General features: G+C 39.0%; 1 protein-coding gene across 1 annotated transcript; it reads right to left on the bottom strand.

The window, feature by feature from the left end:
- Positions 1 to 33,513: 33,513 nt before the first annotated feature.
- Positions 33,514 to 59,431, bottom strand: LOC118839369 (ras-related protein Rab-3C-like). Its single transcript, XM_036746831.1, has 3 exons — positions 59,286 to 59,431; positions 38,442 to 38,669; positions 33,514 to 33,543 (listed from the first exon to the last, which is right to left on the bottom strand). Exons 1-3 carry the CDS (start codon positions 59,307 to 59,309, stop codon positions 33,514 to 33,516), a joined length of 282 nt encoding a protein of 93 aa, XP_036602726.1. The 5' UTR covers positions 59,310 to 59,431.
- Positions 59,432 to 72,089: the final 12,658 nt, after the last annotated feature.

The following is a 72,089-nucleotide window of genomic DNA, read 5'->3' as shown; positions in this document are numbered from 1 at the left end:
TAGAATAAACATATAAGTATTATGTGTGTGTGTGTGTGTGTGTGTGTGTGTGTGTGTGTGTGCGCGTGCTTTTAAAAGCTACCCCTTGGATTCTAAACTCTTCTCCCCACTCATTCTCAATAAATCTAGCATTATCTCTCCCATCCCCCATCCCACTCCAACTACATCCTCTGCAGTTGAGCTCAGACAGATGGTTTTAGTGAATAATTAAACTTTACTACAGGGTGTGGTTAGTTCAGGTGTTCTAAGGAGGGTGAGGTATGGAAGTGAGGTGGAAGATCAGAGTTGGGTGGCTCTCACCTAAAATTATACTGTCCAAAGAGGGAAGGATTTTATATATTACCTCATCTCCTCATTAAAGGCTCCTGTTTGTTCAAGGATCTGCTTAGAGTAGGGGCTAGGCCTAAGTAGCAGGATTTCTATGGCCCCCGGGGGAACCAAAAAAAAAGGGGAGGAGGTTCCTAGGGTATCACCTTTCTTAGACAGCAGAAAGTATAGTGCCAGCTGCTAAAGTCAGACAGTGGCAGAAGCAAGGGTAAACAATTAATCAATAAGCATTTTTGTTGTTTAATTGCATCTGACTCTTCTTGACCCCATTTGAAGTTTTCTTCTTAGAGATACTGGAGTGGTTTTGCCATTTTCTCCTCCAGCTCATTTTACAGACGAGGAAACTGAGGCAAATAGGGTTAAGTGACTTGCCCACGGTCACACAGCTAATAAATGTCACTCAGGTCTTCTTTACTCCAGGCCCCTTGCTCTATCCATTGCACCACCTAGCTGCCCCTCAACAAGCATTTACTAAGCAGCTACTATAAGTCACCATGTCCTGGGGATAGAAAGGAAAGAACAAAATAGTCCCTGTCCTCAAGGAGATTACTTTCTAAGGTGGGGGTGATGGAGCTAGAGATAGCATTTACTCTATAAGTATGTACAAAACATACTTGGTAATGGGAGGGAGGTATTATCAGCTGGGGAGGGGGGGTGGAAGGATCACAAAAGGATTTATTCCCACAAGATGGTATCTAAGCTGGGTTTAGAAGGAAAGGCAAACAAACCACTTTGCCAAGACAGTCCCAGACGGGGTCAGGAAGAGTCACCTGAAATGACTCAACCACCACAACAAAAGAGGTGAATATGAGGAGAGAATATAGTTCAGGCAATAGCGAGAGCCAGTGGAAAGGTGCAGAAATAGGAAATGATTGTGTGTCAGGAATAGCAAAAGACCAGACTGGCGGGACCAAAATGGGAAAGACCTGGAATAATGTATAATGAGATGGGAAAGGTAAATTGAGGCCCAGTAGCAAAGAACAATAGTGTGGCTACCTGCCAGACCAAGAAAGGCAAAAAACAAAACAAAAACAAAAACAGTCCTTTCCCTCAGTGAGCGAATATGCTAATGGAAGTAAGGCAAGAGAACTTGCAAACAATTAAGTATTTGAAAGGATGTGGGCTGCTGGGTGGTGCAGTGGATAGAGCCCTGGCCTTGAGTGCAAATGTGACCTCAGACACTTACTAGCTGTATGACCTTGGGCAAATCCTTAACTCTGCCTCAGGAAAGGGCCAGATTTGAACTTAGGAAGATGAGTCTTCCTGACACTCTATCCATTGGACCACCTACCTGGACCCTGGAATATACTGAATAGGGGATTGACATAGACCTATGCTTTAGAAAAATCAATTCATCAGCTGTGCTGCAGATAGATTGGAGCTGTCTGAAACGAGTCAAGGAGACCAATTAAGAAGCTATTTCAAGAATCCTGATGAGAGGTGTGAGAGGCTGGACTAGGGAAGTGGTTGTGTGAGCAAAGATAGACATTGATAATGTTGTGGAGGTAGAGATAAGTTTTAATAATTGATTGGATAATGATGAGGTTGCTGACCTGGATATCTAGAAGGATGGCGATATCCTCCATAAAACAGAAAAATTCAGAGAAGAATTGTTTTTGTCTTTTGGAAAAGATGAGTTCTCTTTTGGATATTGGAGTTTGAGATGCCTATGGGACATCCAATTTACTGTCCATTAGGCAGTTGGGAATTCTCAACCGGACTTTATGAGAGAGACTGGACTTAAGCAGAATGCATAAATCTAGGAATCATTTGCAAAGAGATGATCATTAAATCTGTGAGAGGTGATGAGGTCACCAAGTTAGTGGAGAGAGAGAAGAGGGCCTTGGGGTACAGACAGAGTTTGGGGCCTGATATGGATGACAACAAAGGGTAATGAGACATGATCCAACAGGTAATAGGAGAGAACAGTGTCACAAAAACCTATAGACAAGTATTCCAGAGGAGAAGGTAGTTAGAAATATCATACATCAGAAAGATCATGAAGTATGAGGGTTTAGCAAAGTCCATCAGATTAAGTAATTAAGAAATCACTGATAACTTTGGGGAGAGGAATTCCAATTGAATGATGAGGTAAAAAACCAGGTTGTAGATATTGCTGTAGACAATCTTTTTCTAGTTGTCCTAAGAAATGAAAGAGAGATGTAGGATGATAGTTTGAAATGATGAGTTATAATGAGGATCTTTTGAGAATGGGGGGATAGTTGGGCATGTTTATAGGCAACAGGGGACATACAGGTAGATAATGGCTGAAGATTAGGGAGAGCAGAAATTAGTGTGGGGGCAGTCTGCTGAAGAAGATGGAAGGGATGAGATCAAGGTCACATGTAGAGTAGACATAGCTTCCACAGACAGCAGGATATAGCTCTATTTCAATGTGGGTGGAGAGAAAAAGAGAGGGAAGTGTGGCAAGGGGCCAGTGCCTCAATGTAGGCTGTTGGTTAAGTTAAATGCTCATAAGTAGAGGACATCCTGAGTAGAGTATCCCACACTGGTATTTTAAAATCATCAATTATCGTCCTGTTTGGGATATAGCTATACAAATCTATAAACACTTTTTAGAGGTGCAGGAGAAATATGGACCCAAAAGAAGCTTCCATTGAGGGAATGAAGTCAGACTAACCAAGTCTTATCTTTATTTTTATGACTCACAGGTTATATTTTTTTTACCAGGGTTTGCCTAAGCCACCATAAAGGGGCATTTCTTTATAAATTCTAATTTACTCTTTCTGAGTCCTTTCTGCCTTGGCAATAATTCATTCTCTTCTCCCACCATCCCCCCCTTTTTTTCTCCTCTCCCTTCTCAGTTAATGAATATATTACAATTATCTCTTCCACATCAAGATATTCCCTATTGTGAGCTGGCAAAATAAATTAAATGGGAATTTTGGGGGGAGTTTTGCAGAAGCTGCAGACAACATGCAAAAGCCAGCACATGACACAGAAAAATTTAGAAACTCAGAAATGCATAAAATATATGCATAGTATTGTATAATATAGCCTATGACCTAATACTTAACCCAAATTTTACAATAAGTTACTGTAAATACCCCATAAAAGAAAGTGAAAAAATTCAGACTTCTTCTCTGGAAGAAAGGGGGCAGGGCAAAGATTTTATGCAGATTTTCCAGGTTGTAGGGGAGTACCCTAACCCCTGTAATGTGGAAGGGATAACTGCAATGCTTTCCTTGGCTTGTGTAGTCCCCTATTAGAAATAGGACTGATCGGAAGTGCAGGTTTCCCAGCTGGAAGATGAGACTGAGGGATAATGGAAGGCAGAGGCCATGTGGGCTGGGAGATCTCAGGAACTTTGGAGCTCCAGAATGCCAAAGCACAGGACGCAATCGGCCAGCAATTACAAGGGAAGGATGCTGGTACCCTGGACTGAATGTAATCACAAACAATTGAAGTCTTATCTGTCTCGCAGATCTGTTTAAGGCTTGATCTATCTGGACAGAATTTAGAACCTCACTGGGACCTGATGAATTTATCCTCTGCTTTCTCATCCTCCTCTGCCTCGGCACTGCCTCCTGACCTGGCAACCATTACCCTGTCCTCTTCAAACCTTGGTCACTTGCTGCCTGTGCTTTTATAATAGGTTTTTGTCTACAAATAAAGATAAGATTTTTTTTACAACATTCTGAGTGTTTGCTCTAAATGAGTGGACCACACTACAGAAAGCATAGGAGAATAACAGAAACAAGAGCCTATATCAAAGCACATCTCTCTCTCTCTCTCTCTCTCTCTCTCTCTCTCTCTCTCTCTCACACACACACACACACACACACACACACACTCACACACACACACACAATCTCTCTGTCTCTCCCCCCTCCCTTCCTCCCTCTCCTCTCTCTCTCTCTCTCTCTCTCTCTCTCTCTCTCTCTCTCTCTCTCTCTCTCCATCCCTCATTCTCTCTCTCCATTGTCTGTCTTTCTGTCTCTCTTTTTCAAAGAGGAACTATGTTTATCTTCAATTCATTGATTTGTTTGGCTCGATTATACTTTTTTTTTCTTTAATAAGGGGAAAGCCCTTAGTAGGGTCATAGAAATGGATAAAGTACTGACTTTGGAGTTGGGAAGATCTGGGATCCAATCCCACTCTTAATACCATCCTGGTTGTGTGCCCCCGGGGCAGGTCTCTTCCTCTAGGCAACTCTTTAAGAGTCTAAATTGCAGAAAGGGTGGTGACCTGGATTGGTTTTCCTCCTCTGGGAGTTCTCTTATCAATAAAATCACAAACCCCATCACTTTCCCATTGAAATGACAAAAGAGAAAAAAAGGAAGAAGAAAAAGAGCATCAATAAAACATTTTAAAAACAGAAAACAAAAATAAATGCAGAAGAGGACATTAACAGAGAATTTTTCTTATACTACCTTCCTAAATTTATTATATGCTTATTAAAAAAAAAACTATACAGAAGTTCACAGTTGCCTATAAAATCCGTTTTTGTTCTTTGCATATTGTAACATGTTTGTGTTTGTTGATGTTTATGAAGCTCATAATTAAAAAAAGAATAAAAAGAAAAAGGTTTTATAAAGTGTGCGTCCTGCAAATGAATAAACTCCTTCCTACTTCAGTTCTTCAATGGGTCAATGATTTCATTCACGCGAATGAAATACTCACTCTAATGATATAGATCATAAAACATCTGGGCCTTCTAATTCTCTGCAATTCTCACCTGTTTCCTCCTATCAGTCCTTCTTGGCAGATCTGCTTGTGTTCTGGAGACCTTGCTCTGGGTCATTCCATTTCTTGGGGCACCAATTAAGTACTTCAGGTGTCCATTTGCTATCCTTTCTCTCTTGCTGCACTACTGGCTCACCTCCTTCTCAGATCATACACCTCCTGTGTGCTGCTTTTTTTTAACCACTTCTTGCATGTAAATCACTTTTAACAATATGCTCTGCTAGCCACACACCTCTCCACTACCCTTTGGGGAAAACAGCTGGCTGTACTGGGCTTGGAGGCAGGAAGAGAGTTCAAATCTGGCCTCAGACACAATTAGTCGTGTGACCCTGGGCAAGTCATTTAACTGATGTTGCCTCAATTTTCTCAACTATAAAGTGAGTGTTGTGAGGATCAAATGAGATAATATTTGTAAAGTGCTTAGCATAGTACCTAGCACATAGTAGGCACTTAATAATGATTGCTTCCTTCCTTCTTTTGGTCACCTGCAAATTTGATTCCTTGGAAAGTTTTGTAACCAATGATTTACAGTGATAACATTGTTACCAGCACAAAATGATAGTCTTAAAGAAATTGTTTTTTGTGTCATATTGTTTTCTGTGTCAAAAAGCAGTTTGAGATTGTTAAAGGCTCTACACAATTTCCCTAATGTAATCTAAAACTTTCTTTTATCCTTGCTCAATCCTTAGACCAGCTCACTGACTATCTACAGGACTTGTCCAGGGTATATGCGCTGGTTGATTTCCTATAGAGATGATATGGATTAGTGGATAGAGAACTGGACTTGGAATCAGGAAGACTTGAGTTTAAATACCAGCTCAGACACTTGCTAGATGTGTGGCCCCAAGCAAGTCACCTAGCCTTTATGTGTGCCAATTTCTTAATTGTAAAATAAGAGGATCTGACACATTCCCTCCAAGGTCCCTTCCAGCTCTAAAATCTATGTTTATATGATCCAATGAGGCAGCTAGGTAGCGCAGTGGATAGAGTTCTGGGCCTGAAATCAGGAAGACCTGAGTTCAGATCTGTCCTGAGAAACTAATAGCTATTTGACCCTGGGTTAGTTACTTAACCCTGTTTACCTCAGTTTTCCCATCTTGGGGTTTTCTTGGCAGAGCTGTTTGCCATTTCCTTCTCCAGCTGATTTTACAGATGAGTAAGCTGAGACAAAGAGGGGTAAGTGACTTGCTCAGGGTCACACAGATAGTAAGTGTCTGGAGCCACATTTGAACTAGGAAGATGAGTTTTCTTGACTCCAGGCCTAGTACTCTTTCTACTGCACCACCTAAGTGCCCATCTGGTACATAGTTAGTGCTTAATAAATCCTCAGTTGATGGACTGCTTCTCAATCATTTTTCCTTTTCTCACATAGCAGATAGAAGAATGAAGTGTTAGAGTCCCAATGTTGTGGTTCCTTTACCAGTGACGATGAATAAAGTTTGTAGAAATGCTGATATAAATTCATCCATGCTATGATGTAATAAGAACTGATGAGTTAGTCGTATATTGAGTACAATGAGAAGAATCTATGAGTATGGCTTAATGAGTTATATAAACTTCCTGGGATGTTTGCACTTTGGCGAGAGAAAAACAACCTTAAACTAAAGGAATGAATCTCTATTTTTTTTAAATTTCAGGCCCTAGGAAGCAGATAGGGAAGATATTTGGTGACGCAGCCAGCCAAGGGGGCTTCCCTAAAATCTTTCTCTCCCCTCCCCTCCCATATAACTACTCTGACTATGCAATAAGATGGCTTATAACATATATAACCTATATCAAATTGCTTACCAAATCAGGTAGGAAGGAGCAGAAGGAGGGAGAGAAAATTTAGAACTTAAAATTTTGTTAAAAATGAATGTTAAAAATTAATTTTTACATGTAATTGAGGAAAAAACAAACTATTATTTAGAAAAAATAAAAAAGATTGCTTACATCTGCTACTGGCTGATTCCAGTTCCACCCAGGACTCTGAAACCAGTGTTTGAAGGTTTTGGACTGGGGAATCAAATGGATCAAAATCATGGGACCCTCTCTTTGCTGCATCTGGATATATCTATGTCTTGTAATGATTTATATCAATTTATATCTGCCATGGCAGATATAAGATTACTAGTCCTTCCGGTTCTTATTTTTCTCAGCCAAGGAAGAGAAGGTTTTGGAAGGTGGGCAAGGCATTTAAGGAACCCTCTGTCTCTGCTTAGAGTTGAACCCCATTCCCACCTGATTTCTCAGGATCAAGGCTGCATGTACAGATAGAAATATAGAGAGGCAACTTGGATACTGCTATGTAAAGAGGCTTGCAAATGGCTTCAGCAACAAGTCAAAAGGAGGAATAAATACAGGTCTCAAGAATGATTTCTAGGTTTTGCTTAAAGGTATAAACCAAGATAACCTCTCCTGTGGAATGAACTGATTTATACATTCTTGAAAGACACACACATATGCACACACACACACACACACACACACACATATATATATATATATAAACATACATACATATAGTATAAATCAATCAATAAGCATTTTTTAAGCATCCACTATGTGCCAGGCTCTACATGGTTGAATTTTATTTATGTATATATGCATGTATGCATGTATATATGTATGTATGTATGTATGTGCTTAGTGATTTCAGGGATGCCAACATCACTTCTCTGCCTCACAAAAATGCTTCCCTATATGCTTGCTGATAGCTATACACACATATGAGAGGGAGGATTAAGCATTTATTAAGCACCCGTTATGTGCTAGGCACTGTGCTAAGCGCTTTACAAACATCGCATTTGAACCTTACAACAGCCCAGGAAGGCAAGCACTATTATCACTCTCCTATTATAGTAAAGGAAACAGGCAGACTGAGGTTAAGTGATTTGTGCAGGATCACAGAGCTAGTAAGCATTTGAGGCCAGTTCTGCTATGTCGCATGTTTTGAAAATGAGAATTTGTTCCGATGTGATGTATACATTAAGGAACATCTTGGCCATGAAGGGAATTTCAAGTTTGTTTCTTTCTCATTTCTTTCACAAGAAACAAGGAGAATGCAGAAAACTGCACTTTTTCAAAATAGCTCACATGATTCAGCCCTCCCTATACTTATTCCATAAGCAAAGTTCAAGTCTTTTTCAAGGTGAAATGTCATATTTATTGTATATCACAGTATTTGCTGTGAGTGGAGAAGGGCTTGTCTGGACCATCCTCATCCCCTTCCACCGTGGGCTCCCTCCCACCCCCGCCCAGAGTTTGGAGGCCTGTTCAGCTTGCTCCTGAAGTACGGGAGGAGGGTGAGCAGCAGCTCAAGGCCAAGGACAGCGCCACTAATTATTGTAATATTTGTATATTTTAACCATCTAACATTTATAAAACTCCGCTACCATTTCAGTTAGGCTCCTATCCCTTTTTGGGCATTACCGATGATGTTTCTGAATACTGTGCCCTTAACCCCATTTTCCCCATAAGTTCTGTGGGGTTTTTTTTGTGTGTTAATTTTATATAGCACAGTGTTTTGGGGAAAAGCACATGTCCCATTATAACAGAAGTATACATGTACACACACACATATACTATATACAGATATAAAATATATACACACACATATAAATCATATATATTAGAGCCTAATATCTATATATGTTATAGATATATAATTATATGAATATATACAATATCTATTTACAGATATTATATATATTTATATGCTTTATATATTATATATCTATAGATAGCTAGATATTATATATTTATATATTATATATCTATAGATAGATACTATTTATATAGTTTATATAGAGAAAAATATAGATAGATTTAGATACAGATACAGATATATGTATATCACTCTTCTTATATTCTTGTGGGGCAATAGGAGAGAGGTACCAAGGACTAGATGTTTCAAGGTCAAAGAGATGACAGGAACATCAAAGTGGAATGGTAACAGGCTTCCCTTACTGGGATCAGTCACTGAATTCATGACCCCTATTCCATGATAGGTTAGCTATAGCAATCGGAGAACTATAGGATATGGAATGGAAAAACCCCAGCTAACAGGAGTTTCCTTTTGAACCAGATTCCAAATCTATGCATTGTGTTGGGAGAGGTTACCAGTCTAGGGTGATTGGCCCTACCTGGATGGGTGAGTCAATTGTTGGTTTTGAACTGTATTGCATTATCTATACTTATTTGCTTACTCACACAAGAAGCAACTATGGGACCTAAGGCAAACTGAACTGTCCATGTTCTAGAATTCCCAGGTCAGGGCCTCCTATGTATTGTTTCAGGGCTACCTAGGTCAAGTAGAGGCTGTGGGCTGGAAGTCATAAGATTGGTATTTTATCATTTATTGTTTTGCTGCTTTTATTGATGCCAAGAACAAAATATTGTCCACAGCCTGTGCATCTTTCATCTATTTCTATGCCGTAGTGACACTATTATGTCAAGGTAACTTATTTAGAAATCAGTAAAATGTAGTAAGTTCTAGGAGGAAGGAGATTTGGCCAGACGTAGGGCCCAGGGAGTGCCTTCTCTCTGGGCAAATCTCCACTAAGCCATACCCTCTAGAAAGTGAATTGGGATAATCCCCTAGAGAGAGCTGGAGACAGAGACTAAAAGGTTGTCCTCTGTTTAAGAACTAAGGAGAGAGCTTGGTACATCTGCTCAGTAGGTAAATGGCCATGACCATCAGGGTGAGAGTGGGCCAAGGCTAGCTCCTGATCCTTTTGGTTGACTAGGACTGTCCTAGTGGCTATCAAGGCACTCTTCTGATGAAATAATGAAAAACAAACAAATAAGAATTCAACTATGCAACTAAATTACTTGATTGATAATCTTTCAGAAACCTCTCTATCATAAAATTAGAAATTCATCACCACTGCCCTAGGATCATAGCATTGGAAAAAATGACAGCTTTTACATATCCCATGATGATAGGAAGAAGTGCCACCATCCTCACATTGGTACCGAGAGTGGTAACACTCACGTTGTAAGATACCTGCACCTTTAATTCTGCCTGTCCTACTTTGGGCCTTTTCCTAATATTCTGATACTAGTGTATTCAGAGTCTATCAATTCCAGCTTCTTAAGTAAAAGGTGAATTGATATAGCCCCAAATTAAAGAAGCAGTAAGCATCACTGTAATTATTATTTAAAATTATCTCTTCAGCATTTTGGTTCATAAATTTTAATGGAAGCATCTCACTGAAATAGTAATTGCCAGCCTTGCTGGCATTTTGGAGTCATATGTTTGCAGAGAAATGCTGAAGTTTGAGGTCATTTCATGGTCCATCTGGCTCTGCTGACCCACTCCACCCTACAGACTGTTATGGAGCTGAGAAGGGATGGAAATAATTGGAAACTCTGGCTTCCACAAGGGGTGACCAGTAGTAATCATTCTGGCAGGATCTGGTGTGGGCACCATTAAACTCTTATCCAGGCAAATAGGCTGCCAGCAGCTAGAAGCTCATTCTTCCCCAGAGCTAAGTCATAAGCCTGACTCCAAGAGAGAATAAAAGTGGGAATTCATTCATTCAAAAAGCATGTATTAAGTACATAATATATATATACATACATATACATATATCATTATGCTTGGGACTGGGGATACTAAATTAAAAACAGTACAAAACAAAATCCTTGCCCTCAGAGTTTGCATTGTATTGGAATCTTTTCTTTTCTCCCCCTTATGCAAAAAGCAGAGCTTTTTGTTTCTCTTTTCAAGATCTGAGAGAAACAGAGAAAATATCCATACTCATTATAGGCCTGCCTCTATTTTAAGGAAATAGGATCTATGCAATGAGACCCTTCATTTTTGTGATTATATCCTTGGCAACTCTTACGGTGCCTGGCACACAGTAGGCATTTCATAAGTGCTTGTTGATTGAGTAGTTGGTTGAGCTTGAAAAAGAGATAGAGGGTGGTTGACTTCACATTTCCTTTAAATAGTTAGTTGCCCTATCACATATAAATACTCATTTAATAATTAACTACTTGAGCGAAGAGCCTGAGGAAAGAGAGAAATCAGGAGCTCAAGCATTAGCACCACTGCCAATTGAAGAGCCATCAGAAAAAAAGGATATTTGGAGTTATAATGTGGGTTTTTAGGAAAATATGATTCATTGCCCCAAATCCAATTCTTACACATTTTTTTTATAAAATGTGCCTGGTATAAAGGGAAGTGATCACTAAAGCCGGAGGTTGTTCAGTGGTTCAGTTGTTTTTCAGTCATGTCCAACGCTTTGTGATGCCATCTGGGGTTTTCTTGGCAAAGATAATGGAGTAGTTTGCCATTTACTTCTCCAGTTCATTTTACAGATGAGGAAACTGAGGCAAACAGGGTTAAGGGACTTGCCCAGGATCATACAGCTAGTAAGTGTTTGAGGCTAGATTGGAACACAGGAAGATGGATCTTCCTGTGTGACCTTTACAAGTCACTTAAATTTTCTGTGCCCCAGTTTCCTCATGTATAAAATCTTCTTTTTGAACTAGTCAATCTTCCAGGTCTCTTCTAGCTCAAAACCTATGATTCCTTGTAGATATATGAAAAGTGCCTTGAGATAATATAATGTTGCACATTTCCATAAATGACACCCACCTGCATGTTTAAGAGATTATGGTATTAAGTGTCTCCTGTGGTTCTTCTTTCCCATTTTGAACTTCAGATCACGTCACCTATATTATTTTAGAGCCAAGGCTCAAATGGCCAGCCGAAAGAAGGCCAGGATTGGGAAACTATGTAGCTCTATTGGGCTGGGCAAAGAACTAGTGTTAGAAAATAAGGGGGAAAATGGGGAAAGGAGCTAGTTAGTTATTTCATGTATAAAGGAGAGAAGAATGGGAGGATAAAGACCGTCCAAAAGTATGCAAAGATTCCACAGGAAAGGAGAGCAGACAGGAGGCAAGAACCAATATCCAAATGCCCTGTCAGTCTGAGTCCAAGATTCTGGCTATGTGTTCTAACAGTAGGGAGAGGGTAAAATATCCCAGCACCCACTACATAGGTGTGGTGAAGTTACCTCTATGCTCAAATGCTTTCAGCGGCTCCTTATTGCTGGAGAATAAATTAAAATTATTTGGAATAATATTTAAGGAATTAATTAATATTAATTAAATACCTAAATAAATAATGCATATTACTATATTAATATTCATATTATATACATATTATAGTATATTACAATGTGCTATATTGTATTATATTTATATATAATAAATAGACAAATATGTTTATATTTATGTATACTATTTATTCATTATATTATATTAATAAGTAAAATAATTTAAAAATTAAATGATATTCATAATTTCTGGTCAAACTACCTCTCTAGTCTAATTATACAACTACTCTCTTTCATGCACTCCATGTTTTAAAGTTAAGCTGTATTACTAAATTGTTCCCTGACCTCATACTGCTTCCCCTACCTCCACGTAATCATTCACATAGTCTGTCCACTTCCTAGGATTCCTTGTCTGGAAAGCATGGCCTCCAAGCCTTGACTTGTTGAAATTCTCCTCTTCCTATGAGGTTCAGCTCAGGTACCATCTCTTCCATAAAGCCTCCCTGATTTTTCTCCCTGAGAACACGCTCTCCTTTCTAACTTTTCAGAGAATACTTTATGAATTATGCATTTATCAAATAACAAATATCAATTTATCAACTAGAGCTGGAAGAGACCTGAGAAACTATCTAATTGAATCACAATCCCATCCCCCATTTTAGAGATGAGAAAACTGAGGGTTAGGTGACTTGACCAAGGTTACATAGGCAGTTAGCATCCAAAGAAAGATTTGAACCCCAGTCCTCTAACTCCAGAGCCACTGCTCTTTCTACTGTGCCACCATGCCTACTCGAGAGCAGAGACTAGGTCATCCTTCATCTTTGAATCCACAGTACCTACTAGACTGGTTTGTACAGTTGTGCTTAATAAATGTTTATTAGATTAAATTAAACTTCTTCATTATCCTTAATCTGTTGAAATCTAATCAGTTCTGAACCCAAAGAACTCTGGCTTCCATTTAAACTAGCGCCAAATTCATGAGTTTCAATAACCATAATTGAATGAGTTGCTTACCTAGCTGATCCACTCAGAACCACAAGTCACTAATTTGTTTCTCCAGCCCCACCTGTATCCCCCATCCCATGCTCTCTGCTGCCCCTCCTCAAACACCACAGACTTTTGGAGTCAAAAAAAGCCTTATTTTGTGATTCTCCCATTTCCTTTCAGTCTGTGAGCTTTATTTGCGCTTTCCTTCACTGTATGTTGGTAAAATGAGTGAAGGCTTCAGGCTGAGCCCTCTGGCAAGTAGTGAGTGACTGAATGTAGCACCAAAGCAAGGGGAAGGAAGGCAGGGAAAATTCGACCATGTACAAACCCTAGTGCTGACAAGTACTGATTTATGCTATCCAAATGACTGGGGAACTCTCCCAGCACCCAATGTGGTTCATCTGAATTCGATTTCCCAAAATAAGAAAAGAACTTACAGGAACATATTGCTGGGGCAGGGGTGGAAAGGGTGCGGGGGACAGGGGAAGAATGTTCTTGGGGTTGTCTGTAGAAGGCAGCAGGCAACCCTCCTGTTTCCAAGAAGGGCACACTTAATGAATGATCTCATACAGGTGAATCCGGGTATTTAAAACTAAAACAAGAACACCCAATAACAACAACCACCACCCCAATGTAAGTTTCTTCCTGAACAAAATTCTCCTCTACAGCATATACAACAATTGGCCATCTACTATTAGCTTGGAGACCTCCAGTGTGTAAGAACCCATTGCTTTCTGAGGCAGCCTATTCCAATCTTAACAATAATTTGTTAATGATAGTTTTGGCAGGGACAGTTAGGTGGCACTGGCCCTGGAGTCAGAGGACCTGAGTTCACATCTGGCCTCATATGCTTAGCTATGTGACCCTGGGCAAATCACTTAACCCATATTGCCTCCAAAATAAAAAAAACCCTAGCAAAACAATAGCTTTGACAGAATGATGATTCATGATGCCACTTGTGTAGAATATAATTCTCTAAGGAATTCCAGTGGTCAGGTCCTCCTATATCTTGTGTTTTCCTCTGGATTAGTGTTCCATATACCTCCAACAGGTACAAATCTCATCTTCTAGCTTCCCAGAAAGAAGGGGTAATTAGAAGTAATATTAATTAGTCTCAGTTAATCAGGTTCCTCATTGTAGCAGCCAATGATGAGAAATATGCATCTGAGAGTGTGCTTCTGAGTCCACTTCCTCCTCTTTTCTTCTCCCTCCACCCCAACCCTAAGGGTGATTTATTTAGGACTCACTAGGGCAGAGGCTATAATTCTCACATCTATAGTCAAATATAACTGATAATGAAGTTATTGTATATATTTAATAACACAAGTGGGGAAATAGAGATAGGAAATAGCCCTATGGTTTCATTGGTATCGGGAACTACCAAATGAGCAACTTCCCTCTCCCAGTGGAGGTGCCTCTTCTACAACTTCTAGTCTTGTACAGTTGTGTGGGATTAAAGACCCTCACCAATTAAAAGTTAATAAGGAGCCATCTCAGAGTGGGAACAGAAATAAATTTTATTCAATTCTCGAGAACTGGGCATCCCCCGCTAGAACGAATCCAGCAAGGGAGGCGCTTTACAAGGCACAAGGCACCCATAGTTATACCTAACACAAGTGAATTCCCGCCTACCTCTGACCCTTCTCACCATTGGCTGGGAGGTGGGCTTACAATCTGAGCACAAAAGCTAGACAAAGAACCGGGAAATTGAGGCACAGAAACTCTAATTCCCATTCCCTTAGTTAATGATTACAGCTGAGGTGGCATCTATAAATCTAAAGAAGGAGAATAGGATAAGGGGAGGGGGAGACTTTCTCTATTCTTTACAGTAGAGAAAAACAGGTCATTATGACCCTGTTCTTACTGAGCAAATCTTTAAACCAGAACCAGAAGAAAGAACAAAAAGTTTCAGGGTAAACTTTCCCAGAGGCTGAGCCATCAGACTCTCACAGCTTCAGAACCTTCCCCTTTCCTATATCTTGATTTTTAAACACTCCTGTATATAGATATGAATAAATATGAATATTATACACATCCTCCCCTGTGAAGTCTTCACATTTCATTTATTTACCTAACACACAGCTGATAGAGCAATGAGAAGTTAAGGGACTTTCCAGCTGTCAAAAAATTAGTACGAATCAGAAGCCAAATTTGAATCCAGGTTTCCTGGCCCTGGGGCTCATTCTCTGTTCACTAAACTGTGGTACCTCTCATAATAACATAAATGATCAATAACATGGAAACTTGATACACAAGACAATTCATATAAGTGACTGTGGTTGACATTCCTTTTGCGTAAGACAAGCAAAGCTTGTACAGTGTTTTTTCTTCTTATTGCTTTAAATCTCCAATATCCATGAGCAGCACAAATGGTTAACAGTCTTTCCTGACACCAAGTAAAATTTTCATCCTCCTTCTCCCTCCCCACTCTCTCTCCCTCTCCGTCTCTGTCTGTGTATCTGTCTGTCTGTCTGTCTCTTTCTCTCTCTCTCTCTCTCTCTCTCTCTCTCTCTCTCTCTCTCTCTCACACACACACACACACACATACACATGAAACGCATTTATACATAAAAGACAAATGTACTAAGTTTCTCAATGACTTGAGTTTTCTGTCTATTTCCTCCCTGAACTAATGCTCTTTGCACTCCTCATCTATGGTGCCCAACTCCCAGGATGCTCCCACTAGTCGCTGAACACTTTTTCCTCATCCCCACCTGGAATGGACTGGCCTAGAGCCATGCTGAGTCCTAAAGGGCTTCAGGTGATAGAAATTCTGGGCTGTGAAGCTATGTAAATACAAGGGCAACATTACTTTGTACTCTTCCCCAGGCTAGCCCACGATAGTACTGAAGAGAGACAAGTGAGCTGGGAAGATAGTGATGCATGAGTGAAAAAAGAAAAGGGTACAGTGATAATGGACTGGAGCCTTGGTACCTGAGGCTCTCAGGGCAGAGGGAAGGCAAGGGAGGCAGTCACTCAGTGTTTGGCAGAGAAAGAAAGGAAAAAAGAAGATTAGATTAAAAAGGAGAGTTCAAAGAACAGATTCGGTCCTGGGGCTACATAAGGAGAACTTTTGTTAGATGATTATTAAACGTCACTGCTTCCTTCACCTTTTGTAGCTCCCAGAAAGAATTATTTGCCATAGGAAGATATATTTACAACTGAAATGGATATTATAGGTCACTTGGTCCCACCGCCTCATTTTACAGATGTGAAAACTGAGGCCCAGAGAGGTTATGACTTCCTCAAGGAGTGGCAAAGCCAGGATTCAAACCCAGGTCTTCTCCCTCCAAACCTATTGTTCTTTCCAAGACACCACACTGCAGGCAAAGTGCAGCTAATCCCAGTCTGCTAACTGGCTCCATGAGGAAATAAGGCTGCTCAGGTGTATAGAGACCACCATGGTCCTTTTGGACCCAACCCACTTCCTCCCCAAGGTGCTAGAAGATGATTAAATCCAGTTTACTTGCAACAGGGCAAGAATAAACATAAGCTGTGTGTGGGGATATTTGGGTGATATGTGATTGTACATGCAGAAGCCATTTAGAGAGAACATCTATCCTGTGGTTAGATCATTAGCCCAGGCAGCTCCTCCAGAGAGTCAATGATGTTGAGAAATCCATGGGAGATAATACTGTTCATCTGGAACCCCGCCTGCATACAGAGAGCTCCGTTGTCTAGTTATCATCACATTAATTTATCTCTGAGTTTATCCCATCTGCAGATGTGGTACCTCATATCTGTCAGAAGCTCCTTGTTTCTCCTTGCTATGTATTGTTAACAAGGCCAGGCTTAAAGGTCTCTGCTGGACTTGATTCACCTCTGCCTTTTACTATTGGTTGCTATGCTATTACTAAACTCAATTTAGAATTTAACTCTCTGAATCAAGCCTCCTGACCTTGCTCAGCACAAACCCTACAGAAATGTGAGGGACAATATTTTCTGTTTCCCATCTCTTGTTTCCAATCAGCTGCAAATTTGTGAAAAATTAAGCATTAGAGATGAAACTGTCTGAGCTTTGACTTGACCCAAAGGTTAATTGTTTTGGAAAGTTTTCAAAGACTGTACTTTGCTTTCATAAGAATGGAACTCAGATGTATTGGGTAAAATGAAATAAAATAATCTTCTGCTCAATTCTCCCCCTCGTATATAGGAAAGTGTTATGTTGTAAAAGAACCCTGGGCTCAAAGTGGGCCACCACCCCTCCCACTTTACAGGGAAAGAAACAGAAGCTCACAGAATAACTTGGCTCAATGTTCTAGAAAAAGCTGCATATAGTCAGCCACTGCCTCCTTTCACTCTCTCCTCAACCTTGTGACCTAAACTGCTCTCTCCAAAGTTACTGATGGACTCATAACTGCCAAATCTGATTTTTAAGTCCCAATTCTTTTCCACTTATCTGCTGTATTTAATACTGTTGACCACCTTCTCCTCCTGGGCACTCTTTCCTTTCTGTGTTTTCATGACACTCTTCTCTCCTGGTTGTCTCCCTAACAAGTTCTTCGCTGGAGGTCACATCCCCTAGCTAATGGTATTCGCTTCTGTCCTGGACCCTTTTCTCTGTGCTCTCTTGGTAACATCATTAGCTGCTATAGGTTTAAATATTATCTCTATAAAGATGATTCATGAGTTTATATATTTATCCCCAGGACATCTCCCTTGAGCACCAGATCTACATCTCAAATTACTTATTGGACATTTCAAAATGAATTCCTGGACACACCACAAGCTCAACATGTCTAAAATTGAACTCATTTTTATCCCCCCTGCCCACTTCTCTTCCAAACTTCCTTATTTCTAACAAAGGTACCACCATTCTTCCAATGTTCCAGATTTATAATCTCGACCCTTTACTTTCCCTCACCCCACATGACCAATCAGTTGCTACATCTTGCCATGCCTACTTCTACAACATTCCTCAAATCCAACTCCTTTTCTTGACTCACACAACTATCATTTCAGTCATCTATTCCCTGTATTGTTATCCTAATTGGTCTCTTTGTTTCCAGTCTTTCCCTCTTCAAATTCATCCTTCGCACTATTGCCAAAATGATTCTTTTTTTGGAGGGGGCAAGGCAGGGCAATTGGAGTTAAGTGATTTGCTCAAGGTCACACAGCTAGTAAGTGTGTCAAGTGTCTGAAGCTGAAGTTGAACTCAGGTCCTCCTGACTCCAGGGCTGGAGCTCTACTCACTGTGCCACCTAGCTGCCCCAAAATGATTTTCTTTAAGCATGACTCTAACCATGTCATTCCCCTCCTCAGTATTGGATGCCTTTTTCCTCTAGGATAAAAGACAAACTCATGTTTAGTTTTTAAAGCTTCTCACAAGCTGGCACCAACCTATATTTCCAGACTTATTGGACATCATTTCCCCTCCCATGCTCATCAGACCAGCTATTTCAGTTTCTCTCGGTTTCTCACAGAGGCACTCTATCTCTAGAAATTCCATCTCCTTTCTCAATGTCTTTGAATGGGCCACCTCCCATACCTCAAATAGACTCTATCTTAATCTATGTTTCAGAAAATCTCTTCCTTCAAGAGGCATCTCAAGTAACATCTTCTCCATAAAGTCTTTTCTGATTGCTCCAACTGCTAGTTTCCTTCCTCCCAAATTATCTTGTAGTTATCTTGTAGTTAACCATTTTGTTTTCATTTACTTTTATATTTATTCTGTGTATACTTACTTAAGTACTTCTCATCCCTATTAGAAGGAAAACTCCCTGCAAGTGGGAATTGTTCCATTCCTTGTTTTTATTTCCCTAGCACCTAGGACAGCTCCTGGCTCATAATAGGCACTTATAAATGCTGGTTGACTGGTTGATTGATGGTCCCATTGCTAGGCACTAAGTAGTAGAGTAGAACCAAGATGGAAACTCATGTCTTTTGATGCCTAGTTCAGTGATCTTGTTACCGTGCCATTCTGGTACTCAGTATCTCCATCCATAAAGTGATGTGGGGGATAAGGAAGGAAGAGCAGTTTCTAAGGTCCTTTCTAGCTTGAAGTTTCTATGGTTCTAGAAAGGTGCCAATGCTATGTAATCCAAGGAAAGGGTGATCTTATTTGTAAGCAGAGTAAAGAGCCATTTGAAAAGTCCAAGGAAGATCTTACTGTCCCTCCATACCCACTCTGATGAAATCCTATCATTAGACATTCACTCCTTTGGATTAGCTACCTATTCCTTTTAAACACCCTTGATGCACTAAACCATGAAGGGATAGAAGGAAAAGTAATTAAGAATCCCCAGTGAGCAGAGAAAGCCTAGGCAATTTATAGTAGCAAGAAGATCTCAGCCAGTGGGTCTCCAAAATGCTTCTTGCTCAAAGCACAGAATTATTCTTTGCTGAGGAATCCTGGCACTTCCTCTGGAGACTTGTGCAAGCTGATGCCAAGTTTGAGTTCCATACATTAGGAGGAGACTTTCTCATGTAAATTTAAGTGTAAGTTCCATACACATACCTAGAGAGCTCTGAGCACATCATTTGAAAACTACTGTTCTGAATGGCCAGGCAACAGCATGGAGGCCCAGGCATCAAAGATACCACAGAGTTGGAGAGAGTATAGAAGGAGAAATGAGAGGACACCGGAGGCATATTTGGCCTACTTTATAACTCCGCTCAGGGAATGGGGAATAAGGGAACTCCTCCTTTGAGTCCCTTATTGTTTTTTTCCTTTTGTTCTTCATGGAAGAGGGAAATTCAATGAATTTTTGAGCTGGAAAGGACCCTCGAGATCACCTAGAGATCAGCTAGCCCAGGAATTCTTAACTTTGGATCCATTAATTTTTTTAAAAGAACATTGATAATTATTTCAATGTAATTGGTTTCCTTTGTAATCCTATGGATATTGTTTAATGCATTTAAAAACATTATTCTGAGAAGAGTCTCATAGGCTTTACTCATCATCATCACCTAGCAACCTGGTACACAGCAAGTACTCAGCCAGTCAGTTGAGTTGAATAGCTCTTTTCCTCCTAGAGTTTCAAAGTACCTTAAATTTGAATTCTGCTACTGCACCAGCACACTGGCTTTCCTTCTCTTTTCTGTAACTATCAGTAAGTCAATAAACTGCAGGTTATTTGACCTTTTCTCAGGAGATGTTCAGACCACTCACCTTACTGCCTTCTCTCTCTGTTGAGAGGCAACATGGTATAAAGGAAACTGGTTTTGGTACCATAAGTCCTGAGTTCAAATTCTGATTCTGGCTCTAGCTATGTGGTGCCAGGCAAATCATTTAATGTATCCAAGTCTCATTTTTCTAAGCTTTAAAATGGGAATAATAGTAATACTTATGTTCCTCCAGTTAGCTTCTACTCTGATGTCTCTTTGTGACATGGTGGTTCTCACAGGACAAGCTAGCAGAGCTTACAATCCTTCCAAACTGGAAAAGCTTCAGGTTCAGCCCATGATGGAAAGCTGTCCAAGGATAAGTTTGCAGAAACTTATCAGCAGGTGTAATAGTAATTAAGGTGGAACTTTTTGCTGTTCTTCTCTTACGTGCCTTTAAAGATTCTGGCCTTTGTTTGAATGAGGCAGATAAAGTGGGACTGTGCCTTGGAGTGTTTCTCAGCGTTAAGACAATGGAGAGTCATTGAACTGTATATGATATGATACTGGGGATGAGGAACTTTCACACACCCAGCCTGGGTGAGGTCAGAACCTCAGGGCTCTGAACAGGATATAATTGAGGGGTACTTCATGTTTGACTTTTGGGGCTCACTCATGGAAGGAGTGTTGAGACTCCAGGCAAGTCATAACTGCCCCCTGGCTTTGTAACCCAGACCCATTGGTTCTTCTCTGGTAACTATGTATTACGATTTGAATCAGACAAGGTCTGTCTGTTGATGTTTGTAATTTCTGTTCGTATTTGCCTTGAAGTTCAGGGAGCTGATCGTTCCCCTCTGAACTAAGTGAATGATATATGTATGCTTGATTAAATTGAGATTGTTAACCCCTTAAAGTTGCTTTCCTTAGAAAAGCAGATCAAAGAACCTGCGTTGGCATCTTTCCGTGTGCTGGTTGTTGGTGGGTCTTACACCCCTACAGCAGCTGCTAACAGATTGTCACTACAGCAGGTTAGCCAGAGAGTAATGTGTTTCCAACAACAATATCTCTCAAAGACCACCAAGTAAGTTACAGAAGGATTGAAATCAGTCCACAGACAGTCCATAATGATCAAGTTAAATATCCTAGACATCTTGAAGTAATATGTGCACTAGCAACCTCAAAGAATTGTTAGGAGGAAAGTATTTTGTTAGCTTAAAATTGCTTTAAAAGTTTAGTTATCATCAAAAGATATTTTCTCATTTAGCAGAGATTTGCAGAGGGCCACACTGGGAATTCAGAGGCCAGGTCTTTCCCTGCTGTGGTGGCCACTCACTTGAAGCCTTTCATACATTCTTCCCTCCATTAAATAAGAATTGACTATGTTGAGAGTTCTGAGGAAACTAAGCTAAAAATAAACCAGTCCCTGTCCTCAAGTTGCTTATTCTATTAGGACAGAGATCCTAAACCAAGGGTCTGTGAACTTGTTTTGAAAAATATTTTGGTTACTTTATTTCTGTAGAATTGATTTCTTTAGTCAATCCTCTGTATTTTATTTTATGCATTTAAAAACTTTACTCTGAGAAGGGGTCCACAGGCTTCACTAAACTGACAAAGGGGTTTATAACACATAAAAAAGTTAAGGACCTATGAACAAGGGAAAAACAACAGGTACATAGATCCTTAAATACAAACACCATAAGCAAAATAAATAAAATTATTTCAATGTGTGGGAGTTGGGGTATCAGGGCAGTTAGAAGTAGGGAATCATGAAAGGCCTCTTATAAGATGTGGCACTTGAGCTGAGTCTTTGAGGAAGCTCAGGTGCCTTGGGCAAAGAGGCCTCTAACAGTCCCACAATTTGTTTGTTGAACATATGCAGGGAAGTGGGGAGCAGGGAGGCACAGCTTTACACAACAGCCACTATCTCCCTACCTTCCAGGACTGAGTAAACCTGCTTGACCTGTGAACCAGGTTGGTTCATCTGGGCAAGGGCTATAGCTCATCCTTCACCATCCTCTGCATTGGAAAATTCTGCTTGTGTAAGTGGTCAGTAGCTATTACATGGATGTATTCACTCAGGTATTCAACATTGATGATAAAGTGTCCTTTGGGTCACTTGCCACTATTTGAAGAGTCTTTTACTGTTTGCCTTTAGCCTTGGAAATTAGCCCCCAATCCTGGCTTCTGGTAAAGCCTCTCAGTGACATACGCCCTCCTTAACCTGGGCGACTGTTTTAGCAAGCACCCTAGCACACCTAGGATGGCCTGTTAGCACAGGTTCTTTGATCTGCTTTTCTAAAGGAAAGACAACTCAAAAGGGTAAACAATCCTACTTTAATTAAACAGTGTCATTCACATTAAATGGTGTCATTCACTAGTTCAGGGGAAAGGTCAGCACCCTGAATGTGGAGAAAATACAAGCAAAGAAATTAGCACAAAAATCCAGTAGCCAAGTCTCCAACTGTCTAGTAATCTTGGTACACATTTAACATTGACAAATATCACCGAACTGGGGGAGATTGTTGTTTTCAGTTGTATCCAACTCCGCATGATCCCATTTGGGGTTTTCTTGGCAAAGATAGTGGAATGGTTTGCCATTCCTTCTCCAGCTCATTTTATAAATGAATAAACTGAAGTAAATGGGGTTAAGTTGTTCAGGATCACACAGCTAGTAAGTATCTAAGGCCAGATTTGAACTCAGGAGGGTGAGTCTTCCTGACTCTAGGCCCAGTACTGTATCCACTGTACCATCTAGCTGATACATGAATGTGTATGTGTGTATGTGTGTACATATATGCATAAATGCACACACGTGTATATACACACATATGCATAGTATATGTATATAATTTACATGTGTATATGTACATACATGCATATATGTGTATATGCTAGAGAGAGAACATATATGTACTACATATTGCGTGTATATATAGCAGAGTGTAATTAAACCATGTGTTTATCTCTTAGTTCCTCCTATTTTTTTTTCAGGAAGAGACTACCGCAGTGGGGTCACAGAGCTTTGTCACAGTAGTGTGACAGCTTCAGATAAAATAAGTGGGATTTTTTGGGCAGAAAGGAGGAAGAGTATATTTGTGATGGCTGAGCTGGAAGGAGATGGATCCAGGTTGTTACATCTACTAGATAAAACTGTCTGGACAATTACCAAATCTCTATTTCACTTTGGATTGGGTGAACAAAAACTCCTGCAGTCAGCAACAACCTAGAACCCCTGAGTCCTGCTAAACAGATAAAATGTGTAGCAAATGTGCCTGGAGATCTTTCAGTGGAGTCTAGGTGACCACTTATTGAGCATATCATAGAGGAGAGTTATGATTTAGGGAAGGGTAGGATTAAATTGCCTCTGAGCTTCTCTTTGGCTTTTTTGGGGGGTGAGGGGCAGAGGTCTCTGATTCCAGAGAAGGGGTTGGATGAAAAAAAATAAATCAAGCTATTCTTCACTTTACCTGTATACTATAGACACAAAGGCAAAAATGATCATCTCTAACTCTTTGAAATTTGTCCTTGGGCCTATCCCTTCTCTGACCATGCCACTTTGTTCAGGAAGCCCTCCCTTACTTAACCCATCCATACTCTTATCACTCATTGCCAATTGTTTATTGAATTAATACTTTTTTAGGTTGTATGTGCTCCTTCCCGATTGTCCTCAGATTGCATCATTTGCTTAGCACAGAATTCTGACCATCACAGGCATTCTAAATGTTAGCTCACTACCTATGTCATTCACCTGCTGCTGAATCGCCATAAGAATAATTGTTTAATGCCTATGAGATCAAAAAGAAGTGTGGGGTTTGGTCATAGAAGAACTTTAAAAATCTGACTTCCGATACTAATGTCACACTAGACCAACTGGAGTGGGGAATCATGGAGAAAAAAAAATAGTAACAACGATAGAAACCTGGGTTCTAGTCCTCTTTCTGCTACTTGATCCCAGGGTGATCTCGGAAAACCTCCCAAGCCCTCTGGGCCTTAGTCTCTTTTTCTGTACAGCAAAGGGTTAAACTAGATGATCTAAAGGTTTCTTCCAGTTCTAACATTATGCCATCCTGATTAATTCAGCTAGAAAAATTAGTGGTAGGTCTGGGGCCGGGGGCGGGGTTGTGCTAGGAAGAAACTCTAAATGGTTGTTTGGTACCATATACATGAAGCCAAAGCCTTATATCAGAAGCTGTCAGGCTCGTCATGCCCAACAATATCCTGGGGAAATTATATCTCAGTGTTTTAATAATCACTCTCTGTGGATTCAATGATTTATAATTGTTCTGTTCCGGGGCAGAATATAAATTTTATTATCATGCAATAAACAAGCTGTATGTTTTTTTCTTCCTTGGGTAATGGATGCCTCCCTCTATTAAAATGCACAGATGGTTCAAATGACATGAAAAAAAATTCTGGTGACACAGCTGACTGCTCTTGAGGACTTCTCCAAATATTGAGCAATTTCTATTTAATAAATGTGTTGCTAATGTGTGCTCCAGCACCCTTTAGATATTTTACCTCATTAATATGCTGAAAACATTTCACTACTGCATCAGGACACAGAAAAACAAAGTTCTCCATTGAAATGTCTGTCTACACTGACCCAAGCCATTGAGAATCTGGGAATTCAACTGACCATCCCTGGGTGGAACCAGGGACTAAGATAGAGATGAGAATGATGTTAGGGAGGTTCCCAAAGTGAGGTTACTGGAATGATCTAGGCAGGGCAGTAGTAGCCTTGGGTGAAAATTGAGGGGGAGGGAGCATTGAATAAAAATAAGGAGACAGTGGAAGCATAACAAAAGAAGAGAAGAGAAGGAAATTTTGAAAACCATTCCTATATGTTTTATGTGTTGAATAACAGAGTTAAAGTCATAGTGATTATGTTATTTTCCAAATAAATACACAAAATGCAAGTTATAACCTATCAATAGTCAAGTCCACTTAACAAGCAAGTGTTGTCAGGTAAGCATGTTGAGGGCATTGTTGGGAAGTCCAGTATGCATCAGCAGGAATATGTGTGTGTAATGACTTGTTTACAATATGATACTATATGGATACATCACTTAATATTGCATCATCAAAATTTCAATACAGGAAAAAACCCATGAATTTACAATAAATTAATAAATTTAAGATGCTGCATTTTAAAAAATTATATTTTTTGAAATCACATGACTTTGAAATTGTAAAAGGATTAAAGAAAGTAGACTTCCAACCAGACCACCGAGAAATTTTTTTAAAAGGGGGCAGTAGACCAAATAAGTTTGGGAATCTCTGAATTCTTAGGTATCAGAGGATGTCAAATTTGGAGTATAAATCAGGAAAAAATTGTGAAAGGGGAAGTATCTGAAGTAAGCATCAAGATATTTTGGCAGCTGAAGTTGCTTGTATTGGTTAAAGTGGGTAGAAAAATATAGTGATACTTTCATTTCCTTTGAGCTCACCTTTATGGCAATCCTGGGCATTCATAATGTACATTGTTTATAACCATTATAGATCCAGTGAACATTCCTCTACTCAAGTGCACACAGACCAAATCTCCCTCAATGGAAAGAATAAATGGGAATAACGTAAAGATTTGGGAAACAAACCAAAGGGAAAAAAATCTGTCTAACATTTTATACACTAACTTTTCTTACAGGGCCCCCTGGGGCATGAAGACCGCAGGTCGCCCCTGCAGCAACGTTTCTCTGGTAGTTATTAAATACATACAGTGTAACTGAAACAATCCCTACTTACAAGGATCTTGATTTAATCTAGTATGACTCTTTCTAGAAAAAGCCATATTGGCTCTTAGCAGTCACCTTATGTAGGTGATGCTTATGTTAAAAAGAAGCATCCAAATTTGCTTACCTCCCAATAAAATTGAGACCTTTCTTTCCAAGGTGCTCTCTATCTCCAAAACTCAATCACACCTCCTCCATGCTGTCTCCACTAATTTTCCTTACCCAAGCCTTCCATCACTATTCATGCTGGCACATCCTCAGCATTTGGGGGTATATTCTGCCTTGCTTTATTAGTTTCTACAGATATAAATAGCTTTTATGAAATAGATCCATTCTAGTAAGAATAGGCTATGAAGAAAAAGTCCATATGTTGAACCCTTTTGAAAATGGGGGAAGGTATTCCTGTCCCAGTGGGCCACAGCCTGCTGGTTCCTTTGGGGGACACTCTTCTCACTGCAAACAATGGGACATATAACAGTGATGTGTGGGCCCTTCTGGCAGATCAGAATTCAGAAGACTGGGTTTCATAGTGTGTGGGACAAAAGACCACTGAATCAAGTAAAAAAAAACAGAGATGTCTCAGTTTCTCAAAGTAGAAAAAAACCAGAAGCTTTATTTGATCAAGTCTCAAGAATTGGGCATCTCTCACTACCAGGGCGGAGATAGCAGTGAAGAGAGGCAAGGGGGAGAAGGCAAGCAAGGGGATATATATCCTTGTACAAACAATTCTAAGAAATCCCACCCCAGAGGCTGGACCCCTGTCCCCATGTGCGGGGACAGGTGGCCTCACAATCTAACCAGGAATAAGTTTTACCCAATACCAGCATGGAAACTACAGAATTACCTTGTAGGGAAACTTTAATGTTAAGATGGCGGTTTGTAAGTAGGCTAGGGGAGGGGGAGAGGGGAATATCACCTGATTTCCCCGAAATCATATGATTTACAGGAAAACGAAACTTAGGCCTGGTGAAGTTCACATCCTAACCAAATTGGTACTATCTCTATTTGAATATTGCCTTGCATGAGTTATTCATAGGGAAGCTTTCACAATCTTGTATTCTATTCACAGCTGAGGTGACATCTATAAATCTAAAGAAGAAGGGGGAGAAAGACATTCCTAAAGGCTAAATAATCAGATTCCCACAGACTCAAATTTATCCTACTTCCCTTTTCTCAAATATTGATTCTCAAACATTTTAGATATAAATACATATATATATATATATATATATATATATATATATATATACATATACACATATACCCTGTGAAGTCTTCTTTTCTCAAATATTGATTCTCAAACATTTTAGATATAAATATATATATATACATACACCCTGTGAAGTCTTCACACTTTATTCTCTCACTACCTCACACAATAGGGTTCTCCAGGGCCCCACCACATCCGGTCTTTCTTCCCATTAGACTGTGAGCTCCTGAAAGATGGGGACTGTCGTTTGTCTTTCTTTGTATTCCCAGTGCTTAGCACAGTGACTGGCACGTTGTTGGAGCTTAATAAGTGCTTGTGTGTAGCCAGGCGGTACAGTGGATAGAGAATCCCGCTAAGAGTCAGGAAGACTCTTCTTCCTGAATTCAAATCTGGCCTCAAACACTAGCTATTTGACCCTGGGCAAGTCATCTGTTTCCTCATCTATAAAATGATCAGGAGAAGGAAGTGGCAAACGACTCCAGTATCTTTGCCAAGAAAACCCCAAATGGGGACCTGGAGAGTCCGACAGGACTGCAAAACAACGAACACCAACAAAAATAAGTGCTTATTGACTGACTAGTCAACTGCTGGCTGGCTCCAATACAGGGATTCAAGGTAGGGAGCCAGAAAGTCTGCAGCTGGAATCCCACACATTTGCAAGTCTAATTTGTACCTTGTTTTCACCTGGTTCTTTAAGTTCAGAAATCTTTAGATTGCATTGTTGTTTATCAGGATGTGCTGCACATGTTTCTATGTTTCCTTTGTGTGTGCTTTTTGTTCCTTCCTCCTGTTTGTGTGCTTGTTACTTTTCCTCATTAGACATCAAACTCTAGCATTGGCACCGGAGACTAGAATGATCTGAGCCCAGCAGATGATGACTGACTGACAGAACTGAGTATTTTCATTTGTCTTGACATTTCACACATGACATCAGCTTGCTCTCAGCAACAGAACCAAGTCTGCCTTTCTCAATCTCGCAAGGGAAAGCTCACTGCCAAGACAGAAGAAATGTCAGAAAACTTGAAAGAGCATTCACGTGATCATATCAAAAATGGTTTTCATGGCCACCAGTTCTTTGGGTGAGCCCCTTAAAAGAAGAAGTCTGGGATGTAAATGATGGTTTCTTCATTTGGAGCAAGGAGGACTTTAGGGCCTGAATGAAGACAGTGGGCAAAAGGGATACTAAATGCAAAGATAAGTGCAGAAAATACTAAGTATGATAAATCTCTTTCCTTCATGGAATATACGCATGTCTTTAGAGTCTTGCATATTTATCTGAACTTTCCTATTCCATGGAAACTGATCTTCTCCAAATATTTATGAAGCAGTTAGCTGGATTAGTGAGGGTCCCTGGCATCCCACACATCAATACAGCAGGCACCACATAAATTGCTCATAAGAACACTTGTGTAAAGCAGCTAAATCTCTTCACAGGTGGAAATATTTTCTTGGAACAAGAAAGATGGGAAAGTAAAGGTGAGAAAACAATTCTAAAAAGCATTGGAGAAAATACCTCATTCCTGAACTGTGCTAAGGCTGAGGTGAATGTGGCTAAATGAGCCGCTGCCAAAGGGAGCATAGGTGATAAGCGCTTCTCATCAAGCTCCACGAATAGCTGCTTAATACCTGCGGGATCTTGGACAAGTCATTTAACCTTCCTAGGCCTCAGTTCCCTCATCTGTTAAAACAAAACTACACAAATAACAGGGTAGGGCATATATAGCATCTGAGGTCCCTTTCAGTTCCAGAGCTACGAACTAACTTTTCCTCCTGACCATATCTTCTAGGCCCTCAGCTGGTTGAACAATGTGCCCTGCTCCCTGTTCTTCAGCTCAGGAAGGCTCCAATGTAAGGAAGAACAAGGCAGGAGAAAGGTCAAGAATAGAATGCTGCTGCAAAGCTCTTTTTAGTGGAATTAGTCAGAATAATTAATAAAATAATTCTGCTTGAAGAGAGGAGGTTGATATTACATATGAATATTTTCTAAAGTAACAGCATTTTATCTTTTTCCAAGTTTCTCTTCCAAAGCTCTAACAAGGTTTAGCTAGAAAATAATTACCTTTCTACTAGTTAGGGCCAACAATCTGGTTTTAAGCTCTGCCTGTCCTGGATCTGTCAATTTCCTGATTTATCAGAGCAAAGTGAATAGACACACACAGAGAAAGAGTTTGGAAGGGGACATAAGGCGAATGAGATGCTGTGTCAATCTGCTCCTCTCCCATAAAAGCTTGACATAGACAAGGACAAGAGTGGACGGATCATGATCTGTACCATTAGAAGGAGCACCCACTTTAATGTGATTGAAGATCCATCAATGTCTCAAAACAGTTCAGCCTGTGATTTGATGCAGGATGCTGTCCCTTGTTTTATTTGTTTAGTGGACCCATATCTGGGCTCTTTCTTGCTTTCCCCATCAATTATATCCCCATCAAAGAAAGCTTTGGAGCAAAGAATACATGAGTCCCAAAATAACTTCCTAGAGATAGAACGGATATAATTATGCAAACAGACTATGAGGGCAAAGACTAGAGAGATTGTCACTACTCCCTTTTTGCAACTGTTAGAATATTGTATTAAGCACAAGAACTTCCATTTCTTTTGCCCTGTCTGTAGTAGGAGTGGTTTAAACCAAGAGTCACTTAAAAGGAGGTTCCACCCTAGGGTATGCCAGAAATTGATGTGATTGCCACCTCCAAAATACACATTTCTCTTGCATTTTTTTAATACTTTGATTGAATTGCTTGCCAAGATAATCCACCTTGAACAGAGGTTTTGATTGGCAAAACATTTGAGGAAGAAATGGAATGACTAGCCAAATTGGGATATGAGTAATTAAGTGAATGATTCTTAACATCTAGATAAAAAGAATTTAAGACACAGATAGCCATACTAACCTTCACTTAATTTTATACAAATCCAAACTAAGTCTGGCATTTAAGATTAATTCAGATACTAGAAATAAACAAGAATGTAGAATCTAGAGTGAGAAAGGACCTTATAGACTATTGAGTTAAATGGCTTTCCTTTATAGAGAAAAGGTCTAATGACTTACACAGATTTATACAGAAAATAAGTAGCATAGTGGGCAGAAATTTCACTTGTATATTCTTTTCTCTTGACTATGTTGTTTCTTTTGTAAGTAATAAGAAACTTTTGAGAAAATCCAAACTATAACCCATATGTCTATAACTGAATTTTTTAAAATATTGTGTTTTCCACCAAATGATTCATCACATCGCAAAAATGCACACAGAGAAAAGTCATTTAGAGTCTCTTTAACTTGGGAAATTGGGGATTAAAGAGCATAAAAATACAATAAGTATGTAATAACAAACCAGAAATTTTAGTGAAAGGTATACAGGCCCATGAATATATTAAGGAAAATGGTAACTAGATACTAAAGAAAAGATACATTTCTGATTGAAATAATTCTGAGGCAGTTGTATATAAAACAGGTGGAATATAGCCAGGAGGAGACTTTCATTTTTCTAATGACCTTAATTTTTTTTAAATTGTGACTTTAGGTTCTTCTAGGACTGATGAAAAATGCATTATTATAATATTATTACCCATAATTCTTGCTTCTTGAAGTCAGGAAGGACTTCAGTAGGACAAGTTACTGTTCATAAATTTTTTGCCTATGGAGGGACATTTCCCAACCTATTCCATTCTGCCATGTCTCCTAATTGATTACGGTTTTGCCTTCTGTGGCACAGGCCTTTATAACTCAAAAAAAAACCAGATTCACCTTAATTGTCAGGTTGTGGCATCAATAAATTGATTATCCCATTTCTAAGTATGGGGTCAAGGATGAGGAGGGAACGCATTAGCTCACCCTCTTCCAAAGATGGAGAGTCTTCTATCCCCATGGCCCCTTCCCCTTTGTGTTCTACTCTGTGGCCCCATATACCTTACTGAACAGTGGGAATGGTGGCAAGAAAAGAACATTGCTGCATTCATCTCCCTTTTCTTTACTTCTCCAAACCTTAACTCAAATTAAAAATGACTTCTCCCTCTTTTGTTTTCCAATCTCCCTTTGTTCATATCTCTCTCATTTCACTTTCACATACTCCCATATCATAGTTATATATGACTACATGTCTTAGCTCTCCTACTAGACTATAAACTCCATGAGGGCAGGGACTGAAACTTGTTCTTCATTAGAGATCCCACAGTCCTTTGTATATAGTAGTTGCTTAATAAATACTTGTTGAATGAATAAACTTGTGAACCTTAAATCACTATATAAATGTGGATATTTATTACTCCCAATAATAAGGAAACTGTCTCAGGTACATGCAGGCTAGGGGAAGGAACTTCACATGGGAAAATGTTCCATCCCTATGTACCTCCTACTCCTTTCCTATTTCTTTCTAGGCAATTAGCACATTATGTTGTGTACAACCTATAAAAATTCATAAGCAAAGACATGACCTTATACTGCCTCTTTATATACAATTACCAAAAACAAGTCTTTATCAAATCTTCTATTTGCCAGGCATTATGCTAGGTGGCACATAAAGGCAAAGATCAAAGTCTCTTCTCTCAGGGAGCTTTTATTCTATATAGGCAGGGAGTAATTGTTCCCAGCAATGTAAATACATTAACGTTAATGTAAGAAAGCTGAATGAATTTTTGCACACTTGTCAGTCAAAGGATTCTTGGAAATTAGGTTCAGAGTGGTATATACATACATACATATTTGTATATTATATGTATTATTGTATTTATATGTATCATGTGTATTATAATATGTATACAGTGTGTACATGTATATCAGATGAGTATTGTATATATTACATCACACATGCACATACATATATGCATGCACATGTATATCACACATGTATATCATGCATATGTCTATCATAGACATACTGCATGCAACACATATGTACACATGTGAGTGTGAATCATATTGTGTTACATATAACAGATACATATATGAGTGTGTATACTCATATTTCAGCTCCTCTACCTAGCTTTTTTTTTCTTGCATTAGTGGAAATTATATATAGTACCAAAATGTGTTAGAGCCGGAAGTGACTTTAGAAACCATCCAACCCAACACCATCCTTTCACAGATATAAACAATGAGCCTCAGGTGCAGTGACTTCCAAAGAGTCATATTATTACTTAGGGGCAGAGCCACTATAAATAAGCTTCACTGGCTTCCTATTGCCTCTAGGATCAAATACAAACTCATCTGCATTTAAAGCCCTTCACATTTTGGCTTCAATCTACCTTTCGTGTGCACTCTCTTTCATGGACTCTCTGGTCCAACCAAACTGGCCTTCTTAATGTTCCTCTCACACAGCTTTCTATTTTCTATCCCTGTGCCTTGCAAAGGCTGTTTCCCATGGCTGGAAGGAATTGGCTACTCATGCCTACCTCTTAGGATTTCTACTTTCCTTCAAGGCTCAGGTTAAGCACCTAAATGAGACATTTCCTCCTGACTTCCCTAACTCCTACACTAATGCCTTTCCTTCCTTACCCTCCCCCACCCCAATTCTTTGTACCTGTATATTTTTTGTAGTCACATAAATGCACATATTGTTTCCCTCCCCACCCCACCCCCCATATAAATAAGCTCCTTGAGGAGCTGTTTGATTTTTATCTTTGAGTCCCCAGAAGCTAGCAGGGTACTTGGTGCACAACAGGCTTTGATAAGTATATGTTGATGATGAATGATTAGGTAGTAGGTAGAACTAGGAAACCTAGTGTTCTAACTCACAGTTAGGAGCTTAGTACTTTCCACTACCTCCCCTCCCACCAAGGATGAAAGAATCTATAGGGGGGGAGGTGCAGTATGGCACATTAGAAAGGGCATTGGTTCTGAAGTCAGAAGAGGTGGGTTTGAATCCTGCCTCTGACCACTACTACCTGCCACCTGGGGTAAGTCTCTTAATCACATCGGGACTCAGTTTCCTTATATGTAAAATGAAATTGAACTAGTTTGGAATCTGTTACCTTTAGCTCTAGATCTATGATCCTCTAAGAACTAGAATTTGGCTAATGATAGAATTCCTAAGTCATAAGAACACCTATTTTCTTAACCAATTCTTATTTGAGGAAATGGATTTTTCTTGAAGCTAAGATCTTCATAAACATGAAGGATAAAAGCTAGGGGAAAATGTTGGGTCAAGTGTGAAATAACCTGCTTTAATATAGCAAGCCTCAGTGTTCTTGCCAGGAGTGATTTCACCAGCTTCTGTTTCTATTCACCTTGCCCCTCAGGGTTGGCACAAGATACAGTCACACTGTGCCCGCACTTCTCCTTAAAGTGCCACTTTGTCTCATCAAGAGGCAGTGGTCAAACCAGCCATAGGTTGATCTCTGACTTTGGGGAATTGCATTCAGAGCATATGGCCCCCTCAAATTTGTAAACTGAAGTGAAAGGTATCATCTAGCTTGAAATATCACAAATGGCATCATGTCTAAAGGAGGTTCCTACTCCAATTCAATTCCGCAGACACCTTTTACTAAGGACCTATTATGGACAAGGTACAAAGTTAGGTAGTGTGATTTTCAAAAAAAATACAGTTTCTTCATTAAAAAACCTAGATTCTAGAAAGATAAATATGACATCTAAACAGATAGGTATGACACATCCTAGTATATGAAGAAGACAAAGGAGAGATCCAGAAAAAAATAGTCTAGGAAAAATTGAGAATGCTAACACTTTCACCAGAATCAGGGAAAGATTCATAAAAAAATTAGCACCTGAGCTGAAACTTGATGGAAGACAAGGATTCTGAAAGGCAAAGAAAAAAAGAAGTATGCTTCAAGTTGGGCATAGGGGCGACAGCAGCTTGTACCAATGCATTGAGGTGGGAGAATTTTGAAAGGTAGGAAGAGTCCAGGGAACATAGAATATATAAGGGAGAATAACATGAAATAAGGCTTGAAAGGTAGAAGCCAGATTTTGGAGAGTCACAAAAGCCAAAATAGGAGACTCAAATTTTATCTAAGAGGCAAGTTGGTGCTTTTCAAGTCTTTTGAGCAGAGGAATGGCACAGATAGACAGGGTGGTGCTTCTTTCAGTACAGGAAAATGTCATCACTACCAGAAATGTCACTAAGATTTGAATAAAAAGGACAGCCATTCACACGTTATGTTGTGAGGGGTTCTGGGAAATACCTTCTACCATCCTCTACATACCTCTCTTGGCCAAAAGTATCTGCCTAACAGAGTTATTTGCTGATGCCTATAATTCTATCAGATGGTAATTCTTTTTGGTTAAGATGACCATACTGGTTATCTACTTTATTTGTTTGACATACTTCCCACTGACTAGCCATCCAGTCCCAATATGAAAACCCACTCTATGTCTGTCCTCAGAGTTCCTCATCCTATCCTAACAGTTTTTGCCTCTGTTAAAGGAAGGTCCAGGGCTAGATAACCTCTAGGGCCCTTCCATCCTAAAATTTCTGGATATATTTAAATTTAAAAAAAATATTTTTTTCTGAAAAACCATCTTTGTTGCTCTGATGGATATAAAAGTACAACTTTTCCTAAAGAATTATTTCATCATTGGGGGAAATGAATAAAATATTACTAAGAAAAGGAAACAAAAGTTAACTGCTTAGTTATGGGTGCATAATGAGATGACATCTATATGAATTACTGTGTAATTTCTATCAGTTCCAAAAATGCTATCAAATGAATAAGACATCATAATCATTAAACATTACAAAGCTTATACAGCTAAATAATCATACCAGAGTTGATTACATCAGTAAAGCAAAGAACCATGGAATCATCAAATGAGTATCAAGATTGAGACACAACCTTGTCTTTTTCTTCCTATGTCTTCCTCTGAATGCCTCCTTTGGAGTGTTTAAATAAGACTTGTTCAATTCAGTTAAATTTACCAAGCTTTTATTAAGTGTCTTGCTATGTACCAGGCTGTGTGCAGTCTTTTGACAGTGGAAAGTAGGGGTTGGGCTTACAAAAAACATTTAAAAAATGGTCCTTGCCCTCAGGACCCTTGCAGTCTATTGGAGGAAAAACACATATACAGATGAGTAAATAGCAAATCTATACCACATAAATAAAAAGTAATTTCTGGGAGGAGCACTAATATAACAACTAAAGGGCATCAGGCAAGGTTTGAATAGGAGGTGGTACTTGAGCTGAGCTTTGAAGGGAGCAAGGGTTTCCAAGAGACAGAGGTGAGGAGCAGAGCCCTCCAGGTTCAGGGGGTCAACCTGTGCAAAAGCAGGAAGGTAGCAGATGGAATGTCATGCATGGAGAAAAGCAAACAGGCCAGTTTGGATCATCGGGTATTTGAGGAAGAATAATATACAATCAGTTTAGGAAGACAGGTTAGAGCCAAATGGTGAAAGGCTTTAAATGCCAACTGGAGAATTCTGTATTTCATCCAACAGGTTAAATAGAGAACCATTGAAGCTTCCAGAGCAAGTAGTAACATGCTTACACCTGTATTTTTAGGAATATCGAGGATATTCCTAATATGGAGGATAGATGGAGGAGGCAAGGATACTTGAGATGGGGGAGATAAATTAGGTGACTATCATAATAGTCCAGGAAAAAGGCAATGAGGGCCTGACTGGTGGCCACATGAGCAGAGAAAAGGGGAAAGTGAAAGCAGAATCAACAAAACTTGGCAACTAACCAAATGTGAGGGGCAATGAGGAAGAATGAAGTGTTAAAGTTGACTCTAATGATTCTGTGAACGCCAAAGACTATAAGCATGTCAGTGCCTCAGAAAGAAATAGGGAAGCTGGGGAAGGGGTATATTTAGGATGAAATGTGATATATTGATGGGTCATTCAAGCAAAGATATTTATTAGGACTAAATCTCAGGTGAGAGATGAAGGTTGAATATGTAGACTTATGAATTATAGAGGTGATAGGTGAACCTACAAGAACTGATGAGATGACCAAGAGAACAGAGAAAGAAGAGAACCCAAGACAGAGTGTACACCAATATACCTAGAGTGGAGCATGAATGATAATCCTACCAAAGAGATTAATAAAGAGCAGTCCAACAGGTAGGAGGACGAGGAGAAGAACAGTCTCATGAATACCCATGGAAACTCTCCTCAGTCTCCTTTGCTGGATCCCCATCCAGGGAACTTCCACTAACTGAAGGTGTCCCTCAGGGTTCTGTCCTGGGACCTCTTCTCTTCTGACTCTATACTACTTCACTTGGTGATCTCATCAGCTCCCATAGATTGAACTGTCCTCTCTATACTGATGATTCTCAAATATGCCTATCCATCTTTAACCTCTCTGCTGACCTCTAGTCTTTTGTCTCCAACTGCTTTTTAAAAATTTTTTTGCAGGGGGAAAGGCAGAGCAATTGGGATTAAGTGACTTGCCCAAGGTCACACAGCTAGTAAGTATGTCAAGTGTCTGAGGCTGGATTTGAACTCAGGTCCTCCTGACTCCAGGTCTGGTGCTCTACTCACTGTACCACCTAGATGTCCCCTCCAACTTCTTTTTAGAGATGTTAAACTGGATTCCAGTAGACATCTTAAACTCAACATGTCCAAAACAAAACTCATGATCTTTTCTCTAAGCTCTTTTCCCTTCCAAACTTCCTCATTACTGCTGAGGGCACCACCATCTTCTCAGGCGTTGTCTCTCCATATCTAATCTGTTGCCAAAGCCTATCAATTTCACCTTTGCAACACCTCTCAAATACACCCCCTCTTCTCTTCTGACACTGCCACCATTCTGGTGGCCCCTCATGGCCCCACTCCTGGACAATTATAATAGCCACTGGTGGGTCTGCCTGCCTTAAGTCTCTCCTCTCTCTAATCTATTCTCCATTCAAACATCAGAGCAATTTTCCTAAAGCAAAGGTCCAACCATATGGTATATACCCCCACTCAATAAACTCCAGCGCCTCTCACTTCTAAGATCAAATATAAAATCCTCTGCTTGGCATTCAAAGCCCTTTACAATCTAACCTCTCATCCCACCCCTACCTTTCCAGTCTTCTCACACATTACTTCCCAGTCCTGTCCACTACTCTTTCATCCAGTAACACTGGCCTCTTGGTTGTTTCACAAACAAGGCAAGACACCCTATCTCTCAGCTCCTGACTCCTGGCATCTCTGGCTTCCTTCAAGTCCCAACTAAAATCCTATCTTCTACAGGAAGCCATTTTTAATCCCTTTTAATTCTGGTGTGTTCCCTCTGTTAAACGTTTCTTATTTATTTTGTTTATAACATATTTATACATCTGTTTGCTTGTTTCCCCAGTTAGATTTTGAGCTTTATTGAGGATGAGGACCATCTTTTGCCTTTTGTGCATCCCCAGCACTTAGTACAGTGCCTGACACAGAGTAGGTACTTAAAGAAAGTCATGCTGGGAATGGCATAAACCAATAATTCCATCCTAGCTTTAGTCTAAAGTGACTATCTATCTTGAATTTTGTAAGGTACTATAAAGTTAATGGGGGTGTGTTTGTGTAAGATCTTCCCTGCTCATTGACAGGCTTCATGTGGAGCCCATTAAGGGAAGCTTGCTTACTTATAGAAGGCTTGCACACCTTTTGTTAATAAGCTAATTAGTCAATGAGTCAGGTTGTGATGCCTTCTGGCTCTGAGCCTATTAGCTGAAAGAGTATATTGGGAGAGGTGAGCTTGTGTTTTGGGCGATCTCTTATGAGAAAGATGTTGTGATTCCCTGGTCAAGACTGAGTGGCCGTATGTTCAGAGCTGTATTTCCTGTGTTTGTATTTTATGTGATTAAAAAAGAAAGATTGTTGACCCCTGAAATAGGTATCTTTCTTTGGTAAAGCAAATAACAGAATCTGCACTAGCAGCTCTCCTGGGTATGCCAGTGTGCTTGCCATTACAGATACTTCTTCAAACAGCAAGGTTACCTTGTCCTTCTGCAAGACATTCCTCATCCCATTTAGTGTTATCTATCCTGGCACATCATTTCCAACACCCCTCACAGTTCCTGAGATTCCCAACTTCATCTGAGCATCAAAGAATTATAGATCTCTTGTGATTTATATGTCCCAATCTCTGAAACTAAAGGTTTGATTAGTCTTTTCCATCTAGAGATCTTCGTCTCTACAAAGTCTACAGGGCTACAGGACGTGGTCTCCTCCCATTGCGTCAGAGAAGTGAGTGTCATTGGTTAATTTGTTTCATCATTACAATGTTACATACACAAGAGGAAGAAGTACAGGTTTGCTTCTCAGGACAGGTAAGTGGGTCTAGCTCACACACTGAAGCCAGAACACATTGCTGTATACCATCTTTACAAGATCCCCAAACCAGAGAATCCCCAAATGAAGTCTTAGGTTAGCATAATCTGTACCAGATGATGTCAGGTAATGACATAGGTGAGATTAAAACTCTCAATGACCAGATCTCACCATAAATTTCCATACTACTTACCCATATCTGAAGCTTGATTCTCTTTTCATTTTTGAAGACGGTTTTTACTTTGAAATCAATGCCAACAGTGCTGACAAATGCAGATGTGAATGAATCATCTGCATAACGGAAGAGGAAAGACGTTTTCCCCACACTGCTGTTCCCAATGATGAGCAGCTTGAACATGTAATCAAAGTTCTGGTCTGAGGTGTCCTTCTGGCCATACCTGGAGTCCTGGGCAGAGGCCATCTGTGATTTAAAACAAAAGAGACTCTGAATGGTCTCTAATAGGACAAAAAGCACAATAATAAACTCCTTCTAGATTTCCCCAACAACAAACAGCAGAGTACTCAGAAAGCAGACCAGGAGCGACCCCTATGTCTCAAAGATGCTGGTCTCTATGGCAATAATCGCTCAATGTATCAGAAAATAGAAAACTTTAAGGTTTTTTTGTTTGTTTCTTTTTGTTGGTGGTGGTGGTTTTCACTGTTCAGTGTATGGAAGTCATAAGATCACCGAGGCCATGCCTACCTAACCAGGTCATGTGAAGAATAGGAATTTTCCAAGCCCTGTGAAGTGTGTAGACAAATAATCCATGTAATTTAACCTCCCAACCTTTCTATAGCAGTACATTTCTACCTGAGTTATTTGGATAATGACTTTCACTCACTCTTCATTTTGCTTGCATAGCCAAATGCATATCTATAATGTAACCATGTAAGTAAACACAAAAATTACATTAAAATAGGGTGATCAAATTAAAACTGGAAGAAACCTTTAAGGTTAACAGGTCCAACTCTCCCCTACTTATTTTACAAGTGAGGAAACTGAGGGCTAGACAGGTTACATGCCCAAAACCACATATGGAGCATATGACAGAAAAAAAAAAGATTTGAAGCCAGGTCATCTGATTTCACATCAGTGCTCCATACTGAGATCTTAAGTTAGCATAACCATGTACCAGATGAGTCTGTCAGTAAATGGCAGGAGTGGGATTAATATTTCTTGCCTGCCAGATCTGACCACAAAAGAATGCCCCTTTTCTAGTGATTCCAAATGTACTATCTAATAAGTTATTTGAAAAACAACAGTGTTCTATGTCCTGAAGATAAAAGCTTCTTGTATCAAACTAATGAAAAATTCCTCCAGTCCTACTTTTGTGTTTGTTGTTGTTTGGTCCCTTTAGTCATGTCCAACTTTTTATCACCCTACTTGGGGTTTTCTTGGCAAAAATCCTAGAGTGGTTTGCCATTTCCTTTTTCAGCTCATTTCACAGATAAGGAAACTAAGGCAAATAGGGTTAATTAAGTGACTTGCCCAGGGACTCACAGCTAGTAAATATCTGTGGCTTGATTTAAACTCAGGAAGATGAGTCTTCCTGACTTCAGGTCTGGAACTCTATTTATTGCACCACCTAGCTGTCCCAGCCCTACACAGCTTCCAAATTTACCCAGGTTTGCTAACTGCCTTTGTATAGAGAAGATTCTCTCCAATGTAATTTTTTTTAAATTCATTTTTGTCCTAGTTCTTAGATTGATCATTTGCAAGTTTCTAAAAGTAGCTATGCATGAGAAAGAAGGCATGACAAATTGGGTGAAGTTGCTACTCTCCTACACTCCAGGTTACTCCATATTCTATCAGGTTAGGACTCCATGTAGAATATCTCTAGGTACCTTTGAAGAAAGGCTGGTCTTTGAGACCATCCCCTACCAGGATTTGCCTCAACCCCTGCTTCAATGCCAAAGGGCTCTTCATTCTCAAGAAGTTAGAAAAGTACCATTCTGTCTACAAGGGCATGGTCGAAGTCAGAACACTGCACTAAGAATTGCCATACCTATTACTGTTGAAAACCCTGCAAACTGCCAGGATTTGGATATAAGAAGTCATATTGAAAGCAGTATCACCTTCAATTATTAAGGGCACATATACATATATACAGAAGACAGTGTTCTCCACACAGTAGCTGAGAAATTCTTGCTGTGTTTGTGATTGCAAGTTTGGGTCTGAGTCCATTCAAAATGTTCCTTTCAGAGAAGAAACACTGACATTTTAATGAGGACAGTTGGAGAACCGTGAACATTAGCTAATTCCATTTATTCCTGAGTATCTTTTCCATTGTGTTTGTTGTTTATTGCATTATTCACTCAATTAATATTTATGAAAATCCTGCATTACATGAGCAGATAGCATCATGCTAGATATAAGAGGATAGGACACCATTCCTTCTGTCATGGAGTTTCAGTAGGTCACACGACAAAAAACTAGTAACTACAATGCACTAATGTACAGAAGAAATTCATTAGAAATTTATGAAAAAGGGGATATAAGAAGAAAAAGGAGGCAATGGTCACTAAAAACAGTCGGGGTTAAGGGATGTCTTCATGGATGAAGTGGCTTTTAAGGGATGGATAGAAATTCAATAGACAAAAAAGGGAAAGGAGTTCATTCCAGGCATGAGGCATAAGAAAAGGCAGGGAATGAGGAAAGAGTAAGTTATATTCAGAGAATAACAAATAATCCAGTTTGATTGGAGGAAAGCAAAAGGAGGTAAGCCTGGGCATGTATAATTGCTGAGATCCTCAATTTCCATACAAAGAAATTTGAATGTTATACAGTAGCCATTAATGAGTCATTGAAGTTTTTTTTTGTGGGGAAGGGAGCATAATGGTAATCCTGACCACACCAAAGCATAAAGAACATTAATTCCACACTATACATCCTGTTATATGCTCTACTTTGATCATGTGATGAATCTATGACCTTAGAAATGAGAGACATGTAGACAGCAACCCACCTATGTCTTCTGAATTTGCACAACTCCTGTCTAGGTCCTTCTACAAATCTTTCAATGGGGCATCAACCCATAATCTCTTTGTTGTCAAGTTTTTTAAAGAATCTTAAATGTACTCCCTCTTCATTTCCATCTCTTAGAATACCTACTTCCTTCAAAACTTATCTTGAATGCTTCCCTCTCCATGAAGACTTTCTTGATTCCCTCCCTTCCCTCCCAGCTTTTAGGACCTCCTCCCACCCCTACCACTTCTCAATTATAGATTTCATATCTATTATGTATATATCTATACATTTACACAATTCTCTCTTCAAATAGAATGGTAGCTCCTAGAGGGCAGAGACTGTTTCACTTTTGGTTTTGTATCCTCAGTAACCAGCACAGTACTTTATACCAGTGGTGTCAAACTCAAATAGAAATGGGACCACTGTACATAAGGATCCCCGTGGCCATATATTGACTTAGAAAACCACATGTTAACATTATTTATGTTCTATTGTGTTTTTATTTATTTTGTTAAATACTTCCCAATTGTATTTTGATCTGGTTTAGAGTGCAGTGTCCTTCCCCCTTTTATGCCTCCCCATGTTTGATACCCCTGCTATAAAGCATAGTAGACACTTAATACTTGTTGAATGATTGATTGACATATATATGAATTGAAGATACCATGCCATACTTTATTCTTAAAGCTGGTTTGCACCACACTGTAATGTAATTCTTCAGTAGGTACATATATTATTATTGTTTTTCCTTTCAAAGCAATCTGACTTTAGGAATATAGTCCATGTTTGGGGCAGCCTAGGTTCAGACCAATGCGATATAGTTTTTAATAGGCTTCAACTCAACCAAAAGTACATCCTTATTTGAAAACAAGAAAAGCTTCAGAACAATAGAATAAAAGCTGGTTCACAAGTAACCTAAAGGCATTAGGGAATAAGGCAGCTCTGATTTCTCAGGGATATAAAATAAAGAAATTTGACAGAATTGAATTTCAAAGGGGCTTGTAGGCAATAGTTCTATAATTTGACTGACAACTCTATGGTTCAAAAAAATGGTCCAAGACTTAAGCCATTCCTTTGTATAAACATAAAACCTTCAAAACATCCTGTAAAAATAAACATAAGTTTAAAAATTGAATTAGAAAATAAAGGCAGATATTTCTTATGATTATTTATGAAACAGCAAAGATAGCTCTATTGCTGTGGAAGCAAATATACTAATCAAAATTAGAACAAGGACAACAACAAGAAGAGAAAAGATCATACAATCATGTTTTCAGAGCTGAAAGTAATATTAGAGATCTCGTTTAATGAAGAGCCAGACATGACTGTGTGATACCTGAGTAGCCAGCTATTGCTAGAAAAACCCTGCCCCCAGCCACTAACTGCAAACCCCAGTCCTGCTGTTTGGCGAGTGTCTTGGGCCCCTAAGACATTTCCAAGGAATGTAAGCTAATTACCAGGAAAGTCTAACGATCTTCCTTTAACTAACTGAGTGGGCTGAGAGACAACTCTGTCTCTCGTCTCAACAAAGCCAGCTGGAGCATCCCTCAGTCTGCCTATGGCCTTGAAGGATGAAAGCCTCAGCCCCAGATATTCTTTTGAATTATGTGACTGTTCCTAGCTCTTATCTCATGAGTCATGTTGTGGGATGTATGGCAAACTGGACAGAGATCCTGGGTTGTAATTCCAATTGACACTTTGTCAACTATCTGATATGTTGTATTTACAATCTATTCAGGAGGTTCCTCTAACGTATCATGGTCATAAAAAGTGAAATAACACAGGCTTGCTGAGTCTGCAAAGTAACATATGTAAACTTTAAGAGATAATTAAGCACTGAATCCTGTATTGTCTATATAAACTACTCTCTCGGTTTAAACGTGGTCATTTGCTTTGGGAATTTTCCCCGAATGACTGCCGGCTAATAAACTTCTCCATTCAAAACTTATACTCTGTGGCGTGTCTCACTCGCTTCTGGTATAACAACTGGAATGACTGAATAATGCCAAAAAAATCTAACCCTCTCATTTTACAGATAAGGAAACTGAGGTGCACAAAAAGGAAATGACTTGTCCACAGTCATAGATGTCGTCAATGGTAGAGCTGAGTTTTGAACCCAAGTTTTCTGACTCTTGTTCCAGGGCATCTTACATTCTAAGTTTCTAAATTTGGAGTCAGGACTGAGTCCAGGGTCTAAATATCATCTCCGATATATTTTATTAGCTGTGTGACATTGGACATTTCCAAGCCTCAGCACCATTTGTATATTTTTCACTTGCTACCTCACAGGGTGTTCTAGTGAAACCATTTTGTAAACCATTTCAATGTTTTACAAATGTGAATTATTTTATTATTACAACCTTACAATCTGGAAAAGGGAGGTTGATATTTCTGAAATCATGAAGGACAAAGATAGAGTAGACATGCTCATCACATCCTAGATTATGAGGACTTAAGAGTGGAGATCCATTTTGAATCTTGAAAGGATAGATAAGATTTGGAGTTAGAAAGGATCTTCAAAGCCATGTATGTCAGATCCCAACCCAAATAGTAATCCTTTCCACAATATCCTAGATAGCTTGTCATCCCGCCTCACAGTGATAAGGACCTCAATAACCAGTCAGTCATTCAATAAATATTTATTTAGCCCCTGTGGCTATCTCCAGTCATTTTGGTAAATATCAGGCCACTGGACCTAGATGGCTCTGGAGGAGAAAGTGAGGCTGATGACCTTGCACAACCCTCCCTCATTCACATGAAAGTCAAGTGCAAGTCGTATTATCATTTCCCTGATGTCATGGGCCTCTTCAAAAACAAAAGACAAACACAACAACAATTTAGCCCCTACTATGTGCCAGGCACTATGCTAAGCCTTCAATGAGGCAGCCTGTTCCATTGGGTTCTTTATACTAAACTGAAACAGATTTCCTGTAACTTCTACCCATTGGATGTCATTTTGCCCTCTTGAGTAACACGGAATAAGTCTACTCTCTTTTCCACATGGCAGAGATAAAATTCCTTCCCTCCTATAAATTTTCTCTTGGTGAAATATCACCATCAAACAGTTCCGTCAAATATCTTTAAGTCCTATAGGACATATTGTCCAGACCCCACATCATTCTTACCTTCCATTGTACTAGTTTCAGTTTTTTAATATCCCTCACAAAATGTAGTGCACAATAATGAACACAATCAACAAGCATTTACTGTGCCACAGTGATGCATTTGCTGTGGTCCCCTACTTCTAATAATGTAACCTAAGACTTAATTCCTTTGGTTAACAGCTACCTCACAACAATGGTCTATATTGACCTTATAGCTAATTATAAATTTCTATTTTTATGTGGTTGCTATCAAGCCAGGTCTCTTTTATCCTCTGCTTGTGCAATTGCTTTTTTGAATCCAAGTGTACAACTTTACATTTATTCATGTTCATTTCATCTTGTTAGACCAAGTGCATTTCCCCCACCTATTCACCATTTTGAATCTTGATTTTTGTCACTTTTCATGTTTCAGCTTTGTGTCTTTCACAGATTTGAAAAGCAGCCCTTTTTTGAGTGTACCTACATCTTGATAAAAATTTTGAACAGTGTAAAGACAATTTGTATAATAGGTATTGAATTTACAAAATGTATTACTCTAAGGAATGGTTTAAATAAATCTGTACATGGTTGATCAACTTGTCATAATGACATCAGAGAAAATAGAATGTTTTGGAGCACATATTTACTCTTGAAGTTGGTATCATAAAAAGGACCAGATGTTCCTTGGTGCCACTATTAAAGACAGAATATTTGTTTACAACAATCACTGCTCTTGTGTAGTATGGCCATGTTTAGGTTCTCACATTCTCATTTACTCAAATGTCCTAGTAGGTAACCAAAGCCTGCTTATATATGTATCCAAGAGCTTACAAGCATAAACACATATTTTTTCTTTCCATAGAAATGGGCAAATCAAATTGTTTTCAAACTTTACCTTGATACCTAGGACCATAAACAGAATTACTATGTGGATTTGATCTCAGAAGAAACCATAAAGAAGTTGCTAGACATTTATGTGCTTGCTCCTAATAATGGCAGCCTGATCTGGAGTAAATTACAAAGAGAACAACAATAAAAAAAGCCTCATGTTTCTTCCTCGAAATCAGAAACATGGTGAAGGGGGTAGGAAAAAATGTTGGGAGGGTGGGGAATACACACAGTAGTTTAGAGATTAGCTGTTGAGGTAGCCAATAAGTAGACCCAAAGAAAACTACCATTCAGACTTCCCAGGTAGAAGCGTTACTTTTAACTCAAATGAAAATACTAGTGCCTGGTATTGTCAAACATTTGCCAAATGATGTCACATTGACTCTAGGCTGTGTTTCCCTCTTGTGAATATTTTTTTTTCTTTTTTTTGTATAAGTTTTTGTATGGGGCAGTATTTATGCCATTGTGTTATTTGTTCTCAGTCTCTGGTTGGAGATTCAGATCTAAGTGTGCTACCGTGCTTTTGGCTAGGAGCTGGCTCCCCAGATATCTAGGAAAACAGATGACAATTCATTCATGTGCCACTCATAGAGACATATCTCTAGTCTCTCTTCCCCCCACTCTTCTCCAACAGAGTTTAATTTCTGTCAGGAGGGGAAGCAGGAAGTTGGAGCCACAGCCTATTCTGCTCTCCTCAGAGAGAGGGAGTATTGGGCTAAAAATATACCTATGTATTCCCTTACACATTATTAATCTAGGAGATGTAGTTTTCAGCTTCAAGCTTACCTCCTGATTGCTATTTCTTAAGGTGGAAGGCATGAACTAAGCTCTATATCCAAGCCTTGACTTCCCACCAAATACCAGTCACACAATGAACACACACAGTAAATAGCAGAGAAACCCATTTACTCAAGTCAATAGTAAAGCAGAAATCAGAGAAAGCATATGTGTGTATACACTCACACACATACATATGTACATAGTACATGTATGCATGCATGTTTATGAAAACATATACTAGATAATATAGATTGAAAGAACCCTCCCACCAAGAGTGATATATTTCAGCTCAACCAAGAGAAAGAATACGTCTCAGATCTCACCAAAGCGGAAAATTCATTAAAGTCTCTAGTGCAGCAAGCTAGAAATGAGGACATGATTCAAGTTCTACATGCCAGCCTCTTCCCAGGGTCTTTCTCTCTTCAGCAACATGGAGGAAAGTTGGCATTATCCATCTCCTCTCTCAAAGCTGGAAGCCAGAAGGGCCTTATAATACTCAAGAGCCTGGATTTCTCCTGCTCTCACCAACTCTTCCCCACTCTCATGCAGGAATAGGGCATTGATCTCCACCAATAAAAAGAGAATGTCATACCAATGGGCCCTGGAGCTTGGGCTACAAAGCTTTACCACCTGAATATGATGCCATGTGGGTCCATGGCTTGGAAGATCTAAGCTCTTATTAATTTTGTATTCATTCATTCGACATCTACTCTGTGCTAGGCACTCTGCTGGCACTGTCATATTAAGGCAAAATCAAAGCAGTTCCTGACTTGGGAGCTTACATTCTATCAGGGGAGCTTATTTCACAACAACAGCAAAGACAATAGCAGCACACATTTATTCGGAGCTAATTCTGTCCAAACACAATGTGTGGCACTGAGGATTCAAAGACAAGGAGACATACTGTTAGGTTCAGAAGGAATGATGTCTTACTTTGAAATTCAGCTCAAGTACTATATCCAGCACAACCCTCTGCTTGCTCACTTTCCCCCACAGCTGCTAGGACCCCCTTCCCCTCCAATGACATTTAAGAAATCCTTGTTTATTGATTGATTGGGTGATAGGATCTCAGCAGTCATCCAATTCAACTCTTTCATTTTGCAGATGAAGACATGGAGAAACTGATGCTAGTAGAGGTAAAATGATTTGCCTGAGCACACACAAAGGATCAGTGGTAGAGCTCAGATCTCTTGACTCTTAGCCCAGTGTTTTTCCTACTCATCACTGTTACTGACTTGGAAGCTTAGCAAAATCACGAAGAACTCTTTTTCCCTTTTCTCTTATCTTTCTAAGGAGTACAATCACTACCTCACAGGGTTATTGTGAGAATAGATGTGACCACGTATGCAAAAATATGGAAAAAAAAACTTCTCAGAAACTAGGGACTATATATAGATTTAAGGCAAGGTATTAGTCAGACCAGTTCTTTTCCTGTGTTTCCCCCTGTATTCTCCTCCCCCAGGGAAGGAATAAGAATCATCTCCACCTCGCCTGTTCTTTTCTGGGTTCCCCAGCAGGCAATGCTTCCTTAGTCTAAATGTATCACTTCTAGCACATATGAAGGCTCTCCAGGGGTGTGGACAGAGTTCACCCTGACAGTAGGAACCCCCACCCTCATTCTCTAGAATGTGATCTTTGCTCACCTCTGTGGATGTGTTGGCCCACCAGTATGCAAATCATATATGTCCTGGGAGATTTGTTTTCCACCCTAGGGCAACCAATTCACTCTCTTCTAGTTACAAGCTCAAAGCTAAGACAAACGGGAACCTATGCAAAGTTATGAGGGCTCTTTTCTTTCCTTCCAGGGATAGGTATGTCCTTGATGCAAAGAAAGTCAAGCACATCATGTCTATGTCAGTTATTAGATATTTTTAGTAAGTTACTTTAGAATATAACACTGATTTTTGCATGAGAGGTAGCATAAATGACCTCATCAAAGACATGAATGACTGAATGGAAAAAGGACGTGGGCTGACCACGTAGCAAGAGGGAGGGGTGACAGATGGACAGCCTGGGCACTGCAGTGGTATCCAGGAAAATCTACAAGAGCTAGAGGGAGACCTCTGACACACCGAATGGATCTCTTATGAAATGTTTACTGAAAAAATATGAACAAGAATCACACAAGATGGAAAGGCATGAGTGGGGAACCATCATGGGTCCTCTGAGGTATGGAGGGAAATTTTTAAATGTATATCTGACTGAGTAAAGTAATGTCAGAGAGAGAGAGAAAGAGAGAGAGAAAGAGAGGGAGAGAGAGAGAGAGAGAGAGAGAGAGAGAGAGAGAGAGAGAGAGAGAATGCTAACAATAAAAGTCAAGAAGCATTTATTGGGTACTTACTATGTGGTACCAGGAGTTGTATTAAGCACTGGAGATACAAAGAAAGGCAAAGTTGTTCCTGCCCTCCAAATGCTAACATTCTCTTTGTTGCAAGAAAGACCCGATTTCCTCCCTTTCAGCTCAAGGTAATGCTTATTTCATGCCTCGTCATAGAAGATCCACAGCAACTGGAAATAGCCTTCTGGGACCATGTGACTTATCTGAGAGGGGAAAAGCCAAGAATAACTTCTTCCCCCAGAGAAGAAGAAGCCAGGAGGCAGAGACCTTGGTGATTCACAACTGTTTATAGATAAGGGTTCCAAGATGTAGAGACCATGTAGTCAAGCTCTTGAATCATTTCTGACTTTGGGCTTTAGTCACAGAAGCTATGTCCACTTATCATCAACTCACTCCTACACCTCTTTCTTAGTGGTAACTAAGTGAGGAATTAAGTTTGGCAGTAGGCAAAGAAAGACAGAAAAAATGAAGTGGTCCCTGTTCTCAAGGAGCGTACATTATAATTAAGAAGTCAACATATATACGCATATATATATATATATATATACACACATATATGTAACAAATGCTAAATAAATAAAAGGTAGTTTGAGAGAAGGAATTATTAGGAACATAAAGATCTAGAGCTAGAAGAGACATTAGAGGGAATCTAGTCCAACCCCCTCATCTGTGGCAACTGAGGTACAGAAAAGTTAAATGGTTTATCCATAGTGACAAACCTAGTAAATATGAGGCAGGATTTTAAACCAGGTCTTTCTGACTCTGAGTCCAGTACACTATTTGCTATTCTAAGTGACTGTCCTAGGACATTGGCAATTGGCCAGATACGAAAAGGCTTGACTCATGGCTTGAAAAAGAAAAGAAAAGGCTTGAATGTTAAATGACAATTGAGACTAGAAATGGGGCAGGATAAAGTAGATCTTTTCCATAGGTTATGCCACTAATTTTTAGGAGACAGGCAAATTGACTAAGGGAAGAAAAGATTCATGATACATAAAATATTCTGCTTCCTTTCTCTTCTCACTTCACCTATTAATGCTAACTATCAAATGAAAATAAGCAGACTATGCTGCATCAACCTGTGCGGCAGCAGGGTTCAGTGCCCAATGCTGTCCATCTGGTACCTTACCGATGTAGTGAATACATTTAAAAAGCAAAGTAAATAAAAACCTTAAATTGTTATTTTAAGTTCCAAATATGGAATGTAAGCAGCCACTAAATTTCTTAATGTTCTCAGATGCAGCTCAGTGGCACAGTGGATAAAGCCTGGGTCACACGTCAAGAAGACTGGAGTATAAATCCTGCCTTGGAACACTTCTCAGCAGTGAGGCTCTGGGCAAGTCACTTAACCACTGTCTCAGTTTCCTTCCCTACAAAATGGGGATAATTAATAATAATATTAATAATAAAAAATAAAAATACCTTTCTCCTAGGGTTGTTATGAAGATCAGATGAGATAGCATTTGTAAAGCTCTTAGCACAGACCCTGGCACAGAATAGGTGCTTAATAAATTCTTGTTTCCTTTCTTCCTATTTCAAGGTCAAAAATCCTTAAATCTCTCAGTGATACCTTCACCTTTCATCTGTAGATATCACAATCAAACAAACAAAATCTGGTACAGTGAACTGCCATAGTTGCATATTTAAAGTCAGAAGCCTTAGATTCAAGTTCCCAGCCTCTGACATCTATAGATTATGTGACTACCTCCTTGGCTCTCATTTTCCTATCTACCAAATAAGCGAGTTGTATTGGATGGTCCCCAGGGTTCTTGCCAATTCTACTGTTGTGTGATTCTAGGAAAAGGGGCTTGTTCTTAATCTACTGTCACTGAGTCATTCTCAATGATTTCCAGTAATTATAGAAAATATATACATACCAATTCCTTCCCTGAAAAAAAAATCTCTTCTCCCTACAAAGGCTCATGGACTGTTTTCTCTTTGTGGAATGCTATAATGCAATCATGGGTTTCTTTCTTGCCCAAGAGTATAGTAAAAATAGGGGGTGAGGTAGTGTTGGGGCAGTAGGAGGACAGCCAGACAATAAGGTGAAAACTTTCTTCAAATATGGCCCCAGGAGATATGAAAGTGAAAGCTTAGAAAGGGGCCCCACAAGTCCCTGCTCTCCCTCCCCATTTATTGGTCAGAAAAAACTGGCAAGAAAGTAAAAACAATACCTGTAGCTGCATGAGCTCAGTAGGGTAGTGTCTTTACCAGAGGGAGCCACAATACCCAGTTTGCCTGGATAGGTGGGATTCTGAAAAGTGTGGCTGATCACATCTCACCATACATACATGGTAACAATTCTGCAAGCTATAACTCAACCCCACCTAACCTTGCTGTCTGTTTATCAACTGCCCATCAGAGCCCACCACTGAATGAGAAACTCTCCGTGCTGCCAGAAAGAACTCTGGTATAGCTTATTGTAGAGCTCAAGGACAATGCAATTAGCTGTCTTTGGAGAGTCTGGTGCCCTAGCAGTCACTCTTTATAACACACACTGAAATTTCATTCCCTTCTCCTTCCCCAACCACCAAATACTAATAGTGATAGTAACAGCAACAGCATTAACAATCCAAGGGAAAATACAGGCAAAGGTTTTCCAAATCAACCTATACAGCAATTTTTGGTTGAAAGGACATGTCCAGAAAAGAAAATCAAGCTTCAAACAAATAGACTTTCCCAGTCTTACCTGAGAATAAACACTATATTTTCTCCAAATAAGATAAAGATTGGGACTACATATGTGATTATCAGTAAAGGGGTTTCCCAGGTAAGGAAACGCCCTCTACTAATGCAAGTTAATCTCTTCTCTGAAACTTTATAGTCTTAGAGAGTCTGGAGCACTGAATGGGTAAGAGATTTGACCAATATCACATAGTCATTGTGGGAACAGAATTTGTACTTGAACCCAGTTCTTCCTAGCTATGAGGCAGACTATCTACTACTATACCATGCTATTTTATACAGTATGTGAAAAAATACCACAAATTTATCTTAAAGATTCCCACTAAAAAAATCCCCCTATCAAATACTTTAATTTTATATGCCCATTTGTATCCTAGGTAATTTTTTATTGATACCTTAAAAACAATACATCTGGTTCCCTGGAAATGTCTTGAGAGATTTTAATTATAAATACTCTTTCATAATATAACCATATAAATAGGGCTGGACTCACCTGTTACCTCCCTCCACGCCCACCATTTCCCTGCTGGATCTATTGGGGTGAGCTAGTTTCATGTGTGAAGTCCTTTGGTCGCCCTTGGGACGCATTCCATTTCAGTAACAATGAAACGCTTGCAATTTGCCTGATGATCTATCTCTTTTTATTGTTGTTCAGTCATTTCAGTCATGTCTAACCCTTCGTGACTCCATTTGGGGTTTTCTTGGCAAAGATACTGGAGTAATTTGCCATTTCCTTCTCCAGTTTAAAGCAAACAGAGGTTACGTGACTTGCTTAGTGTCACATAGTAAATGTCTGAGGCCAAATTTGAACTTAGGTCTTCCTGACTCCAAACCCAGAATTCTCTCCACTGAGCTATCTAGCTGCCTCCGTGTTTCATGCTTATATAATATTACACACAAACACACACACACACACACACACATACACAGATATGTGTGTGTATCTCCCCACCCACCACGTCCCAGAGAGCTGGTTGTAAAACAGTTACCAGTCACTGCTTCTTCTGATATATACTAGCTGTGTGGCCATGGGCAGGTCACTTAACCTCATTGACCTTCAGCTACCTTACCTGAAAAACGGGAGTAGTAATGTTACCAATATCTAACCTCCCTGATTTGTTGTAAGACTCAAGTGAGATAATGGATGGAAAGTGATTTGCACATTTTAGCATGCTATATAAATATCAGATATTATTATTATATCACCTCCCAGAATCCATGTTGAGGGTCATTTTGGAACTTGCTGAGAGTAAAGGATCTGAGGGGGCCTTGATTATTCTTTGGCAAAAAGACACCCATGAAGACATTCCATGGACAATTTGGACCGCTACGTTTGTATCCCAGAACGGAACTCAAAGCAAGTTAATCCACAGGAAACTGTATGCAGGGCACTGCTAATCCTATCATTTGCCTGGTAGCATGCAGCTCTGCGCTGGGCTATTTCTTTGAGTTACATAACAAGGGAGGTTCAGAGCATTCCAGGCTTTGTAGTCTCCCTTACTATTGGAGAGGGGAGTTCTTCTGGACCTCATTAGACACCATAGTATAGAATAAGTCTATAGATCATTGAAACAAATTTAAACCAAGTCAGGTTTTTAAAAGCCATCTTTGGAGGAAGGGTTAAATTTAAAAGAATTTTCTCATTGTCATAACCAAACAATGACTTTCTCAACAAAAGCCAAAAATACTCTTATTGTTACATGTGTTTATTTTTTAATGATTAAAAAAATTAATTTGTAGCCTACATCCTTGCTTGGAAAACTGTGACTATTTTCAGCTCATTGCCAAAGAAAAAAGTGGTTTGACAGAGTAGAAAATGAAGTGACATGGAAATCAGATAAATTAAAAGGCATTCATAGAGGGTCTTTTTTCTTCTTCAGGGAATGTAAGAGAAATTATAAGAAACACTGGGATTATTGTTCTTCTTATTTGCATTTACATAGTGCCTTCTCTACAAGAAGCCTAATTGACCAGTGTGCTTTTTTTAGATTCTCATGCCATGTATTATATAACATTTTGTTTTTTTAAAGGCTTTCTAAAACTCTGCCAGTGTCTACATTTCTTATCTCAAGGGCATTTGTCTGTCTCAATCTACCACAGAGGTGTGTATATTTCTGAAGTTGGAGAAACTAGCACTGTGTCTGTCTATATATTTCTTGTAAATATCCCTAACTCTTAATGTCTGTGAGATAAGTATGAAAGAGCGTATAGATTAATACATCTACAAAATTGTATTTGTACCCAGTGAAGTGATCCATCTCAACTAAGGGCAAACATCTAAATGCATACATGTGCATGTGTGCACGCACACATGCACACACACACATACACCCTGTGTGTGTGTACAAAGAGTAATCTACCCCTTAGAAAGCGATCAGAGGGAGAAGAATATCTCTAATCCTCAGGAAGCCAGGATTGTGGAATGTCCCCCAAACTCGACTCAAAGAAAGAACTTAGCAACTATGGGACAATTCCTATTAGGAGCAGAGAGATGGAGTTACTAAGGGATCACTTCAACAGTGTCTCTTTAGTGACAGGTAAATAGGGGAGGTACTGAGGAAATAGAAATGGGAAAATTTTTAACTTTTCAAAAATGGAAATTATAATAATAATTTACATGAATAGTGTGTTAAGTTTTGTAAATTGCTTACATACATTATCTCACTTGATCCTCAGAGCAATCGTGAGGTTGGTGTTTTCATTACAGAGAAGGACACTGAGGTTCAGAGATAATATACAGCATCCACGATCACATAGCTAGTAAGGGTCTGAAGCAGGACTTGAACTCAGGTCTTCTTGACTCCAAAGTCAGCACTTTCATCCCTCTACCACAGAGAGAAGCAGTCATCATCAATAAGCCAACTGAAGTCAATTACTGTTAAAATTATTAGAACAGATTGTTAAAGTGATAGCTTTTGAACACAGAAAAAAAGATGTTCACTGTAAGTCACTATAATATATTCATTGATAACAAATCAAGTCAGATTAATCTCATTTTCAGGTTTTTTTGGACAAGGTTATTAAACAGTAGATCAAAGGAATGCTATGTGTATTGTTCATCTGGATTTCATCAAGGCATCTGATAATATTTCCCCATATCTTTGGGGACAAGATGGGGAGACATGGTCTGAATGATTGCACAGTGAGGTGGATTTGAACTTAGTTGGATGACTTCACCCAGAAGATGATCATTTAAATTGATATCAACAAGTTATATAGGTCAATATAAATTTGGATGGATATCTTTGAGGAAGTGCTGCAGGAGTCTGTCCTCAGCTTTCTTTTATTTGACATTTTTATCAAAGATAAAGCTTAAAGCATAGATGGCACACATATTACATTTGCAGATGACACCAACCTAGAAAGAGTAGTGGATATGCCAAATGACAAAAAAAAGATCCAAAAAGGCTGAAGCCAATTAAATGAAGTTTGAAGATAAACATACATACAGGATGAAGGAAATGTAAGTAAAATACCAGTTCCTGTGAAAAAGATTTTAGAGTTCTAGTTAACTGTGTGTTCAGTATGACTCAATAGTTTAACATGGCATTAAAAAAAACCCCAACCAATGTCACTGGTGTTAATAGAAGCATAATGTCCAGAAAAAGGGAGGTGAGAGTCCTCCTATATTCTACCTTAGTCTATATATAGACTATTGTATCTAGTTCTGGGAATATTGACAAGTTGAATTGTGACCTCTGAAGGTAGAACAGAACGTTCAAGGAAATAGAAACCATGTCACACAAGGTTCAGCTGAAGAAGCTGGAAAAAGGATGCATCTATCTTAGAGAAGACTTAGAGTAATATGATAGCTGCCTTAAAAGAGTACAACATAGACAAGGAAGTAGATTGCTCTACTTGGCTCCAGAAGGCAAAACTAAGACCAAAGAGTCAAGGGAAGCATATTTCACCTAAAGTCAAGGAAAAACTTCATAACAATTAAATCTGTTCCAAAGTGAAATGAGCTGCTTTGGAAGATGTCATAAGGGATCTTCAAGTTTAAACCAGATGGCTACTTGCCAGGAATATTATAGGCTTAGGTATATGATGGACTAGATGACTGCTGAGGTCCTTCCAACTCAGAGATTATCTAATTTTCTATAGGATTGAAAGCTAAAGTTCCATTCCCCATCACTTTGGAGGGAATTTGGATGCTTTCCTGTCCCATGAGAGGTCATGACAGGAGCAGGAGGAATTCCATACTACAGAAATTAGTAAATATAAATGTTCTCATTCTAAAGGGCATTAAGATATTTAAACATGAGTTTCTTTGTTGTTGCCTTTTTTTCTGTGGATCCCTGGGGTATCTAGCTAGACAGAAAGACAAACATGCAGGCAGACAGGCAGGCAGGCAAGCAGTCAGGGAGAGAGAGAGAGAGAGAGAGAGAGAGAGAGAGAGAGAGAGAGAGAGAGAGAGGGAGATAAAGACGGATGGATGGATGGATGATGGATGGATGAGAGAAAAAGGAACGACAGACACAGACAATCTATAAAGAGATAGTCACAGACAAAACAAGGAAATATGTTGAAAGATCTAGTGCCCTTTGGAATGAAAATATTCATACTAATTCCTACAGTGTGGAATTCCTCCCACTCATGTCATGACCTCTTTTGGAACAGGAAAGCTCCCAAGAGATCATCTCTCTCTCTCTCTCTCTCTCTCTCTCTCTCTCTCTCTCTCTCTCTCTCTCTCTCTCTCTCTCTCTCATAAGGATTTCCATTCCCTTTTCATAATCTCACATATTTATATACCCATCCAGCTTGCTTGCCTCTCTATTCTAGTCTAAAACCTTTTCTTGGTACTCTGCCCAGTGGTTCAGGGATTAGATTCATTGTGAAGCCAAATAAGATACTAATTTGCTATATACTATGATGTCTCCTCATATCCAAAATGGGGCTAAAAGTTCAGTGATCTAAGGAACATATCTAGGGGGAAACATTACAAGAGTAATCAATTAATCAATCTATCAGAGACTGTAAAAAATATTTCAGCATTGCAACAAATTTAGTGGTAAACTAACTGAAAATGGACAGAAACCTCAGGTGATCTATGATTGTTGTTTGGTGTAATGTATGCTTTAACATTATTTATAACTTTTCACAAGGCAGTTTATTAAAGCATTTGACATCCAAGAGATAAAAACAAATAGATTTATAACCAATGATTAATACCAAATATGAGATTAAAATTCAGTACATTTTAATATGGAGCAGAGGTTTGGGTCAATTTTTACTACTTCTGAACCAACTTATCTTATACTCATATTTATGGCTCACAATTCCCCACATAGTGTTCATAGTAACCTAAAGATTTTCACTAGATTTGTTCAACATGGCTCCTGTACTACGTGTTACCAGAACTTCTTTATCAGACTCTTTGCCTCAAGTTCAGAACCTGGCTCATTCTCCATTTCCCACTGATCCCTAGGATTGATGCACTGAACTGGGAAATGCAATAGCCATCATTTACATGCTGGGGGATTCTCTCACACCAAGCTTCTGAGTTGTTCCCTTGCTTCACCCTTTGCATCTATTATTCTGTGCTGTTTAAGGAACTGCAAAGGAAAAACAGAAATAAAAAGCTTTGTGTGCATCATGTTTTCACTAGGCATACTAAACAACAGTTGTTGTTCCTTATTATTGTTCCTTATTTTCTCTCCACTTTTGAAAGAATTAAGGATCAGAAAACCCAGTTTGGTTTGATCCTAAGTAGACAAAGCAAAAGCTTTAAAGTCATCCAACAATAAAAAAGTCTCCCTCATTTTAAGATGAATATAATAAGTGAATCAGGAAAATTTACAGTGAGAATCTCATTTATGTGCAGGATCAACAAACCAACCCAATTAATGTTTTTTTTATTAAATAAAAAGAGGAAAAGTGTCTTAGGAAAAAGATAAAGCTATAAAGTCATGTTTCGCTTAAGACTGATCTTCTTGAAGGTTTAATAAGAATAATTTTAGGTATATTTTTAAAAGCATGTGATTGTACAGTGCTGCCTTTAAATGGAAGCAATAAGTAAAACCTCAACTAATTGTCTTGATTACATTTTCATATATTAAAGACAACCAGCTCTGTAATTATAGTTTGGGATTCTGCTTGCTTAGACATAATTTGTCACTTTTCACAAGTCAGTTTTTTTAAAAAAGCTTTTCCTTTAAATGGTTCACTTTCCATATCATCATATTTAATCAATTGTTATTAGCCAAGGAGGAGAGGAAAGGAAATCACTGAAATAAGAACTGATTTACAAGATAACTTGAATCAAGATGGGATTCTTAGCAAAAAAATATCAAGAAGAATAATCTTTGGTTGGTTTCTCAAAATTTCCAACTAAATTCTATTATATATTTTTCTGGCAATTTAACTTTCTCTCTTCAAAAAACTTCTGTCCAACATATAAAATGAATCATAAGTTATATCTCCACCCACAAGCCATTCCTGTATTCTCTGACCTTAAAATGAAAATGAACTAATTTTAAAATTATGATTAATAGACTGAATTTCATTTTCCATATATAATTATGAACCATATATGCTAATTTTAAAATGTTTAAAAATAAAAGCATTTTCCAACCCATATGAATTTCATACAATTAAGTAATTCAAAATACAATCCTTCTTGATATCTGAAGCAAATCCTGAAGGAAAATCACAATATGAAATTCATTTCATTGCTTTGTAATGTCTTTTAACTAAAGATGTACCTGGTAGGCATGACTTATAGTAGTTATCTTGAAGAATCATTCATGATCAAATATTACTAACAGCTTGTGAGTTTATGACAATTCTATGAGACCTGAAGATTTTTTGTATACTAAGATGTCTTGATTACAGCAGACTATGCTTTTTATTTCTTGCAGAGACTTTTAAAATTTTCAGTACTGATATGAAAACAATGTCACGACTGGAGATTTAAATGAATAAAATGCAATGCTGCCACTTTCCTGTAACAAATCAAAACTTCAAAAACTCATAAGATGATATTCAGGGCTTCCATTATATAACCCTTCAACAAACAATGAAATGTTATTGATTTTCCATTTTACAGCCTAGCTGTACCTCAGAATAAATAAGCAATAAAATAAATTAAAAGTAAATGAAACCATATGTTAAAAATCCTGAGATCACAAAGAGAACAGTTGGTAGACATTTAAATTGGAATTAAAGTTAAACATTTATGTTGTTTCATTTGGCAAATCGGACATGTTCATTCTCAAAGGAGACAACACATTCCAAATGGTGTGTTCCATCCATTCTTCTCTCTAACCTCATTCATAAAGCAACCATCCAGTTACGCAATGGGATAACCCATGCTTAATGAGCACTGGTTGATGTTTAATGTTAATTGCTATGCATGCAAATAAGAAACTATCACCCATCTTTATACCTAACAATTTAAGAAAAACCCACATGCACGTATACCTACGTACCTGATCAGAAAGATCAAACGTATGTAATGTTTCAAATAGGGAATTACAACAGACAATTGAACTGACACAAGGCATATGAATGATCTCAGGCACTCCAGAGTGTACAAAATGAGTAAAAGGACATAAAAGACTGTCTCTCCGATTGACCAAGCCCTACTATTTTTGCAGTTCCCCCCTAGTATTTGTAGTGATTCCTGTGTGCAGAAAACAGATTTTTCAGGAATGTGATGATCTCTTTCATCTACATTTCTGGGGCTCTTAAGGAAGTGGAATTCTGTATGAACTGATTGCAGTTAAGAAATTATTGTACCTGGCTGAGCTTTCCTTTAAGTGCCTGCATTTGTATGGAGGGCACCAACTGAAAAAAGCCAGAGACAAGCAGTTGGATTAATGCAAATGCATTATTGCTGTATTCTTCTGACTTTTGTTAGCTGTGGTTTACATGCAAGACATGCACTATTGCTTTCCCTGCAGAGCTCAGAAAAATAATGAATACCCTGTAGACCCAATAAGACAAACAGTTTTAGTTACAAGCACACTGTGAACAGATGATTCACACTCTGCCACAATGACTGAAGCACGGAGTAGGTAGCACTTCTGCCCGTGGAAGCTATAAACATTTCCTTTCTAAAGGTTGGGCATAGTTTTACACTCATAGAAAGAGGAGTTGGGAGGAAAGGATCTCTCTCTCTCTCTCTCTCTCTCTCTCTCTCTCTCTCTCTCTCTCTCTCTCTCTCTCTCTCTCTTTCTCTCCATCTCTTGTCTTCTCTGTCCTCTCTCCCTCCTCGCTCTTCTCCCGTCTCCCCTTTTTATCCCCTTTCCCCTTTCTCCCTTCTCTTCATGCATAACACTTTTATAGACCAACCTGCATGGGCGCTTCGTGTCTCATTGTCAACAACGTGTCCTTCCTTTATCTCCGTCAAGTGCTGTGCTAGCTCTATCTAAAACAGCTCTAGATTTAGCGGGGTGATCATGCATGCACAACACACCCGCTCGACACACTCTGAACATACACTCTGATGTTTGCTAACCGGCTTCAACATCAGCACCGGAGCTGTCCCTCCTGCCGCACACGCGTATTTACCAAGTACCCTGCTGTCCTCTGGGAGTTGTAGTACACTCGCTTTACTCTCGAAAGCTATTCAAAATCAAACATACTAAGAAGTGAACTACATCTCCCAGCAAACACTTAAACAGCATCTTTCCTCTTGTTGGCCCAAGCCACTTAGCCTTTCTCCTTCTCCTCCCTCCTCACCATTGCCTCCCTCACTCCCTTTATCTCCCCCTCCTATTTCTTCTAAATACACTGGAGAAAGTGAATCCATCTCAACCAAGTCTAGAGATATTTCATCCCCATCATCTCCCCTCTAGAAAACGCGTTTAAATTCCAGGTTGGGTATCTTACTTCGTTTCAAGTCTCAGCACAAACCAAGTGTGCTTTCCATTTGGACACTTACTCCAAACCCGAAAAGTTTGTACATTTCCTTGGGGTAAGTGGAAAGGTTCATAGTTTTCTTAATTTCATAGACAAACCTTTGAGAGAAAGAATATTAATTCTCGCACAAACAGCCTAAAGAAAAAGATTCTCACGCATATTTATGGAGAGCAGTAATCCATGTCCACAATAATATACATGAGCGGAAATCGAAGGGTTTTTCTTAGCAATCATTCCAGCTAGAACCTCCTAAGTAAGTGTATCTTCCCCACCCACCCACCTCCCATTTCAAGCCCCAAAGTCTTACCTTTCCGTAAAGCTCCATTCTAATCTGAGGTTGGGAGGTTCAAAAATAACACCAGCCCTGGACTGATAGCCGGGGTCTCAAGCAGGAAGCAGAATAGAAATTGAAAAGCAGAACACAATGGGGGGGGGGAGGTGGAGAGGATATGATTGCCGTGTTTAGATGGATGACTTTTTCCACTGAAGAAGGCAGCAGTGGTATATTGAAGTGGTAGCTGCAAGGGAACGGACGGAGAGTCTCTTAGGAAGTACAGTATAAATGATAGCATTAGTACAACCCCCAGGCCCTCCCCCAGTCACCTTGTACATTCATTAGCACACAGAGACATCCGCCACAGGCTTTGAGCTGATAGGGCAATAGACGATTTACCCAAAGCAAGGAACATAAATGAATGCATTAATCATCAGAAGCCAGAAGAACAGCCACAGAAATGCACAAAACAGAAAATGTTTCTTTTAAATATAACTATTAAGTTATCCTACCCTATCCTTAAAACAAGATTACCCTTTCAAGAATAAGAATCATACACCAGCCAATCTAGACCAATTGTTCAAAAAGTGATTGTCAATTCCTCCCACTCCCCCCCTTTAATTTTAGTAAACTCAATTTTGTTTTTTTTCTTCCTCAGCTAACACATGGTTTATGAGTGCATGTATGTCTGCATGTATTAAATATCTGCACCCTCTTTACTTACATGTAGTTCATAGACTTATATTAGGCTCATGATTTTAGAGCTGGAAGGGATCTGAGAGATGATCTATTTCCAACCACCACATTTTACAGATGAAGAAACTGAGGTACAGAAAGGTGACCTGCTGTGCCCAGAGTTACTCAGATACTGGGCGACAGAGTGAGGATTTGAACCCAGTTCCTGTTGATTCCAAATCCAACACTTTTTCCCCAGTCTTAGAGACAGCATTACAGCGTCACACAGAACAAATCGCAAATCAATCTAACAGTGACCTCCTGGATAAGGTCAAATAAAGGGAGATAGAGCCATACTAAAGAAATGCATTATCTCATTTTTGTCTCAAGAGGATGCCTAGGAACAGTATAGCCTTGGGGGTGGGGGACCATGTTACACAGTCCAATAAAGGAATTGACCCATGGGACTTTTTTAAGTCCAGTCCCAGAATGTTCAGCTTCACAGTCCTAACTCAAGGATTCTAGTTGCATTAGGTAAAGTTAGTAGATAGATTATGCTGAATATTCTAAAGATACACAAGCTATTCACTTCACATTTTGAGCTTACATGACAGCGATAACAATTCTATCCTTCTGCAATTAAATTAGTGAGTAGACAACATAATAATCAAAAAAATCAACATCAGTATTATGTCTAATGCTCCCAAAATAGTAGCTTCCTGAAAATTCCAGTTCTTGGGGTTTTCTATTAAAATCAACATGAAGCAAGTCTTTGTAATATTACTTCTTTTTCCATAAGAAATGTATTTATTGTCTTTGATAAACATATTGAGAATACCATTTACAGAAGACATTTGCTATTCAAGAGTAAAATGTCTCTCCAGGTCATTTATAGCATACCTTTTTGTAGCATCCTGGCTCCCAGCATCTGCTGTAGAGAATGTTATTACATTTCTGAGCTGTCATCAATATCTTTTGTATCTCCCATTTCCAAAGATTATGAAGTGTTGGAACATATATGTATTTTTTTAGAATGATAAATGATTAAGAATTTACAATCTTCCAGTAATCTCCCTCTTCTTTAATCTACATTACAAAATTACTACATGCCTCTGTTTTTAACAATGCCTTTTAATTTGAAAGAACAACAAATGAGAAATTGACTAAAAGGTCTGGACTAAAAGGTTTGAATCTCAAGTAGCTTCCCTGAATTCCTCCTTTATTTTCCTTAGCCTTGAATTGAACTGCCCCCTACTGGGCACTCAGGTTGATGGGAAGAAAGGGAGAGAAATATATGGCTTAAAGTCAGACACATATACTAAAGCACACCTGGCCTTCATTCTCTGAACAGATGAAGGTAGCCTAGGGCTGATTATCTATTTAGATTCAGAAGAGAAACACTTTTATTGATTCCCTCTGGCTTTGCTTAGTGGCCTTATCTCTGGATCAAAATATTTGATCACTGGGGCATTTTTCATGTCTGCAAATATCAGGATTTCATCACAGATCAGGCTCTATGAGCTCAATTATATTCACAGAGTGATAAACTATATTTAACTGGTCCTGTGCAAAGGATTAAAATGTTAGGAATTTCCAGGCAAAAAGATGATACATTTGCATGGTCCTAGCCAAGCCTAATTTTATGCATTGAATAAAGAACACATTGTGGCTTCTATACTACCTTTCCTTAAAGTTCTGGAAGCAGAAAGGGAGTGGAATGCCATAACAAAATCAGACTCCTGGCCATCAAGACCCAGAAAATGTGGCATTTTTTAGGTACAGGATATGGCCAAAGGAATAGAAATTAGTGCAAGGAAATGGGGATCAGGACTTGGCAAGTAGAGCAGACAAAACTGTGAAATAGGTAATTAGTTCAAGTCAACAAGCATTTATTAAATACCTACTACATTCCAGATGTTGCACTAATTGTTGGGGATACAAAGAAAGGCAAAAATGTTCCCTGTTCTCAAGGCTAATGGGGGAGGCAACACGTAAATAACTATGTGCATATGTTATATGCATATATGTGTATGTATATGTGTGTACATATATATATATATATATATACACATAGACATATATATGTATATCAAATTAGAGATGGAGATGAAGAAGGGGAGAATTTCAGGCATGAGGGCATAACCAGTGGAAATATCCTGAGTTGGAATATAGAATGTTAGGTACAAGGAATAACAAGAAGACCAGACTTGCAGAATTGTAGAGTATATAGATAGCATCAAGATGTAAGAGACTAGAAACATAGAAAGGGACAGATTTTACAAGCCTAACAGAGTATTTGATATTGAATCTTGGAGACAATATGGAATCAATGTAGTTTGTTGAGTAAGGGGGGTGGGGGTTAACATGGTCAGAGTCCTGCATTTTGGAAAGATCATTTTGACAGCTAAGTGCAGGACAGATTGGAGTGTGGAGAGACTTGAGGCAGAGAGACCAACCAGAAGGTTGTTGCAAGAGTCCAGGCATAAGGTGATAAGGACCTGCACCGAGGAGGTGCTGGTGTCAGAAGAAAAGAGGGAATATACTAGAGATATTTTGAAAGTATTAGATATGAGGAATTGGATTGGATTGGATATGAGGAAAGAGAGAGTAAAGAGTCAAGAATGACACCTAGATTGTCAGCGTATGTGACTAGGATGATGGTGACCTTTATAATAACAGGGAAGCTGAGAAGAAGAAAAGTTTGGGGAATAGGGGAAATATAATGAGTACCCAGTAATGAATTTGGATATGTTAAGTTTAAAATGTCCATAGAACATCCAGTTCAAGATGTCCAATAGGCAATGTGACTTGTGAAAATGGAGGTCACAAGAGTGGTAAAGGCTGGCTTAAAAGATTTCAAAGTCATCTCTATAAAGATGATGATTGCATTGGAGCTGATAAGATCATCAAGTAAAATATTACAGAGGGAGAGCAGAAGAGGGCCCAGGACAGTGTCTTAGGAAACACTCAATGCTAGCAGGTATGACCTGGATGAAGATCCAATGAAAGAGTCCTTGAAGGAGTGGTCAGACAGGTAGGAGGGGACCAGGAGAGAACAGTGTCACAAGAATCTAGAGAGAAGAGAATACCAAGAAGTGGATGGTCAATATTATTACAGGCTGCAGAGATGTCAAGAAGGATGGGAATAGAGCAAAGGCCATTAAATTACCAAGCTTGTCTTTGATGTTGAACTGTTTTGCCACCACCACCATCCAGCCACTCTATTACACTAAGATATAAATAACTTCTGTAATTGACTTAACACTATATGCTAATGAATTGCTTGAAATGGGGAGGATCTTAAGGATACCTCAAAAAAGTTACTATTTCTCTTTGACTTGTAAAATCTCCAACCAGCATTTACTCTGAAATATAACTCATGTCTGTTCCCAATCAGGTATAGGACAATCATTGCATCCCACAAAAACTCAAAAACACATACAAGGATTTCCAATAGCCCATAAACAATTTAGCCGAACACACAAAGGGTCATTATAGTCCATAATTATCACTATTCTTTTTCCTTTCTCTGTTGAGTCCTACTTTTCACAAAGTCCTCAAGCTCTTCAGACATGACACCACACTCTGGTACAAACTCCCTTTGGGGTTTGCTTGGGGTTGCTACTGGGGCAGCTTTATGAGGGTTCATTGAACCCCGCTTTCCACAGAAATGCATATAGTTCCCCCACCCCCACCGAGACTAAAAGCACTACCTTGGGGTTTTCAGTCCTTTCAAAGAATGTTGTATCATGATGAGTCAGCCAGTCAAAAAGCATTTATTAAGCACCTACTATGTTTGGGCACCGTGTTAAGTCCTGGGTATACAAAGAAAGGCAAAAGATAGTTTCTGTTCTCAAGGAACTTGCAGTCTAATGAAAACTCTGGGTAACTTATTTTTCCTTTATTTCTGGTGCTTCAAGGAACTCTTTACTAGGGGATTGGAGAAGAAAGAAAGTAACTCCATTCCTTCCACTGTGCTGGAGATGAAAATTCTGAGACAATGTCCTGGAGGAGAAAAAAAAAAAAGATAAGAACTAAATGTCACTGTCATAGTGGATAGAGTTAGACTTGGAATACAAAAGACCTGGGCTTTAATTCTGCATATGACACCATCTATGTGACCATGGAAACCTCATTTAACCTCTCTGAGCTTCAGCTTTCTCAGCTGTACCTTAGGGATGACAATCCATGCATTGTACTTATGCCAAAGGGTTGTCATTCAGTTTGAATGAGATAATGCATATAAAGCACTTTGCAAACCTAAAAAAATATATACGTTCATGATTATTAATATTATTTTCCCATCTAAGTGCTACTTAATCCTGCAATGAAAGTATGGAGTAGAGAGACTAGTATATTTGAACAACTATTTCAGGGCTCAGAATTTTACCAACAGGGAAGTTTTTCTTTGTGGGGCCTGCCACCATGATTGAGACACATTCTAAGCTCTGGCTGGCTCTGATCTTGAAGATATGCTGCCTTCATGGTACCAAACATGAAGAATTAATAGAATTAAAGATTTTTTTAAAAAAATATCTTTTTAAATCACATTTGCTTGTTTTCAACCCTACAAGTAAATATAATTAAATTCTATTGTACAATGTTGAATGTATGGCTTCCCAAGGAAGCCATAAAGACACATTTATTTTGCTAGCATAAATATAATGACACTTTCCCATTTAGAATATTCATAGTCTGAAGTTCTTGAGGCCCCAAAGTGAATATTGTTCCCAGGTACTATGACAAGAATCAGTCCCCTGTAAACTCTTGCAGACATTTCATTTCTTTTTCTCTCCTTTTCTTTTTCTGCTATGCTTAGGAAAGAAGATGCTCTACTACATTTTTACCATGGAATTATTAGTTTTATTGTAGATTTTCCTATAATGCATCTCATTTGGAAACTGTCAATGTTTCCATATAAAAGCAAGTAGGTTTTTGATTTATAGGATAATTGTATTAAAGGAATTTTTCAAATTCAAAACTTCTGATGAAATACACAATTTAAAATTCACTCATATCTTAGTTTTAGAACAATGAAATTAGATATCAAAGGCATCAGAGAAGCAGGAAACCAAAGATTAAAAAAAGAAATCTAAAACCATTTGCAATATATTGATTTTTTGATTAAGTAGAATGGGAAGAAGGGTTAGATTAAGCAACCTCTAGTGTGCCTTCCAACACATAATGCTATGATGTTATGTGTTCCAATCAATTCAATTAAAATATTCATTTGTTAAACTTTTATATTGTGTAAGGATTAAAAGCTAAAATTAAACAGTCTCAACCCAAAAGAAACCAACATTCTTCTAGGAAAATATTATGTGTGCATAGATGAATAAATACAAGGTAATTTAAGATGGGATAAAGTATTAACAAAGGATCATGAAAGTTTTCATGGAGTAGGTGGTACTTAAGGCACTGCTGATGGAAAAAGGGGGTTTTGAGGAGCAGAAAAAAGATGCAGAAGGATGGGATAGATTGTCAAGTTTGGTGAATAGCTGGTGGGGAAGTTTGACTAAAACATAGACTGTATGAAGGGAAATAATGTTTAGTAAATTTGGAAAGATAGTTAGAAGCCAGATTCTGTAGATGTCAGTCTAGTTTGTTTCTTAGAGACAATAGGGAACCACGGAAAGTAGTTCAGCAAGGAAGTGACATAGTCAACATAGTCAAACCTGTGCTTTAGGAAGATTATTTTTATTAAGCATTTGGAGGTTGGGTTGTAGAGGAGACAGATCATAAGGAAAATAACTAAGAGGCTATTACAATATTCTAGGCTAAGGGTGATTGTAATAAACTGAGGTGGTGGCCATAGGAGTGTAGAAAATTAGCTTGATTCGAAATAGTGTCAAGAGGTTGTCAAGAGAACTTGGCAATTGTTTGTATGTGAGAAGGCAAGGAAAAGTAAGAGTCAAGGATGTTTTCAAAAATAGAAACCTGGGAGACTGAAATGATAGTATTCGGAGCAGAAAAAAAAGTTTAGAGGAAAGATACTTAAGGGGAGGGTGTTTTGGACATATTTGAGATGTTGATTGAAAACCCAACAGAGATGTCCAATAGGCAGTTAGAAATATGGGATGGGATTTTTGAACTGAGATTTGGAATGGATATGTAAAGTAGATTTAGGAATTATCCACATAAAATTATAAAGTAATAATTATAATATGTTATGATTCCATAAAAGAGACTGAAAAAAGCAGTTAGAAGAAGCAGCAAGATCAGTATTGAAGAAGTCAGGAGTGGAGAGAGTGGCCAGGAGAAAGGACTGGTCATTTGAAACAAACCTTGCAGAAAAGTCAAGGAGGAGAAAGTCTGAGAAAAGGTAAGAGTGAGTAATGATGGGGAAATCTTGAGAGAATTGTTTCAGTCAAGAAGTGGGTATGAAAGCATGATTATGAAGAGTTGGGAAATGAGTGGGATGATGAAGAAGGGGAGGCAGTATGTGTCAGCAATGTTTCTTTGGAATTTGGCAATGAAAGAGAAGAGAGATGGAAGACAATAATTTGAAGATATGAGAGCGTCAAGTAAATGTTTTTTGAAGATAGATGAGATCTTAGATAGTGGAGCCCTCTCTGCTACCCCATCATACATGTACAGCTCCTGTACTTACCCCATCCCACAGAAGTTACCTTTCTTTTTAAAATGCAGTAAGAAGCCTGGAAAATGAAGAAAAAAACAAACACCAAAGCTCTCACACCAAAAGGGTTTTTTTTTCTCCCTATTTGTGGACTTTAGGGGCTCACAATTTTCCTTGCCTAAATACAGAAGAGGAAGGCTTCTAGGGATATCCCAAGTTCATACCCTCTGTATACTTTTTTGCCAGGCTTGTGACACTGTAACATCATCTCCCCACCCATGCTCTATTGACTCTGCCTCCCGGTTCAGACCAGATATCTCAACCAGACGTATCATCACTAAAACAGAGTAATTCACTCTCCTTCTTTCTTATCTGTAAATATGGACATTAAATTAAAAAAATGCAACAGATAGTTTCGGTTTCTGATCATTAAAATAATATAGTGGGCAACTGTATGGCACAGTGAATATAATGTTGGGTTTGGAGTCAGGAAAACCAGAGTTTGAATGCCGCCTTAGAAACTAGCCATGGGATCTGTGCAAGCCACTCCAACTCTTTGTCTCTATTTCCTCATCTGTAAAGTGCAGATATTAGTAGCACCTACATCCTAGGGCTTGTAGTGAGAATCAAACAAAATAATACATGCAAAGCATTTTTTAACATCAAAGCTTTATAAGAATGCTGAGTACTATGAACATTGGTTTCATATCTAATGGCTTAGAAAGTGAGCGCAAAGGCTACAACTTTTCAAGCAGGAAGTTTGTAGAGAGCCATTAACTCACAGTACATATCATATCACTTCCCTGAGAGAGAGACAAAGAGAGAGAGACAGAGTCAGGAAGACCGTGTCACCATTTCTCTTCCTACCCTCCTACCCTCACTTGATCCCAAGTGCAGATTTCACACAAGTCATAGTTCATACTTGGATTATCCCCATCACCCTGGCTCAGGAATTATCAAAGCCAATCATGCTGATTCATTGCATGCCATCAGCTCCTTATGACTTCTTTCTCATCTCTGCTTTCTGATTGCGATATTGTCCTCCTCCTTCTTACTTGCTATGGCTTCCTACCACACATCAATTTGCTTGTGATGGCTTCCTCCTTTATCTACCCACAAGGCCCCTTTAAATTCCAAGGTCAGGATCAAGGGATGAAATTTATGAATCTTGGTTACCACCTATCCAAGGTCAGTGGAGAGGGGAGAGAAGGAGGGGGGAGAGAAACCTATAGCAATAACTCTCCAGAGTTACATAAAAATAGTGATAACATGCGTGTAGAGACCAGACTGAATATGCCCTTGAAGAATGGCTAAAATGTCAATTTCTACAAGATCATTCAGCATGACAAAGGTTCAGGCAGAAAGAGAACCCTGAGGCTTTGAGGATCACTGTTTTTGTACTTGAATGCCCATGTGCTTCCATATAATTTCAAGTCCCAGCATTACTAAAAATCACAAAATTGCTGTACATTGACGTCTGTGGTCCTAAAATTACAGAACGACAACAACAAAAGATGTCTAATCTTCTGGCTGTTTTCATTTTGCTCAATGAGCATGACACAAGAGAATTACAGTTTCTTCTTCAAATTAATATTAGTCAAAACAAGTTCCAATATTTCCAATAGCAACATTAAAAAGTATAAATTTCAGGGAGGTTTTTTTTTGGGCTAGAAATGCTATGTCATTATGAGAACCAAGCTGTTGTGGTAGAGAAGGACTGGGAATTTCAAATAAATATGACCTTTCAAGACTTATTTCATCTTTCCTTTGCTTTCTCAGCCATCTCAGTATGTTTTTTTAAGAAAAATAATTATAAAAGATAAAATTATAGAGCACACTATTCTTTTAAACCATTTTGGGTTACTTTTACTTAGAGCATTTTAATAATTTAGCCAATTAAAAGATATGAAATTTCCCTGGAAGAGCAACATTCTCTTCCAGATGCAGCTGCCTGGCAAAAATAAACTATTTAAAATCCCACTAGATATTTCACTCAATAGTAATCCAGCTTCAAGTTCTTAGGCATGCCGGACAGTTGGATTATTGTACAGGCGTAGCAGGTGGAGGGCGCTATAATTAGCATCTGACTGTATTTAATAGGAAGGACCAGGTGCTCCCAATTAAATACACACACACACACACACACACACACACACACACACACACACACCTATCATTGTTTAATTACTCAAATAATCAATGCAACAAACATTTATCCAGTGCCTACTCTGTGTTACTGGTGTCAAACTCAAATGGAAAACAGACCCCTGTGGGCTGCATATTATAGACTTAGAAAACCACAAATTAATGTCATGAGGTTGTCCCCAACATATAGAATGGGGGTGTTGAAGTGGCTCAAAGGGAAGCAGAATAAACATCTCTAGCCTCTTTTCTTCCTACCCTTCGCTAAGGCAGATTTTCCTTACCGCCAGGAGGGGAAGCAGGAGGTTGGGGCCAGGATCTAGGCCATTCTGCTCCCCTTAGAGAAAGAGGGGGCACTGGGCTAGAATTATATCTATCTGTTCTTTTAAACATTATTAGTCTAGGGAATATAGTTTTCAGGTTTAAGCTAAATTTCTGATTGTTATTTCTTAATGGGGAAAGGAGGACCCCAAGCTTTATATCCAAGGTTTGACTTCTTTCCCACCAAATGCCAGTTTCATAATGAACACACATAGGAAGTAGTAAAGAAACTCATTTATCTACAACCATAGCAAAAAAGAAATCAGAAGAAATGTATATATGAGAATATATGCCAGACAATATGGAGTGAAAAAGCTCTCCCATTGGGAGCAAGGTCACAGATCAAGGGCAGCTAGGTGGCACAGCAGATAGAGTGTCAGGCCGAGAGTCAGGAAGACTCATCTTCCTGAGTTCAAATCTGGCCTGACACTTACGAGCTGTGAGACCCTGGGCAAGTCACTTAAACCTGTTTGTCTTGGTCTCCTCATCTGTAAAATGATCTGGAGAAGTAAATGGCAAACCACTCCAGTATCTTTGCCAAGAAAACCTCAAATAGGGTCAGGTAGGACAACTGAACAACAACAATAACTCAACTCAACCAAGAAAGAGTTCCAGATCTCGCCCAAGTGGAAGCTCCCGAAAATCTCTTGGGTAGCAAGCTGGCGTTAGGGACACGACGGGGATTGTCAGCTACCCTCATGTAGGCTTCTTTCCAGAGTCTTATTTTCCCATCAGAAACCTAAAGAGGGGCTAGCATGGTTCATCTTTTCTCTCCAAGATGGAAGACAGAAGCACCTGCAGAGACTGAAAAGACTTAGGGAGGGGGAAAAGACTCCAAAGAGTCCAGACTGGAGCTCTTCTCTCTCCCACTTTGGCCAGCCCCACCCCAACCCTCACATAGATACAGGACATTGATCTCCACCGGTGAGGATAGAGTCCTATACCAATTAGCTTTAGGACTTGGGTTACATTAGCATTATCTATGTGGTATTGTATTTTCATTTATTTTGTTAAACATTTCCCAATTATATTTTAATCTGGTTTGGGACCATTTGGGAGTTTTGTGGCTGCTTATTGCCTGTGGGCTGTGAGTTTTATACTTCTGCAATAGGTAACCAGAGATGTGAAAAACAGAGGTCAGCAGAGGGTTGGATATATATATATATATATATATATATATATATATATATATATGTCTGGGAGCCTTCTGTATAGAGATGAGAGTTGAGTTTATGGGAGTTGAAGAGATCACTAAGAATGAAAAAAAAGAAGAAGAAAAAACCAAGGATACTGCCCTGAGGTACACATTTGCCTAGAGGGTATGGTATGGATGTTACTGCACAAAAACCTGAAGAAATGTTGAACAAGTAAAAAGAGAACCAAAACACAGTAGTGTCATAAAAACCCAGGAGAAAGAGAGTATCAAGAAGGGAGGGGCAGCCAATAGTGTCAAATGCTGTGGAGAGTTCCAGAAGGGTGAAGACTGAGAACTGGATTCAGCACTAATCATGGGTAACCTTGGAGAGAGTAGTTTCAGTTGAGTGATGGAGATGGAAGCCAGATTACAAGGGGCTTAGGAGTGGAAGGTGAGAAAGAGGATGCAATGGATATGAATGAATATAACCACCAGTTTGGCCATGAAGGGGAAGAGAGATGTAGAGTGATATCATGAGAGGATAGAAGAGTCAATTAAAGATTTCTGAAGGAATAGAGAGAGAGAGATCTGGGAATGTTTGTAGGTATCAAAGGAGGTAGGGAGTGTGACAGTCAATAAAAGAAGAGTTAAAGAACTGTAATGTAGGAATGAATGCTCAGTTGAGCCTGAATAATATCATGTTGTAGTGAACTCTGTTAACATTGTTGTGGGACTACTTCCAGTGGGACTGCATCATGTGAGAGGAAAAGGAAGAGGCCTGTGAGGATCAAAACAAGATGAGGGGCTATAGAAAAACGGAGCAAAGATTTCAATGGCAGAGAACAGTAACAACTGTCATACACACGACCTAACACCAGAGGGTGATGTACAGAATCAAACTCTCCCTGGTGCTCAGAGAGCTTGCTATCTCTATTCATTTAGCTCCAGTTCTGTTGGAGTGTTACTGCTTTCTTCTCCTTCTTCTTGGGGTTTATACACAGGAATTGCCCAATCAAATCTCATGGCACTTTATGCCTCTGCTCTATTTGCAGGAAATTCTTCTGCTTCGCCTAGACTGCTTTCCAATCACTAAATGTGTAGTTAGAATAT

Source organism: Trichosurus vulpecula, chromosome 1 (genome assembly GCF_011100635.1).
Source record: "Trichosurus vulpecula isolate mTriVul1 chromosome 1, mTriVul1.pri, whole genome shotgun sequence".
Classification (NCBI taxonomy): Eukaryota; Metazoa; Chordata; class Mammalia; order Diprotodontia; family Phalangeridae; genus Trichosurus; species Trichosurus vulpecula.
This window is presented reverse-complemented; position numbering and strand designations above follow the sequence as displayed.

Bases quoted from the DNA above. Each gene is read 5' to 3' on its own strand.
- LOC118839369 (XM_036746831.1), bottom strand. From the start codon at position 59,309: ATGAGACACGAAGCGCCCATGCAG. The intron at 38,670-59,285 runs GTTGGTCTATAA...TTTAAATCACAG, and splicing joins GACACGAAGCGCCCATGCAG to ATGGCCTCTGCCCAGGACTC. The intron at 33,544-38,441 runs GTAAGTAGTATG...TGTCCATAATAG, and splicing joins GAATCAAGCTTCAGATATGG to GTCCTTAGTAAAAGGTGTCT.